The following is a 71,677-nucleotide window of genomic DNA, read 5'->3' as shown; positions in this document are numbered from 1 at the left end:
GGCGGGGGGCGAGCAGGGAGTCCAGCCGGTCCGGCCGGCGGAGGCCGGGGAGCTCGCGGAGGCCAGGGTGCAGAGCCAGCCGGCAGGAGGGCGGGGGCCGCCCACCCCGCGGTGGTTTGTATGCAGAGGCTGTCGTGAGAGTGTGTCCCGGAGAGGGAGGGCTGCTCCATAAGACTGATTTGTTGCTGCTGAAGCTCATTCATCAAATCTTACCGAGAGAGCCTCCTGCCGCTGCTGGCAGGTCAGTCGGGGAGATAAGTGATGCAGCCAGACCCAGCGAGGGGAGAGACGGCGGCCGTAAGTCTTGACAGTGGCAGGCTCAGAAGCAGGGGCCGCGGCAGGAGCGTCCTCGGCGCCTGGGGCCCATCTCGGAGTCAGGACGAAGTTCTTCCTCCCAAGGGACGCTCCGGGGAGATGGCGAGATGGGATGATGTGTCTGGGAGCAGCCTGCCAGAAGGGGGGGGGGTTCTCTGTGTTTGGGGACAACTGAGTCAGAGATGCCCTGTGATGTCCCTGGGGTCGTGGCTCTTCAGATCCCTGGACCCCCCCTATCCCCGCACACCCACGGCCCTCGTCACAGCCCTGCTGACCTCGCGGGGCTCCAGGTCCACGTGTTTGGGGTCAGCCTCGCCTGTTGTGCTCGGGCAGACGGGGGCGCCACGGCTCCGCACCCGCGTCCTTGCTGGTAAGAACCGCAGGACCGAGAACTCCGGGCCGGGTACCGCGCCGAGTGCTTTACTCGACCCGGGTCAGCAGTCACGTGATGCAGGCGCCGAGCCCTTCCCGTTTTCCAGAGAAGCTGCTGAGGCGCTTCATCACTCTGCGGGGACCAGGGTACTCAGAGGGACTGATGGCTTGCTCCCTGGGGTGGGCAGGGAACGGGGTCTCAGGGGTGGCTCATGTGGCAGGGGTCCTGAATGGGTCTGGGGGGGCCTCTGCTCCCCGTGGGCCGGCGGGAGGTTCGCAGCTGACTGGACTGTCTCTGTGGGCTACGGGGGCCTTTTCTGCTCTCTCCCTGGGGACAGTTCTTCCCTCTCTGCGCCATGATGGCTCCTGGGGCCAAGGCCTGTATTAGTGGAGGCGGGAGACCGAGCAGAGCTCTGGAGCCTACCCCCACTCCCCCCCCACACCGTCCCCCCGGGTTGATGTCCCAGCCCCATCACTCACTGTCCAGCCACGTGACCTTGGGCCTTCACTTCTCTGAGCCTGTTTCCTATTCAAAACTAACAATACCACTTCCATGAGGCTTCCGTGGGAGGAAAGCCCTGTACCTGTAAAGCGCTAAGAACAGGGCCAGGCGCGGAGCGAGCACTTAGCAGTTGCTAGTGTTGCTGGGGCTCCAGAGAGGAAACCCGGTTGCTCCCCCAGGATCCTCGCTACTCCACTCCTGCCCGTAGTGACCAAAGTCCAATACCTCCTGGAGTCCCCGTCCTGGTCTCCAGGCTGTTCTGTCCTCCTCCTCCCCCACCCCCACCTCCAGGCCTCTCTTGCTCCTACTCTGCCCCCCACATTCCTGGGACCCCTAGTTATCTTCAACCCCTTGAAAGATATGGGTTGGACTCCCCCAATCTCAGAAGCTGAAAGGTGAGGAAACTCACCCTCATGGCCCCAGTAGATGGGCAGATAGTAAGTGCAGGGGTTTTTGCACACGTAGCAGGTGACGGGCCTCATGCTACACGCTTGACAAGCCTTAGCTCGCGTGATCCCTACAACATCCTGCGCGTTAGGTCGTTATGGGGCCTGTGTCACCGCGGAGCAAACTGCAGCTCCGAGAGTGTGAGTCCCGTACCCAAGGTCACCCGGGAGTGGGGGGCAGAGCTGGGCTTCTGTGCCTGGCTGGCCGACCGCGCAGATCGTGCCCTGACCCTACGGTGAGGCCCCCAGCGCAGAAAGCCAGGCCCACCTCGGGGACGTGGAGGCAGCCGGGCCCTTCCCTCCTCGCCCCGCACGGCTTGGGAGAAGGCTCCGCATTTAGAGGGTTGGCTGGGCCCGAGTTCGGGAGTTGTTAACTTCTTAGTAGTTCTCTCTTTGCCTCGTTATGGGGTAAAACTGCATTTGGTTTTTAAAATTCCCTTTTTATTTAGTCGCTGTGAATGTTAAGAACAGCCAGTACTGGCAGCTGAGATCCCATCCATATGCCAGGCTCTAAATAGCAGACTGGAAACAAGTTTACACAGGAAGACCGAACTCATCCCAAACACGCCGTTGCCGCACTGTTCCGACGAGAAACCCGTGCCCCCCACCCGGCCTGCCTGCGCGCCCCTGTCTTCCCACTTCAAACGATTCGGAGAGTCATCCTTCTGGTTTTAGAAAAACATTTCTGAATTCCGTCTGCTGCGCTTCATGCGTGAAGAAGCAAGTGGTGACCCAGTCACGGCAAGGTGTGCTTTGGTCCGGATTCTTCTGGAGGGGGGTCGGGGGGGGAGAGCCCCGGTAACCTCTGGGTGATCTACCCGCACTCGCGCCCGGAAGTGGTTTCCACCTGCCCGGACTCAGAGGCTCTCCATCCTTGCCCTGAGCAGCAGGAAGAAGCTGCACGTAGAGGCTTCCCCCGGGCTTGGCGTTCCTGGGCGACCAAAACTTCACTGTGACTGTGGGCGATGACTTCACCCCTCTGAGCCTCAGTCTTCTCCTCTGCCAAATGGGCACAGCCGACAGAGCGTGACAGTTAGGTGCCAGCAACCAGAAACCTCAGCCCTGCGTCTTCCTGACTCATCACCTTGAACACGGCCTCTCTGAGCCTTAGTTTCCCTCCCTGTAGAATAGACAATCTTGTAGTTGGTGCCTGCCTCCAAGTACTTTGTTGTGAGGGGTAAGAGCCACGATGCCACAAAGCTCTGAATGCAGGGCCCGCCACGTGGTGAGTGGTGGCAAATGCCAGTTAGGATCACCAGAGCCCCGGGGGCCACCTGCCTTGTGAGGGCTTGTGGCGAGTCCTCGCGTGAGGGGCTCCAGCCTGAGACTTGGCATTGCTTCAAAAGCGCAGCGCTGCATTCTAATGTGACGTGGGTCTCCACGGTGGGGGAGCCACAGAGGGTCTGTCTGGTCCTCACCCACCCTTTTCTTTTCTTTTCTTTTCTTTCTTTCTTTTTTTTTTTTGACCAGCCTGCGCTCTGCTCCCTCGGTCCCTCCTGGCGGCAGGGAGGGGGCGGGGTTGATCTATGGGCCTAGTAACCTGCCTGGGGGAAGGGAGGGGGCCTCTGACCCGAGGGGTAAATCATGGGCTTCCCCAAGGGCCCAGCAGTTCCCTAGGAAAGAAGCCCTGGGCATTTGTTATCTCGATGTTTCCCCTGAGGGGCTGACCACATGATTCATTTCACTCACACTAATTGGATGTAAATTAGATGAGAAATCAGTAATTTGTCCAAAGATTTGTCATTCCGATGGCTTTCCGGGCAGACCGAAGAAGCGCTGGTCCTACGAAGGCGCCCCCAGCTGTAAGGGAGGCACGGGCAGTGTTAGGAGAGGCGAAGATTTTCCCTGAGGACTTCTGGGTTTGCATTTTTCTTAAAAAGGGTAGAGGTATGTGGAGAGAGCAGGGGAGAGAGAAAGAAGAGAGAGAAGAAGATGGAAGGAGGGAGGGGGGTGGAGAGAGGGAGGGAAGGAAGCAGAGAGAGGGGGCAGTGGAGTTGGGGGTGAAGGAGAGAACAGGAGAGGTAAGCAGGGTACATATGACACTAGGGAAACATTGGAAAGAACGGGCAAGAAAAGAAGGGGTGACAGGAGTTGGGGAAGGAGGCAGAGAAGAGAGACGGTGGTTCTCATTCCTCTGGCTGCTTTTGGCCTCTGGAAGGGTGGGGGAGCCTTCAGGTAATGTTATTTAGCGTCAATAGGAAAAATGATTACTGCAGACGTCCTTCCCTACAATAATATGCTAATCAACCCCTTGGGCCCGCTCTGGTCTGGAAGCCAGGCAGTGTGTCTCCAAGAGGTGGTGGCCACAGCTTTGACGAGGGGAAGGCACAGAGGAGTGGGGGTCAGGGCCGCATGGGATGGGGGTGCTGACCTGGGAGCCTGCCAGGAGAGGAGTGAGCAGCAGGGCTCCCCAAGACCTCCCCCCACCCACTGCTGCCCCAGAGTGGGGCACCAGTCGGACTCATGTTCTATTTATTAGAGAGACAGGTGAAATCCCCTAAGGAAGGGCAGACATGTAAATATTTTTGCCAAGGGATCTGAGGCCTGAGTCAAGGGTGGAGAGGAATAGACAGAAGGTGCTGAGGTGGCAGGTAAAAAAAAAAGGGGGGGGGTTGCTGGCCCAAAGACCCCTTTGGAGTAGCTGGATCTTAATTGTAGTAGACATGAAGGCCCCAGTGCGGCGCTGGGGGGCTGCCCACTGTCCAGGAGAGATGACCTAAGCGTCCCTGCTGAGGAAGGAGGTAGCTAGCTGTTCTGGACTCCAGGCTGGCTACAGAGCAGACAGACCAGAGGGCTGAGGCCCTGGAGGCAGAGCAGGGCTGGGGCTGGGGTAGCCTACAGGGTCAACGAAGGGGTCTGAGGTGTTGTGACCTTGCATTCGAAAAGGCTCGTTGTCATGCTCATTCATTCATTTCGACATTGGGCACGCATTTATGAAACTTTCCTATATGCGTGGTGCAAGGGGCAGGCTGAGCCCCCTAGCTGTGGGTCCCCAAGCCCTGAAGCAGCAGGTCTAGGAGGGGAGCAGACAGTAACCCAATAACCAGGCACATCTGTGTGTGACAATGAGCTGTGCCCAGTGCCACGCAAGGAAGCAGGGGGCTTGGACAGCACGTAACAGGGGCACTGGACTCTTCTGGGGTGTGGGGGCGGTGTGTGTGGGGGTAATGCTAACATAATCAATTCAAAGTAATAGAAGGGTAACTGCTTTTGATTCCCACAAGGAGAAGCCTTGACCTTGGCTGCTCACAGCTCTTCGGTAGGCATGTGAATGCGGGAGGGTGTGCAAGTGAGCGTTTGAAAATGCCTTGCTCTCCTTCCTGCCCACGTGCTTGTGCGTGTGTCTGTGTGTGTCTCAGGTGCGGTGGGGGATGCACTCTTCCAGGCGGTGCGTACTGATCGTTTTGGGGTGTACTTCAAAGCAGCGTAAGCATCACCAACAGGAAATGGGGAGCCTAAAGACGATCCCCATCTCTGCCTTCTCACGTCTCCAAATTAAGAAAGAAAGAGGAAGCGGCCCCATCTCTGGATTTCTGTGACAAACTTTTCCGTGATTCTGTGTATGTCGTATGTGGTTATGTGGTTGACAATGCCCAGCCCATGCTGAGTGGGGGTTCGGTCCCGCTGTCCCTCCCCACCTTCCCACAACCTTCTTTCATTTCTCTCTCTTTTCTATCTCCCTCTTTGCCGAATACTTTCTGTTTTATTGAGTGCTTATTAAGCACCCAGCACTGTGCTGTGCCCTTCAAATATGGAATTCCATTTACTCGTCTATAGGTAGTGCTCTTATCCGCATTTTAGAGAAGAGAACACCGACGCTGAGAGAGGTGAAGTGACTTGTCGAAGGTCTTGCCTCCGGGGAGCGCAAGTGCGGACTCAAGCTTACAATTTCAGACCCGGACGGGCCAGAGTATTTAACCACCCCCATTCTTTTCTTCCTTCCTTTCTTCTCTGCCCCCTTCTCTCCCTCTCTCTCCCTTCCTGGCTGCTGTAAACATCTACAAGTTCACGGTGAACTGGAGGCTGGTTATTCGCACGCCACCATCGCCCTGTAATTTACACACGTGTGGTTTCATAAGCAGGATCTGATTCACGCACAACTTTTGAGGACACCTCTGTCTGTACAGCATTGCCAAATTCCTCAGCAAATGTTAAGGTGTTGAGGGAGAATCATTGACATTTCAAAGTTGGGAGTCACCGTCTTCTTTTCACACCGATGAGACGAGGCCCGGAGAGGAGAGAAGGCTTGTCGAGGATGACGCGGCTCGCCCGCAGAGGAGTGCAGACCAGAGCCTGGAACGCCCCCTTGGATCCTTACCACGTTGCCACCGGCACCCTGGGTCGCACTCTGAGAAGTCAGGGGATCCTTTAGAAGACCATGGCACCCCAGGGGATGCAATGAAAAGGATTCCTCGAATGGGCACAGAACCCAGACCTCTGGGGGCGAAGGTACCAGCAGCCGTGCTGAGTTCTGACAGCTCCCAGCCCTTCTGCTGCCAAGGGAAGATTCTCTCTTCAGGTGAATAAGCTGCTATGCCAAGTCTTGTGGGGGATGACATTTATACCTACAGGGGTCCTATTTCCATCCTGCTGAATAGAGGACAGGAAAGGGGAACCTGAGGGAAGTAAACATGGCTGACCCACAATAGACCCCCTTTTCCTCTCTCCTCTCCCCCACGGCCCATGCTGGTGGCGGCTGTGGCCGTGAGCAATGGCTGTGATTTCCAACACCTTTCAGGGACACCGGATATGAGAGTCTGAGGCTCTGGAGTCCGGTGCACTTGAGTTCCAAACCAGGTCCTGACGCTGAAGACTCTGTTTCCCCATCTCTAAAATGGGACCAATAGCCTTCCCATAAATTCCTCGAGGTTGTTGGAAGAACAAACAAGAGTTGTCATCAACACAAAGCAAGGGGTACCATGTCTGGCAAAGTGTGAAAATGGAAAGCGATAAGTAAAAGGCCTATCACGGGTCCTGGCACGTGTGCAGAGTTAATAATTGTAAGATCCTTGTTCCTCTCCTTTCCCAGCTCTGGGCCTCCGACCTCAGTGATTAGGAAAAGAAATTGGAGGTCACCTCCTCCCTTCACTTTTGAGTGGAGCTCTGAGTTTCTTGTAACTAGCTCAAGTCATTTTTCTAAAATAAATTAATACAACTCAAAAATACCCAGAGTGTGGAATTTAAAAAAATTGCGGTGAAATTCATTTGGCATAAAAGAAACCATTTTAAAGGATGTCAGCAGCATTTAGGGTATTCACAGGGTTGGGCAGCCATCATCCACATTAAGTTTGCAAACATTTTTTTTTAAGGATTTTATTTATTTGTTTGTCAGAGAGAGAGAGCGCAAGCAGGGGGAGCTGCAGAGGGAGAGGGAGAAGCAGGCTCCCCGCTGAGCAGGGAGCCTGATATGGGACTGGATCCCGGGACCCCGGGATCATGACCTGAGCTGAAGGCAGATGCTTAACCGGCTGAGCCACCCAGGTGCCCCCCCAAATACTTTCATCACCCCAAAAGAAAGTCCATACCTGTGAAGCACTCACTCTTATTCCTTCCTTCCCCTCAAGATTCTGACAACCACTGACTGCTTTTTGTCTCTGTGGATTTATTCTGCATATTCCAAATAAACGGCAGCAGACCGTATGTGACTGTGTCCGGCTTTACCCACTGAGCGTAATGTTTTCAAGGTTCTTCCACCCGGTAGCATGAATCAGCACTTCGTTCCCTCTTCACGCCTGAGTATTATCCCACTGTATGTGTATGTCACATTTTGTTTGCCCATTCATATGTTTTTGTTTGTTTGTTTTAAGACTTCATTTCTCCATTTGACAGAGAGAGAGAGTGAGAGAGCGCAGGCAGAGGGAGAGGGAGAAGCAGGCTCCCACTGAGCAAGGAACCCGAGGCAGGACTTGATCCCAGGACTCTGGGATCATGACCTGAGTCGAAGGCAGACACTTCACCGACTGAGCCACCCAGGCACCCCTGTCCATTCATATGCTGATGGACGTTTAGCTTGTTTCCATCTTTTGCTTTTGTGAGTAATGCTGCTATAAACATCCGTGCACAAGTATTTGAGCCCTGATTGTCAACCCCTTTGGCTAGATACCTGGGAGTGGAATTGCTGGGCTTTACAGAAATTCTCTAGAATGTCTCTCAGGGTTGTTGGGAGGATCCACGAGAGTGTGGATGGACACAGGGCGTGTGGCTCTATGCCTGGGAACACTCAAGGAGATGCTCAAGAAATGAGTGTTCCCTTCCCTCCTTTCTCACTTCTCTCATCCAACCTTCTCTTTTCCTCACCTCATTGCTTCCCAGAGTTTGTGTGAATGGACTGAGGTCAATGGGGCTGTGTGGGGAGGCAGCCACATCAAGTTGCTGTAGACTCAGCTGCTATCTGGGGAGGACTCCTCTGGAAACTGGAAGAATTGGTACCCAGAGTCTGACTCACAGTGTGGGGAATGGGACATCCTGGGTTTGCAGGTAGGAGAAGCAGGACGTACTCCACGCCTTTCTGCTGGTCCAGTTACCAGCCATGGATTCACAAAAGGGGATGAAACCATTGGCTCACTGAATGTTAGCCTTCAGATTTTTCACTATGATTCGCCCAGAGCACAGCACGAAATCCAAGCATGTAGCTTCTAGATCAATAGCTGGATTTAACTGACCATAAGATCAGACATTTGTTGGTCCAGACTGGGTCCTAGGCTCTCACAAGAAAAGAGAGTTCTAGGTTAGTAAAACTTGTGCCAAAATTTTCTTTACCTTCTTTAGGTCTTATCTTTGATTTTGTGGTTCACACAAATAATGATCATCTTAAATATAGAATATATATTATATATATGTATACAACAACAGCTTGGATCTACTGAGTGCTTACTGTATACCAGGCACACTGTGTGCACTAACTCAATCCTTCTAACAACCCTATTTCGTTGGAAGAATTACATTCCCCAAAATTTATAAATTGAAGTCCTAACTGACTATATTCGGGATAAGGGCTTTAAGAAGGTGATGAAGGTTGAGGTCATAAAGGTGGAACCCTGGTCCTGTAGAAATGGTGCCCTTATAAGAAGGAGACACCACAGCTATCTCTCTAACATGTGAAGATGCGGTGAGAAGGTGGCCGTCTGCTAAGCCAAAGAAAGAGCCCTCACCCGAACCCAGTCACGCTGGCACCCTGACCTTGGAATTCTAGCCTCCAGAACTGAGAAAATAAATTTCTATTATTTAAGCCACTCAGTCTGGGGTATTTTATTTTAGTGCCGCAAGCTGATAACACACCATGGGGATGGTATGTTTAGTCCCCCCTGTCTGCATCTCTTGCAGAGATGTTCAGTCACTCGACCGAGGCCACACAGCTCATACGCGGCAGGGCCAGAATTTGGAACCCTGGAGGTCTGGCTCTAGAGCCCGTGCCCTTTAACCTTGAGGCTACAGTCACTTCGAGAGATGCATGGCAGGGGCGCGATCTGGAAGTTCAGAGCCGCTCTCGTTGCTGCCTGCTACAGTGGTGTTGGCCCTGACTTAAAATTTTTTGACCAGGGGAAGTGGAGGAGAAGAGCGAGGGGGTGACTTGCCAGTTATTCCCAACACATACACCATGAGTGGTGTGTTATCGTCGGTAGGAGTGCCAGCTTATGAAAGTTGATTATGTGCATCTTTTCTCAACTCTGTATTCAGTGCCATCATGTTGGTAGGTTGAAATCCTCCATGGTGGGAGTATTCACACCACAGAAATTGGCAAACACTATAAATCAGAGCTTTTTCACTGGAGAGCCCGTTGTTAAACATTTACCAGTACACTATTTCACAGCACATCAAAACACAGAGAAGGCGTATGGGGGCTAGGCTCCTTGGCAGCATGGGGTAAGGCCCGGTCCTGCAGGGACTTGCTTGGTGGCTGTCCTCTCTGGGTTTCTCCTGATAGAATCGTAGCTCCTCGGGATGTGGAGGCAGACCCTGGGAGATATTCAAGCCTAACTTCTCATCTCACGGATGGAAACTCATGGGCCCAGAGAGGGGGAGTTACTTGCCTATGGTCACACAGCACCTGTCACAGCAATTCATGTGAATTCACCTCCATTTATTTAGTCCGAGCCTGTAGATCTAGTTGGGGAAAACGCCAGAGGTTTTCTGGCCCAGACTAGACGTGGATGCTGCTATTTGGGGAACTCTTCTGTGAGGATGGGGTAGTGTTTTCCGGATTTCCTTGCTGTTCCCTCCTCCTGCACTTCCACACCCCACAGGGTGTAGTAGAGCGATAAGCAAGATGCGCACACTGTCATCAATAATGCAGCCTCTTCTGTCTCTGAGTGGAGGCCGTAGAAGTCGATGCAAATAGCACAGCTTGTAAATGTGCAGATTGGATCGGGGCCTCCAAGTGCACCCTAGAAAACACGGCTGCGTGTTCTTCATCACCAGCTAATTATAACTTTATTCATTACAGTCTGGCTCATAAGATTATAGACCTAAATCAGGAATAGAATATGTGTTACATATATATTTTTGTAATACTTTCCCTCCGTCAGAAGTGAGTCTCTGCCTCCATCGGGAGGCGTGAAGTCAGAGTCCCATCCCCAAGTCAGGCATCTGCAATGTGGCATTTTCCGTCGCAGCCCCACACTTTGCTCAAAGCAACGTGGAGGTGTTAATCAACTCAAGAGAGCACCCGCCCCGCCCGCCCGCCCGGCAAATCATTAATCTTTGGGGCCCAGTGTTTTTAATTATGTACATACAGCATTCAGATTTGGTTGGACATGGTCTTTATAGGTTTGGTTTTCCCTCTGCGGTCGATCCTGAGAGCCGTCGGGCACGCAAGTGTGAAGGGCGAGGAGCGTTGTTTCAGAGGGCTTGACTTCTAAATGTCAACCCCCACGCTTCAGCCCTCGGACATCTTGTATTCTGTCTGTTTCTCTCCTTAGGAGTCAATCCAGCCCTTGGCTTTAAATATCGTTTATACAAAGCTGAAGACCTCAGAATGTAGATCTGTGGTCCTCTCCCGCGCACCCAGGTCCCGATCCTACCACGGTACTCTGCTCCTCGCCTCTACTTGGGTGTCTCATAGACATCTCAAAACTTACATGCTCAAAATAAAACCCTGTTGTTGTTTTTTCTCTACCGAAGCATGGCCTTCTCCAGAGCTGCCCCCAGTAATAGCACGCTTCACTGTTCCTCATTAAATAGTGCTATCCATATGCCTGCTCCACCCGAAAACCCAAGAGTCATTCTGGATTCTTCTTTCCCTCACTTCTCATAGCAATGAGCAAGTCCAACAGACATCACCTGTACACTGTATCCCCTTTCTAGCTCCTTCTCTCCAAGGTCCCTGATATTCCTGTGGTCCTAGCTGTCCTCATCTTCTCCCTGGGCTGCAGCAATCGCCCCATGCTAGTTCCCCTGCTTCCTGTCTTGCCTCTCTGTGGTCCAACATCTACCCTGCAGTCAGAGGGAAACTTTATTTTTATTTATTTTTTTAAAGATTTTATTTATTTATTTGACAGAGACAGCCAGCGAGAGAGGGAACACAAGCAGGGGGAGTGGGAGAGGAAGAAGCAGGCTCTTAGCGGAGGAGCCTGATGTGGGGCTCGATCCCAGAATGCTGGGATCACGCCCTGAGCCGAAGGCAGACGCTTAACGACTGCGCCACCCAGGCGCCCCAGAGGGAACCTTTAAAAAATAAACAGTTGCACCTGACTTTCCTGCTTAGAATCCCCTAGCAGCTTAGGGATAAACTCCAAACCCCTTGCAGGGGCCTCAGGGCCTCATGGGTTCTGGCCCCAGCCTACCTCTCTGCCCTCATTTCTGCTGTTCCTCCTATTCTCTGGATTTCTTGAGCTCACCACACTTATTCCTGCCTCAGGCCTTTTGCCCTCCTGTTTCCTCACCCTGTAAGACTCCCCCTCCTGTTTGTAACCTGGCTGGAATCCTTCAGATGTTACCTCTTCAGCAAGGCTTCTCCACGGCGGCAGAGCCTGGACAGGGAGAGAGGTGATGGAGCCCCCTCTCCTTCCTCAAGGGGAGTTGTGTCCTCTCTCCAAATAAATCTCATACAAGAGGGAATTCTCATAGGAGGCCCAGGAACTGGGAGGAAGGGAGGGCAGAATGCCCACTGCCCCTGAAGGCCAAGAGCGGCTTGCATGGCTATAAGCTCCATGGTGGGTAATGAGTCACTGAGCTGTCTGTGATTACAACCCACCTGGGATTTTGGGTCCTGGTCCCTAGACAGAAAGCATTGCCATGTGTTGATTTTTACCGTTCTTTTAAGAACTTTCCAAAAACTCTTCTCTGGTTTCCAGACAATCTCCTGCCATGGAGTTCCTAAAGCACGTGGGTTCTGATCTTCCTGAGGACAGGAAGTGTGCCTTCTTCCTTTTCTCTCCTCCATGCTTAGCCCTGGGCCTGGCACATGGCAGGCACTCCGTAAAGGAGTGGTGAGGACTGCTGGTTGCATGCACGATTGTCCTGTGACAGTAAGGATTTGCCTTGCATTCATGGACTTGCTTTTTCCCCAGGCTACTAGACACTGAGTGCACTGAGGTCAAGACGGGGTCTCACCCACCTTTCTGGGCTTCCTCACAGTGCCTGGAACAGCGCTGAGCATTTAATGAGTTCTCAGCACATTTCCGTAGAACTGAATTCAATACTGATGGGACTGATCCATAGTTATCTCAGTTTAATGAAAAGGACCTACGGTGATAAATGCCAGGTCCCTGGCTCCCAGGAACCAGGCGCCCCAGTGAGTAAGGTAGGCGTGGTCTTCTGATGTCTTGGGAGGAGCAAGGGGACAGCTAATATGGTACTGAAGTCTCCTTTGGGGTTTTCCTCTGGTGAAAAGAGAGAAGAGAGTTTTCCCCTTTTACTGAAGATGCCAAACGAGGCCTGGCACGAAACATGGACTCATATGTTTTTTTGTGTGCAAACAATATATCCATTATAGAGCAGTTTTATATTTCCTCATCTGACTTGAAAGGGTGGCGCTTTGTATAAACCACATTGTTTGAGCTGAAAATTGTATTCTACAGATTTCATTTTGATAAGAGAATTCTGGCTTTGTTGCCAACCAACATTTTAAGAAGTCACATAAAGAAGCAATGCCTTGAAAATGCATTTTCTTAGCACGCTAATTCTGGTAGGTATCACCATTCTCCGCGGTTACTTAACTTGTTGCATCTGAAACGTTCTGTGTTTCACCAGAAGCATGTGCTGGAAAAAGCATGGTCTTGGCATAAATACCATTTCCCTTCTTTTGTGGTACTTTCTGTGGGTGTGTCACACAAGCTATGTCAGTGATGTCAAGTCATCACCATCACCATCATCACCATCTTCAAACCATCATCTCCATAATCATCACCATCACCACCATCAGCACCATCATCACTATCATCATCATCACCACCATCACCATCATCACCATCACCATCATCACCATCACCATCATCGCCACCATCATCACCATCACCATCATCACCATCACCATCATCACCACCATCATCACCATCACCATCATCACCATCATCATCACCACCATCATCACCATCACCATCATCACCATCACCATCATCACCATCATCATCACCATCACCATCATCACCATCATCACCATCATCACCACCATCATCACATCACCATTATCACCATCACCATCACCATCATCATCATCAACACTCACAATCATTGAGATCTTTCTATGTGCCATGCATCTTGCTAAGCACTCCATATACATTTTCTTGTTTAATCCTCACAACAGAGCTTTCAGGGGGACATTCTGTTATTATCATCTCTATTTTACAGATGGGAAATGGAGCTCAGAGAGGTTAAAAGCTTGCCCAAGGTTGGTGAAACATGGAGCTGCCTGGGCAAGGCAAAGCCTACACTCTCGAGCACTGTACAATACATAACACAGTGATGAGCACCACCCAATCCCTGGGGGCTTCTGATCTTCTGAATTAGCTTTAGAAGACATCTTGTCATGATGGAAAGAGCATCCGTGTTCAAGTCAGGCAGACCTTAGTCCTCGCCCCAAAGCATTATTACTTAGCAGTTAAATGTCCTTGGGCAAGTTGTTTCATTTATCTGAGCGTCACTCTCCTTATCCTTAAAAGGCAGTAAGAATAAATATTGGTGAAGTACTGAGCAAGGGCCTGCCATGCAGGAGGAGCTCAGTAATAATATTCCAATAGTTATTGGGCACTTACCATGCCTGATAACTAAGAACTGAGACTTCATGGCAGACCAAGAGCTTTATCTTCATAGATGATCTCATGTGATCCTCAAAACAACTCCATGAGATCGGTACTTTCATTTTATCTCCATTGTATAGATGGATACGCTGTGGCTTAGAGTGATTAAGTTACTCAACCGACACTGATTTTGGAGTCAGATGAAACTGCATGTGAGACGTACCTCTTTCAACTAACCATTTCTTGGAAAAATCCCTATATAGCTCCGAAGCTCAGTGAGCACACCTAATATATGGATTACCACCTCATTACGGGTGGTAGGAATGGATTGATTTAAGGTAACAGTCAGAGATGTTCAGTTTTTCCCCCTTTTCTCGCATGGACCCCTGCTGCATCACCTTCCCCTAAATTCCCATAATATGTTGGTTTCTCTTGTGACTTGTGTTACCAAGTGCATCCAGGGTTGGGGTATAATTTCCTATGAGGCAGGGGTTCTGTCATCTTTGTCTTTGGGTCCCTCACCACACCCCCCACAGAAACGGGCTCATGGCAGGCATTAATGAATGAATGTAAATAAATGAATAAATGAACGTGTGAATAAAGGAATAAGGGGGCTCCCCCCACAGGAGGCTCCATGGTTGAGCCTTCAGTGCGGCATGACTGGAAACTTCGTTTGAACTGGCAGCTTTGGCTCGTCACGGGGGCAGCGCAGTGGACAGCAACATGTCTCTCCTTTGCCACAGCTGTCCCCTTACAGCAAGGGGAAATTCTAACCAGTCACTCTCTGATATGAAAGCAGTCATAAAGCCTGGGAGTCCATGTGCCAGAGGAGAAATGATTCACAGTCACTGCACTGTGTAGGAAGGACGAACTGGGAGGCAAACTGCTAGCATGCTCCAGGGTTTGCCTCTCGGTAATGTGAGCTTTGCAGTCTGGCCAGGAGTGAGCTTTTTACCATAAACATTCAGGGCATGCTGCTTATGTTTTAAAAGTGACGTGTTTTAATTTCCAGCCAAAAATACTATATGTTTGGATTGCAGTTTCTCAAGTTGCTAAAAAATTATTCAGAGGAGATGAAAACCTGCCATGCGGTAGAGGAAGCAGCCTGATGTTTAACGCAGAGCCTGAATCAGTCCTCTGGGAAGCACAGGCTGCTCTTCGGGCGAGGCCATGAAGGTGGACACTTGCAGAGCTCGGGTATTTTAAGTGTCCAATGAATTGGCGCCGTCTATGACCAACTTGGGTTCTTTAGGGCAAAAACCACATCAGGACAACGGGTTTTGAATTTTTTTCATTTGTTAGGGGTGTAACAGAGAAAATAGGCTAGGATAAGCTGCAGTAACAAGCAAGTCCCAGGTTCTAATGTCTTACGTCAATAAAGATTACTTTCTTGCTCAGCTACACGTTGCTTATGGGTCAGTAAGAGGCTCTGTTTCATGTCTCCTCATAAGAGACCTTGTCAGCTTGACAGAGCAGCCGCCATCTTGAACACTGCCAGTCATCACCACAGGGCGGAGTTCTGGATGACCCCCAGTGGCTGCCAAACAGGTAAATGCTCTGGCCCAGAAGCAACACGTGTCAGCTCTGCTGTCCACTCATCGACCAGGACGGTCCACTTGGCTGCATCCAGTTCCAAGAAGCCAGGAAATGGCAATATTATCCTCTCCTGGAAGGAGAAGCAGATGTCAGTAAGCAGCACCCACGAGTTCCATGTTCAGTATTAGTGCTCATGAAACCACTGAGAAAAGAGATGAGAGAAATCATAATCATATCTCAGGGGAAGAGGAAGCTTGACTCTTAGGTTTTTTTTAAATCCATTCTGAACAGGATACAAGATTTTTTTTCTCTCTCTCTCTCCTTTAACTTCTGAGGAATTGTTTATAAATTCTCTCTGTACTTGAAAAACAACTAAGCCATTAGACTTGAGATGGATTCTCTGGCGTGTGTGTTTAAGTGTGTGTGTGTGTGTGTGTGTGTGTGTGTGTGTGTGGTGTGATATAGTCTAGTGTAGATGGTAGACCAGAAGATAGATAGAAAAGTGCTTTATTCTACTCTATTGTAAAACCTTCCCTGAGCCACCCAAGGGCTTAGAAGTTGTTAGGAGATTGGAGAATCTGCAATGTTCGGTTCTCTGGTTTGGTCTTGAAGAGGCTCGTGATAGATCTCCTGAAACAGAAGGGATTCAGCAGACCTTCTGGTTGGAAGTTGCCTTCTTCCTTCAAGTATTTTGGTGGTGCTGGATTTCACATGATTTCCAGGTTAGACTTCGAGGCAGGCAGGCTCATGCACTGCACTCCCTCTCTCAGGAAGAAGAGCTCTGAGGCCAGATGACATTAGAAATAATGACAACAAAAACCATAACCCCGCCCATCTGTCCATACTCAAGCTGGAATTGGGTCGTCCCGACAAATCTTTACAATGGTTTGAGCATCATTATCCTCATTCTTCAGAGGACAGATCTGAGGCCTGGAGGGGTAAGATCATTTGCTCAAGGTTGCCTGATTAGTAAGGGGCAGGGGCAGGATTTAAACTCAGGTATGTAGACAACAGAGCCAGTGCTCTTTCGCTTGTGGTCTCCACGGGAACTAGGAGCCTATTCATCCCAAAGTCACTGTTATGGGTAAAATTCATATGTTGCAGCCCTAATGAACCCCTAATCTGATGGTATTAGGAGGTGGGACCTTTGGAAGGTAATCAGATTTAGATAAATTCATGGGGCTAGAGCCTTCATGATGGGGTTAGTACCCTTATCAGAGGAGGAAGAGAGATCAGAGCCTTTCTCTCTCTCTCTCTACCGTGTAAGCACACCGTGAGAAAGCCACTGTCTGTAAGCCAGGAAAAGAACTCTCCCTAGGAAATGAACCAGCTAGGACCTTGATCTTGGACTTCCTAGTCTCCAGAACAGCAAGAAATAAATGTCTGCTGTTTGAGCCATTCAGTCTACGGTATCTTGTTTTAACAGCCTGAGCAGAGTAAGACATTTCACTAAGTCGTTAGACTTATTAACAAACTAAATCTTGGATGCATGTACCAGGTTTTGAGAGAATCTCCATCCTTTTCATTGCATGTTCTTACACGCTGAGATGTCAGAAGTAACACTCTGATCTTTACGTACCTTCACTGACTAGTCTCCAGGGGAAGAGTGATTTATTTGATGGGCAAGTTTCAGAGAAAAAACTGCGCATGCTCAGCTCAGCCTTCTCTGTATTTTCGTGGCTCCACGTTCAGGGAGGACACGTTCAGGACCTAGCACCAGGTGGTAAGTCTCCCAGGGTAGGCCCTGCCCTGTGTGGCAGGCACATTGTGGTCAGCCCATTTACCGGATGGGTAAATTGATACATGAAGTAAAGTGCTGCGAAGCCCACTGTGGACGAGGGTTTAAAGTCATGTTCTTTAAATCACCTTCAAAGATGATATTTTGATTTCCATCTGTGTCCTATGTCTTATGCCTTGGTTGGTTCCAAACTTCATTAGGGAAAGGCAGAAAAGGGTGGGATTAATAATCATTCCAAAAATCTGACTTAAGAAAATGATCAGTTGCACATGAGTGGATGAAGGTTAGTGTTGGATTCCCCAGTCCTTCTGTTTTCTGGCTTTCTTAAGATTGAAAAATGCTGGCTGATTTCCAGGGCTCTGTGAAAAGGCCTGTGTTTTGTTTATGTCTGAATTCCTCATGCTCAATACAGTTTCTGGTCCATAATAGGCCCATAATAAGTGTTTGTAAAATAAATAAAGTCCACTGTTGGCTCGGGAAGCTAGGTCAGGGCAATGGACAGAGAGCATGAGCTGTCGGGATTGAGAAATCCCGACACCTGGGCTTTGGAGACTTGGCAAGAGACGAGGACAGCAGCTCTTACAGTGGCTCTGTGTGCAAAGAGCCACAAAGACCCCGCTCACCAACAGGCCCTGGTGGCTGATCTCCCTCCCCATGCAGGTTTGGCTCAAGTTCAGGCTGCTTCTCCTCACCAAACAGAAAGAAACCTCGGTTGGGGGCGGGGGGGACCGTTCTAGTCTCGTCTCTGGAGGTGCATCTGGGGCCTGAGAGCAGCAGTCTCCGCCCATGGGCTCTGTCTGATAGGTCACGTGAATCCCAGGACTCTACCAGGCCTGAAGCCCAAGACTCTGGCCAAAGACCCAATTCCTAAAGAAACCTAAAAAACTGCGTCCGTATTTGTTTGAATGCATCTACGCACATTCTGGGCACACATAAAAGCCGTGTATGTACAAACCATAAGTCAGCATGTTTTTTCTCATCTATCCCTGCAAATCTCAGCCCGTAGCCTTCACTTTTCTTAGAAGTGGTGTATAGTGTTGCGTTTGCGCACAGGATCTGACATTTGATTGCATTTGGTTCCCAGCCACACACACACACACACACACACACACACACACACACACACACGTGCGTGCATTTCCCCAGCCTATAACATTCTGGGGGTTTAGATGTGATCCCATCAGGAATAACGAACTTGTCCTTCACTGGCTGTGGCCCTGGCCCCTTGTTTTAGGATACCTTGTGTCTTGATTATCCCCAATCTCCCAAATTATTTCTGTACGCCTTACACGTGCCCAAGAAGAATTGTTGTCACTTGAATACAGTGCCCACCTGTCTCTTCCCTCTCTGCCGTTCACTACTAAAGGGGTGGCTGATTGAAGCTTTCTCAGCACAGAGCAAGGTGCCTGACACGTAATAGACATATTAGGGTTCTCCCGAGAAACAGAACCCACCATTGGATCTACATGTATATTTCAACCAAGATTTATTATAAGGGATTGCCCACGTGACTGAGGAAGCTGAGAAGCCCCGAGACCTGCGGTCAGCAAGCTGGAGGCCTTGGAGAGTCCCCAGCTTGCAGCCAGCAGCGTAAGTTACAGGCTGGGAGCAGAAGACCAACGTCCAGCTCAAACAGGCAGGCGAGTGAAATCCCCCCTCACTCAGCCTCTTTGTCCTACTCAGGTGATTGCATGAGGCCCTCCCATGGTGGGGAGGGCGATTGGCTTTGTCCACTCCACCAAGTCAAATGCTAACCTCATCTAAAAACACCCTCGTAGACATACCTGGAATAATATTTGACCAAATGTCTGGGTACCGGGTGGCCCCGGTCAATGTGACACAGAAAATTAACAGTCACAATCGGTGGTCAGTAGATATCATTTAATTAATGAGCTAGTTAATATATTAAAGAGTGAAGATGTTACGGCTCCAAGATCGCTTATCCCCACAGGTGCAGGCTCCTGGTGATGGCCCTGAAATGGTCCTGGGCCAGCCTCACACCGTCCCGAAGCTGATAGGCGAGGGGGATATTCTCCTGCTGGTCCCACATCGGTGTGCGCAGGCCAGCTGCCTTGTTTGCGCCGAGCCCTAAGAGGGCTGCCCTGGGCTCCCACTGTCTCCCTGAGAACCTCTCCACAGAACGTGCTAGCTTTTTTCAGCTGCCCGTCTCTCTGGGCCCGACACTTCCAGGGACGCGGCCTGGCTGCACCCACATCCACACACCTGGTCCGGAGAAACTGTCCTCCCGAGTCCCCGCCCGCTCACAGCGCACGTTCCCTCCATCCCCCCACCCCTTCTTGCGAATCCACCCCCTCCAGGATTCTGTAATGAGCACCCTCCACGTGAAACTTGTGCCAACCCCGAAGCTTCCCCTAGACACACGTGGAACATAGGAATCCAAGGCCAGCAGCGCCTTCCACAGCCAGAGCGTTTTGCCTGATACTTGGGTCCGCGTTTGCGTCAGTGCACTTCCGAGGTATTTATGGGCTCCTTGTCCCCCGTCGTGTGGGTGGAGCAGTGGCCTTTACTGAGCACTTTGTTTGCATCGCTTCTGGGGGTCACTGCCAGTGACCAAGTGGTCTCTGCTCGTCTCCACCGGACGAGGCCAGGCTGTTCCTGGCTGGCTCGGTGATCGCATCGGAAACCACACCATCAGGCATGTGAGGCTGTTCCCCAGTCCCCAGAAATGGGAGTGGGGTGCTCTGTGCTGTTTGCTTGTGGGCCCCCCACATTCATATGTCGAAACCTATCCCCCAACGTGGTGGTATTTGGAGGTGGGCCTTGGGAGGTGATTAGGTCACGAGGTGGAGCCCTCGTGGTTGGGATGAGTGCCCCTCCAAAAGAGACCCCAGAGAGTCCCCTCGCCCCGCCCAGCACGTGAGGACACGGGGAGGAGACCGGCGTCTGTGAAGCCGGAGGCGGGCTCTCACCGGACTCCAAAGCCACTGGTGCTTTGATCTTGGACTTCCCAGCCTCCAGAAGGCTGAGAAATACGTTTCCGTTGTTTATACATCACTCAGCCTGTGGTACCTTGTTATAGCGGCCGACCTAAGGCAAAGTATTCCTCTGACGGCCGACGCTCTGGCTCTTGGCAGAAAGAGGCCGAATCTAGGGCCCCCGGAGGTTCTTTCGCTCTCCCTATACCGCGAAGCTCGAGTTTGCTTTACAACATCTTCACCACGTGGTAAATCTTTGAACCTCTGTGTGTGTGTGTGCGGGGTCGGGGCGCTTGTTACTGCCCAAGGTAGCCCGTCTCCCTGCTCACTAGCCCCGGGAATAATAGTAACAGGACCACTGGGATGATCACCGTTACCATCGACGGCATTTACAGAGCACTTCTACACGCCAAGCGCGAAGCACTTGACATGGGTTATCTCATTTAATCCTCTCAAGAACTCTGAAATAGATGCTTTTGTTATTCCTGTTTTATAGACAAGGGAGCGGATGCACAGAGGGGTTAAGTAACAGCTAAGTGGTGATTCAAGTCGAGGTGGCCTGGCTGCAAGGCCTGAGCGTTTAAATGCCTTATTGGAGTTCTCTCTCTCTCCCCCTCTCTCTCTCTGTCTCTTCCACCTCTAGGCTCTAGGTTTGCTCTTTTCTTTTTCTTTTTTTTTTTTTAAGATTTTATTTATTTATTTGACAGAGAGAGAGACAGCCAGCAAGAGAGGGAACCAAGCAGGGGAAGTGGGAGAGGAAGAAGCAGGCTCCCAGCGGAGGAGCCCAATGCGGGGCTCAATCCCGGAACGCCGGGATCACGCCCTGAGCCGAAGGCAGATGCTTAACAACTGAGCCACCCAGGCATCCCTAGGTTTGCTCTTTTAGGCCCCACAGGCTAATCTTCTCATTCTTTCCCATGACTCCCTTCAGAGTTTTGCAAACAGCAGTCCTATCCCCAGATCAATCACTTTCCCACTCTTAAGAGAACCTTCCCTATTCGTCCAAGGACACGGCTTCCACCATTTCCCATCAAACTTGCCGTCCTCCTCTAGGGTTCTAGCTGCTTGTGTCCCCTCTCAAGTGTAGAGTTCAAAAGTGAGCAGAGGCTCAGGTGACAGGAGCAGGACTCACACCCCTTATGTGGGGACACTGGGAAACTTGTGTTAACACAGCCTAGGGGCATCGGGGAACCCACATCTAGGATGCTCCTTCTTAGCTCCATGTCCATGAAAATCCCCACTGGGAATTTTCTCATTGGCTATGGCTGCTAAGACTCTCTTCCCCTGTCTTGTACTTTGAGCAGTTGTCTTTTTGAACCCGAGAGCCAGACCTGACAATGGTGTCTATTAAGAATCCTCAACAATGACAGTTCCACTAGGGATTAGACTCACAAATCACAGCAGAGCCTTCCCAGACATCCTGTCTGCGAGTGAATGGTAGTGTTGCAGTGGCCTTGGTTTTGGCAAAATCGTCAGCTTTGTCAACCTCAAAAAGCAAACAGATGCAGAAGAAAAAGATGAGATTTGGAGTCGAAAGACCCGGGATCTGGTCCCTGGTGCAAGCCAGTTAGACCGGCGGCATTCGGCAAGCTGCTTCAGCTCTCGCTGGCACACGACCTCATTAACAGGTGCGATTTTTCAGGGTCTGGAGATGCACGGACCCTGTGCCTGACTCCTGGCTCTCAAACGCATAAGCTGTGTGACCCCAGGCAGATTCCATAATCTTTCTTCCACTCAGTTCTCCCCTGCCGAAGTGGGAATACTGTTAGAATCTGCTTCCGAGTTGCTCTGAGGACCAGCAGAGCTAACAGATGGAAAACACCAGGAGCAGTACTTGGTATGTAGGAAAAGCAGTGTTAAATCACCGTTCACCTTTATCATTTTATAACAATAATAATAACGCAATAATTGTGCAGGATAAAAGCTCAGTGAGAATGAACTCTGTTGTTTTCTGTGTTGATTTACTTGTTTATATATTTAAATTAAGTAACTCAGTATATGTGTAACAGGACAGGTGACAATACGCATAACCAGAAAACCTGAGTCAAGATCTTGGAGTTACACTTAAAAAAACCCAAAAGCTACGTAGAAGCCTATGTGATCGAACAGAGTCAGTTTTGTTTGGGATTTTTCCCCTGCTCACACCTCTCCCTCACTAGATAAGATCAGCTGTATTGAAGCACTGAGGAGAGGGCAGAGGGCAAGGGGTTTAAAGCTTGGGGCTTGATCCCCCAAGAGGTCTTGAGGGATTCAAGAATAGAGAACTCTGGCCTTGCCTGAGCAGAGCTTGGGGATGGCAAGTCTGATGGAATTTTCCTGCATGATGGGGAGAAGTTGACAAGGTGTTGGCGCAGAGAGACAGGAGAGGGGAGACCTGAGGGGGCCTCCCAGAGTTCGCCCTGGTCCAGCACAGCATCTGGAAGACACTGGGACAGCCAGCCCTGGGGCGTTTGGGGTTCAGGCAAGGAGAGTGCAGAAGTAACCAGTGTGGACAGAATGTGACAATGGCCAGCCAGAGGCCTCCCGCCTACTGATGGCTTGACACTTTGTAAGCCCCCAGTATCTGATTTGAACAAGATTATATTTCTGCTACAAAGAGGAATAGGGCTGGGACTAGGAATTAAACTTGGTTATAGGAAAAATAAGAAAATAACATCTCTTAAATACCTGAGTTTGTTAAATGAAATGCATACTACTAGAATGCTCAGCATAAAAAATAATATTAGAAAATGCTGGCAAATCAAAAAAGAAAAAAATAATTTAAACCACCCATAATCCAAAATAATTTAAATCACCCACAGACAAAAACTGCCAATATTTACACACACACACACACACACACACACACACACACTGATCAGATACCTAGAAGGTCCAGAATCTGACTTATTTTACATTAACAATATTTCTAGGATTTAGATTCTTAACATCAAAGGAATATGGTAATGGAAAAATATATTAGGGTGGGAGATACGGTATGTAGTATGTGGTGAGAAAGAACTCAATGTAGAGAACTTTGCATTTAATATAATTATGTCCCGTGACTGTATTGAAGTATCGATTACAAGTGTCATCATGTTATATCTGCTGAACGTTTCTTTTTACCTGAAAATGGAAAAAAGTTACATAAAACCTATATACTTAGTGATATAAATGCAACACTGCATTTTCTTTATGAATTTTCACACTAAAGTCAAAATTAGTAAAATATTTTTAACAACGTTATATAATGATAAAAATGTACATTACAGGGGCACCTGGGCGGCTCAGTCAGTGAAGCATCTGTCTTCGGCTCGGGCGGTGATCCTGGGGTCCTGGGATTGAGCTCCAGGGGGTCGGGCTCCCTGCTCAGAGGGGAGCCTGCTTTGCCCTCTCCCCACTGCCCCTGCTCTCCCTCTTGCTCTCTCTCTCTCTCTCTCTCTCGCTGTCAAATAGACAAAATCTTTTTTAAAATGCACATTACATTTTTATTTACTGGGACATCCTTCCTGATCTCTGGGTAGAGTTGTGGCAAAAATCTGTCCTCAGGATTTGCTGTAACAACTTTTGAGAAACTGCAGCTCTTTTGAAAAGCTCCATTAGGGGCAGCCCCTCACTCTTGTTCCACTTTCAATTTCCCTTTTACTCGGATGCCTAAGTGACCCCCCTCCCATGAGGCAGGATCCTCGCTACACTAGATGGCTTCTTTCCACCCACCTGTGATGTCCTGCTCCACCCCGTCCAAGCCAGCCCGTCACATCCGGGCACCGCAGCAGCCCGCTCATTCATTATTACGGCAGGAGGATTTTAAAAGGTACTTGTAAAAAACCCTTTTAGAATAAAACTTTTCTATTCCAAAGATTCTAGATCTTCCCGTGTTGAGATGCTTCCAGCTTTAGACTCACAGATAACATATGGTTTACCATCTCTAATATATGTGTATCACATAGAATACACGTATTTTTTCTTTTGTAAACTGGCTTTATAACTAAAGAGTATATCATCCGTTTTTTTTTTTTTTTAACATAGCAATATTGTCTTTCTAACTCGTCGCATGGGACTCCATTTATATGAAACCGCTACGGTTTATTTAACCAATCACCTCCTGTCGCATATTGTCGCCCGTTTTCATTACCCCCCTCCCCAACCCAACTTACAACGAACAGCCCTGAACACGTCACTGCGCAAGCTGTTTGGATTATTCGCTTAGATAAAATTTTAAGAAGAGAAGTGGATGAACCAAATGGTATGTATATTTAAAAAATTGTGGTACTTTTTGCTAAATTGTCCCTCAGAGAGGGGATGCCAATTTACACTTAATCCAGCAGGGAATGAGGCTTTCTTTCTTTTCTTTTCTTTCTTTCTTTCTTTCTTTCTTTCTTTCTTTCTTTCTTTCTTTCTTTCTTTCTTTCTTTCTCTTTCTTTCTTCTTTCTTTCTTTCTTTCGTCTTTCTTTCTTTCTTTCTTTCTTTCTTTTCTTCTCTTTTTTTTTCTTTTCTTTTCTTTCTTTTTTTTTAGAGACACAATTTCACTCTTATTTCTTATTTTGATCACCCGGTGCTCATCACAAGTGCACTCCTTAATCCCCGTCATCTATTTTACCCCATCCCCCACCCACCTCCCCGCTGGTAACCGTCAGTTTGTTCTCTATAGCTAAGAGTCTGTTTCTTGGTTTGTCCATCTGTCTCTCTTTTTTCCCCCTTTGCTCATTTGTTTTGTTTCTCAAATTCCACATATTCCATGTGAGATCACATGGTATTTGTCTTTCTCTGGCTGGCTTACTTCGCTTAGCGCGATACTCTCTAGCTCCATCCATGTCATTGCGAATGGCATGATTTCCTTTGTTTTTATGGCTGAATAGTAGTCCAACATATATATATATATACACATCTTCCTTATCCATTATTTATTAATGGATGCTTGGGCTGCTTCTGTAGTTTGGCTATTGTAAATAATGCTGCTATAAACATAGGGGTGCATGTGTCCCTTTGAAATAGTGTTTTTGTATTCTTTGGGAAATCCCCAGTAGTGTGACTACTGGATCATAGGGTAATTCTATTTTTAACTTTCTGAGGAACCTCCATACTGTTTTCCAGCGTGGCAGCACCAGTTTGCATTCCCACCAATAGCGCGAGAGTGCTCCCCTTTCTCCCCATCCTCGCCAACACCTGTTGTTTCTTGTGTTGTTGGTTTTAGCCATTCTGACAGGTGTGAGGGGATATCTCATTGTCGTTGTGATTTGCGTTTCTCTGGTGATCAGTGATGATGAGCATCCTTTCATGTGTCTGGTGGCATCTGGATGTCTTCTTTAGAGAAATGTCTGTTCATGTCTTCTGCACGGTTTTAATTGGATTATTTGGGTTTTGGGTGTTGAGTTGTGGGAGTCCATTATGTATTTTGGATACTAACCCTTTATCAGATATGTTATTTGCAAATATCTTCTCTTATTCCATAGGTTGCCTTTTGGTTTTGTTGGTCGTGACTGTGAGTTTCTATCCGCCTTCTCCAAGCCTGAGTACCACCATTCCTTCTACTCCTTGCCCTGCCGATAGACAAACACCAAGGTATCACACTTTGGTGTAAATTTGGGTTTCTTACCCTTTCTCTTTCTTCTAGTTCAAGAAATGCCTGCTCGTGTCTTTCACTCATTTCCTTGTAAATGAGGTGCTACTTATTATAAATGTATTAATTTGTACAAATGTATAGATACACACTTCTTAATTGTCAAATGGGTTTCGAATATGTTTTCCGGTTGGTTGTTCTTCTTTAGTTGTATTTATATTGTGTTTTTGAGGATTTAAATTCTTTTGAAGTATTTTATTAGCTAAAACTCTAGTATTTTTTTCATTTATAAATTTTAGGGGAGATTTGTCATATTCGCTTGGCAAACACATAAGAAGTTTAGAACGATAACCATGGACTTCATACATCTCGGTCTCTCCCAAACACTTTGTACATTAGGATGTTCTCATTTGCAAGCAAGTAAACTGACTTGCACATCAGAGAGGATCCCTTGACTCACATAAATGAGAAACTGACAGTAGGTCGTGTAGGCGCCAGAGCTCCACTTCTGTTTCTCAGCTCTTCCCTCACCTCTGTACTCTTCCATGTGTTGGCTCCGTTCGCAGGCTGGCTTTCCTCCCTATTGCAAGACGGATGTCAAGGGAAGAGGCGTCTCACACTTTCTTGCTTATATTTCCGAAGGAAGAAAGAATGACCCTTCCCGCAATGACCAGAGGAGAGTCCAGAGCTTCTCTCTGATTATATCACCTGAACCAATCTGTGCACGCCTGTGAGTGCCATGGGCCGATTGGCTTAAGTCTGGTATGTGAACCAATCGCCACGGAAGGGGATAAAGTAATCCAGATTGGTTTAGACCAATCACCTTGGAGACAAGGGTGGAGTCAAATCTCCGCCTGTTTCACAATGGAGAGTGGGTGGGCTGGGTATTGGGAGTGATAACTGTGATGTCTGCTTAGCTTGATTCTATACCCTGGGTGAAGATTGGGTATGATTTAGTCATTGAGGACGTGGGATTCAGAATTAGGCAAACCTAGGTTTGAATCCTGGCTTTATCCAACTTTGACTTCAGGGGTGATAATACTAACCCCAGTAAGTGTTGTTAGGAGAAGACGAAGATCTCGTGTATGGAAGCCCTGGGCGGTGCGCCTACTTACGGCAGGAGCTTCAAAATGGCAGCTATCAGCAAAGTCCACAAGAGCCCAGATGTCCATCGACAGATGAATGGATAAATAAGGTGTGGTATATATGCACAACGGAATACTACTCAGCCGTCAAAAAAAAAGAAATCTTACCATTTGCAACGACATGGCTGGAACTAGAGGGTATTATGCTAAGTGAAATAAGTCAATCAGAGAAATACAATTATCATATGATTTCACTCATACGTGGAATTTAAGAAACAAAACAGAGGATCATAGGGGAAGGGAGGGAAAAATAAAATAAGACATAATTAGAGAGGGAGACAGACCAGAAGAGACTCTTAACAATAGGAAACAAACTGAGGGTTGCTGGAGGGGAGGGGAGTGGGGGGATGGGGTAACTGGGTGATGGAATGAGCACTGGGTGTTATATGCAACTGATGAATCACTGAACTCCCCCTCTGAAACTAATAATACACTATGTTAATTTATTGAATTTAAATTAAGTAAAATTTAAGGGGCGCCTGGGTGGCACAGTGGTTAGGCGTCTGCCTTTGGCTCAGGGCTGATCCCAGCGTTGTGGGATCGAGCCCCACATCAGGCTCCTCCGCTATGAGCCTGCTTCTTCCTCTCCCACTCCCCCTGCTTGTGTTCCCTCTCTCACTGGCTGTCTCTATCTGTGTTAAATAAATAAATAAAATCTTTAAAAAAAAAATAAGTAAAATTTAAAAATAAAAAAATAATAAAAACTAAAAGGCAGCTATCAACCTTTCAGTTCCTAGGTTGAAACCAACTTAAGGGCAAAGAGTGAGTGTGTTCTTGAGGTCCCAGAATTCCGTCAGGTGCCGGGCATAGAGTAGGTCTTTACAAAAATGTGTGTTTGATTGATGCATCAACAGCTGCAAACACTCTTACTCAGGAGGCCACCACTGACAAAACCCTTCTCCTCAGGTGTTTTGACCCCCATGCTGTTTCAGGGTGGAGGGTCCTTCAAGGTTCTACGTCCTCAAAGTTTCCAGATCAGACGGCTCTGGGCACAGGTGGAATACTATACGGGGGATGGGTGGGATGACATCTACCTCTCAAGGCTGTCGTGAAGAGTCAATGAGCTAGCGTGTCAAGGGCTCACAACAGTGCCTGGCTCATGGTGGGGAGCCCGGAGGAACGGCTAGCCATTCATGTCATCACCAAGGGACGATGGTCCTTAAGGACACAGACTCGAGCCAGCCAGCCTGGGTTCAAATCGCAGATCTGGCACTTTCTAGCCGTGAGAATTTGGGCGAATCCCTTAACCCCTGTGTGCCTCCATTTTATAATCCTTAAAATGGAGATAATGAGAATAGGCTCTAACTCACGGGGCTATGAAAATTAAATGAGCGCAGATATCTAAAGCAATTCAAAGGGTGCATCTAGTAAACGCTATGTATTTAAAACAATTTTTTACTACTGGAATTGTTTTTGTAAGTATAGTAACCTTGAAAGTGTTCTCCCCGGGGATAACCATGCCTCTGATAACTGGGGCCTGTTGAGTGAAGGACAGCCCTCACTGGGTCCGGCGCAGGGGCCCCGGAGGGCTGGATGCTCCCTACTCATCACGGGTTTCCAGGACGGGGTATGAGCTGGCACGTGTGAGTCTCAATTTGCCATCAGTGTTGTTCGGATAGTTTCTCTCTCCTCTTCGTGTCTCATCAGCCCAGTTGTCAAAGAGTTAGTTGAAGCCAAGGTTTCTTTCAGCCCACCAGCCCGCAAGGCTGTGGCCAAGTTTCCTCCGGGAGATCGACTGCGGAGCACAGGCTGGGGGGGAGCCAAGTCCTAATGCAGTGTCCTTTGAAGGCGAGCCCAGCTTTGCCATTTCAAATGCAATATGCTTATTGCCGGTCTGATTTTTATTGGGAAAAAGCAGTGGTGTACTTTCCAGGTCCCTGGGGTCTGAATTAAAATAAAGGAAGTACTTTAAAAAATCAAATCCAAATAGCAGGACTTGGAAGCATGCTGTTAAGCAAGGGTATCACAGACCTCAGAAGCTGCTTCCACACCAAGCCCTGAGACAAAGCCCTGCGGTAATTGCATTCAGGGGTCCCCAAGGCATTGGTAATGGGGGCAAGCTTCTCCCGGAGTCCTGTCTGCATAGCAAAGCAGATCAATTACAAAAGCTACAGCTTATGGGGTACCCACCAAGTGCCGAGTCCTGTGCCGTGTTGTACCCGTCGGCAAGGTGGCCACTGTCCTCATTTTGAAGATGAGGAAACTGAAGGTCGGGTTGTTTTAAAAGCAAACAAAAACTTTTCTATACTTACGTGGGTAGTAAATGGCAGAGGTGAGATCTGACCCCAGGGAATTTTTTTTTTCCTTTTACACCAAAATCTATGTGCTTTCCATTAGGCTAGTTTTTCAGATTGCCAACTGAGACCCAGGAGAGTCACGAAATCACTTCAGTAGGATGCAACCAAATTTTTCAAAAGTGAGATAGAGTAGAATGGAAAATATGACTGCACCGCACGGGGAACGATAATTAGCATTTGGGGCACCTGGGTGGCTCCGTTGGGTAGGTGTCTGACTCTTGATCTCGGCTCAGGTCTTGATCTCACGGTCATGAATTTGAGCCCCACAACGGGCTCCATGTTGGGTGTGGAGCCTACTTAAAAAAAAAGGTAATTAGTGTTTAATGAAATACACACACACACACATATACATAACCGTAACATACATGTTTGCATATTCTGGGTGTTGACCCCAAATATATTTGCTATTGGGGGCCACAGTCAAAAAATTTGAGAAAGTCACTGTTCTAGGACACGCTGCTTTCCAGGTAACATTTCCCACGATTTTGCCATATGTTTGGAATGTCTTACATTTTGGGTTTAATTAGTCATTACAGCAATACTACGAGGTGGGCACTATTACATCATTTCCTGTGTACGGAATGAGAAGTCTGAGGTTCAGGAAGATTAAATAGTCCGCCCAAGGTCGCGAAGTCAACAAGCAGCAAAGCCTGCATTTGGACCTGGATTGTCTGGCTTTAGCATGCCAGGAGGCCCCTTGAGCATCGGCACTACACGGTCAAGATGACAGATCCTGGGAAGTCTGATGCCCATTGGAGCAAGCTGGCTGTGTTACCACGTTCCATGGTCTCCTTCTCTCACCTCTCTCTGTTTTCATTAGCAGAACAGGCTTGCAGATCTCTCTGTTGAATCCGTACCTTCAAATTTCTCTCATCCTCCTATAGTTTAGATTAATTAACCTCCTAATTATTTAGACATTCATTCACCAACTTGTGTGCAATTCAAATCTATTACACTTCAGGGGATGTGTCTATATCGTGTGTATTCTGCTGCAGATCCCACGCGGTCAGAAGAGAAGTGGAGGGGGAGATTTGTAGAATCAATTTTTAAAAATTCCAATGCATTTCTGAGGCATCTGAAGTGTTGATGAGATAGCCGGGGTTCTTGGGTGCTTGACTTTTAAATTCACATTTCTGAAAAGCGAGATACAAAATTGATTATACAGTATGATCTCAACTGTGTTAAAAATGTATATAGCAAGGATTGGAAGGAGGTGAACAGTGGTTGCCTCTGAGCGGTGGGGTGATGGGTCATCTTGATTTGCTACTTTCACTTTTCTCTCCCCTTCACATTTCTTGCAATTGCTAAAGAGCATGGCTTTAAAAATTCACCAAATTAAAACTTAATTTCCAAGGGAGAATATGAGGTTGTATGTAATTTTAAGAAATGAGTGCAGTTTATAAGCCCAACGGATCACGCTTTGGGTACAAATTAGGAAGTATCAGAGCAGTTCACCAGTAGGGTCTGAGCCACTGCCCAAGTGGCTGCCACCTCCGCTTTTCCTGCTGCCCCGCTCTGATGTGGGGAGCAGCCGGGCCAGAGCTTAGATCCTGCATCTGATGGCCCCATGGTAGGGTTAGGACCGGCGGCTCCAGACGTGCCGTCGCGGAGTCTGACTTCCCACCACACAGCGCCCTTGCCCCCGAGGCTGACCTCTCGTCCTGATTATCTTTGTATTCCTTAAGGCCACGCACGGGACCTGGCCCAGGGGGGGTGATAGGTGGTTGAGGAATAGAATGTGTGAGTTCATCAACTCCTGCAGTGAGCACATATTTGAGGCTCAGCTCAATTTAGAAAGATGATGTGGGTTTGGTTTCTGTATTTATTTTAAGGAATGGGACTGAGTAACTCTGGAAATAAGAGAGTAGCTGCTCCAGTGGTTCTCCTGAGCTGCCTTTTGGGAGGTGCCAGTGTCCCTCCAGACCAATGGGCAGGAGGCAGTGTGATGAGGTAGTTAAGCAAATGGACTTTGGATTTAGAGTGCCTTTGGTTTCCTAATGGAAAAAGTAGTAACGGGGCGCCTGGGTGGCACAGCGGTTAAGCGTCTGCCTTCGGCTCAGGGCGTGATCCTGGCGTTCTCGGATCGAGCCCCACATCAGGCTCCTCCGCTATGAGCCTGCTTCTTCCTCTCCCACTCCCCCTGCTTGTGTTCCCTCTCTCGCTAGCTGTCTCTATCTCTGTCAAATAAATAAATAAAATCTTTAAAAAAAAAAAAGAAAGAAAAAGAAAAAGTAGTAGCGCTTACTTCCAAGGGTTAGTTAGAAGTTAACCCTAATTAAAGGAGGTAAAGCATGGGAATCTTTTAGAGCCATGCCTGGCACACGCAAAGTGCTCAGAAAATGTGGATGACGATGATGATATCCAGATGATTTCTGGGGGTTCAATGCTATGATTGGTGGAGCCTGAGACAGTCGTGTCCCCCTGCATTGGAGGTGGTGACAATGCTTGAGCCTTATGGACTGAGAATTGAGGAGTGGCTTCCTGGGGAAAACCAGCATGGCCACACCTGAAGAGGGATGAAATGGTTGGGGGGGGGGGGGCTATGGGCCTGGGGGTGGGGATACGCAAGTTCATTCTTGTGGATAGAGGAGAACATAACATTTGAGTTCCAACTCTTCCATGTGCTGCCTGAGTGAGTCATTTGGAATTCTGAACGTCGGTACCTTCTGGTCAGGCTCACCATTCACCAGTGGGCCCATCTTCTAGAGCATTCACTCTAATTCCTTACCCTGGTGTACAAGGCTTTTCCCCATCTGAGCCTGGGCTTTCCCTACCTCACATGGGGTCCATACCATTGCTCGAATTTCACACCACCGTGCCTTTGTATATTCTGGTTCTTTGCACTAGAATTTACTTTTTCTCTTTGTACACCAAAAGTCCCAGCTCTTTCTTCAAGATAACGTTGCTTAACACTTATTGAGGACTTGTTATAGGCCAGGCATGGTTTTAACCACTTTGCATGTGTTAACATATTTAATACTGACAGCAAACCTAGCAGCTAGGTATTATGGTTACCCTTGTTTTATGGATGGGGAAACTGAGGCAAAGATCATTTAAGTCATTTGCCCAAGTTCACACAACTGGTAGATGACAGAACTCAAACCCATACAATATTGCTGTAGAATGTCCTCTTTAGCCACAGGTCACATTGCCTGTCTGGCTTTAAGACATTGTTGGAAGTCAAGGCCAGTCACAGGAGACCCCCATTTGGCTCCCAGACCCTCAATCACAAGGGGGCAACAAATTTCAATTTTTGACCTTAGCTCTAAGTGAAAACTTCCAACCAATTGCAGGGATACAGCTACGGAACCAACGGATGCTCATCCTTGTCATTCGGCTTGTCTGTTTGGAACATCTAACCCCATGCACAATGAGTCAATATGTTTTCATAATCTTGGAATTCTCTTGTGATAAGCACAATTACATTGCGTTATATCACATATGCATTACAATCAGCTGTTAAGTATAAACATCTTAAATATACCAAAATTCTGTAATTTTGGCTTTATAGATTTATTTTAATATATCATAGCCTTAAAAATAGAAGTGATGTGGGCCTTTGGGGATCTGGGAAAGCCCTGTTTAAATGACCTCCTGCGCTAGATTCTCCCATCTTCTGCCTCACTCATTCTTCTTCACTACAGGCAAGGTGGACATTTCTAAGCTGTTACTTAACATGTCATATTGGGCTTGATTATCTAGAGTGCCTAAGGGGGTAGACTTGACAACCAGGCTTCTTGGGTTCAAATCCTGCCTCTTCCATTTACTAGCTGAGAGAACGGGGAATGTAATTAACCTTTCTGGACCTCGGTTTTCTTATGTGTAAAATAAGGATAATCGCTGTGCCCACCTCACAAAACTGTTGCGAGGGTTAAATGAGTCACCACTGATGAGGTGCCCGGACGGTCCCCGGCAGGCAGAAGAGCTCGGTAACGTTAGCTGTTGTTCGGAGAGCGTGTTGATGTCCTCTCCTCTCTCTCGGAGTTGTACTCTCTGAGGGCAAGAGCTGCATTTTGTTCCTCTCTGTACCCAAAGAGGATCCCAAGAGTTGGGCCCAGAATAGTTGCTCCCAAAATGTCTGTGAAATAAATGAATGAATACCTCTGTGAAAGTGGGCCGACTGTACCTGGCCCCCAGTATTATGGGGAAGATCAAAAGAAGGAAACCATACTGAAACACCCTCTAAACTGTGAAGTATGGGAAGGATGATCCGTTCCTCTCTTATTCCATCTTTCTTCCATTCTTCCAGGTCCACACCTCCTTGACAATTGGGGTTACTTAATTCGCAGGGTTGCTCATGGACAGCACTGGGCAGTCAGGCCAAGCAGGTGAGTACTGACCAACCACTGCCAGGTGGCCAGGTGCTAACCAACTATTGCCCTACAGGAGGGTGCTGACTAAGCACTACCAGGTAGGTAGGAGCTGACCAATCCCTAGCCTGGGTGGGTTATTCTGACGAGTTACCAGCACAAATGAATGCTGACCAGTGCCTTTGAGATGAGGGCACCAGAAGCAGTGAGGCCCAGACTCCGACTGGCCTATGGCTCCCTTGGTGGCTTCAGGGAGGCCCAGGCCCTGTACTCAGGAACTGGGGACCCCAGGGATGGAGGCACCTGGCTCCCCCTCAGCCTGGGGCTTGGCCATCCTTGAGTTGAGGTTGCCTTCAGGGAGGAGGGGTTGCCAAGGCGACAGGCATTCTCTCATCCACTGTGAGTTGTGAGAATTATCACCCTGCTTCACCTTCATGAATGGCCTGATGTCACAGTGTCGCTGGCACTCCCATTCCCCTCCCGTTTATGGCATTTGGGCTTCCCCTGCCCAAGAAGGGAGCTAGAAATCACCAGAGGCATAGGTCCTGTTTAGCCGAGAACTGAGTTCTGTATGGAGGTGAATTCCTGTCAGACCTGGGTCCTGAACCACGGTGTGCTGGAGCAGGGAGGGGGCAGGGGAGCCTGGACTGGCCTTCGCCATGGACAGTGAATTCCAGGAGTGCTTGTTTATTGTACCCTCTTGAGTTATGTTTCTAACAATGTCTCTCTGCATCCTCTTACCTGCTCTTCCTTTCATGGTGGGTAGTGTTCACAGCTCCATTTTCATTGTCCTGGGGATGACACCAGCAGGGGTCCGCAGCTTAGAAAAGAAGCCTGTGGGATTCCACAAGCTCTGCAAACTTGGCTGGGTTGGAGGGTACTTGTGGCGCCCTGTGGCTTTGAAAAAGTCTGTTATAATTTGTGACCTCCCTTCTGACTTTCCCCCCCTCGTCTTGTTCTCAGAGATTTGGTTATTCGTATCTCAGAGAATTGGCTGGAATAATTTATTCGTTCAGCCCCTGGTTCTGAGAACCCACTGCAAGCCTGGAGTGGGCACTCGGCAGCTTGAGAGGGCGAATGGGACAGACTGCCCCTGCGGGTCTGGAGGCTGCCATCTAGAGGGAGAGACGGTGACAGCACCCAGGTTCTAGCAAAGAATTCAGGGAAGACAACTACTAACTGAAGGAACACATAGTTTTAGGAGAATCACGGAGAGAGGGACTATTGCTGAAGAAAGAGCTAGAAGTCAGGGATACAGTGCAGAGAATGACGTCTGTGAGCTATACTTTGAAAGACAAGGAGAATTTCAATAAGAAAAGAATGGGAAGAAAACCTTACCAGAATAATTTTTAAAAACAGGAGGAAGAGCAATTATGGGCTCTTCTCATCATTATTTGGAAAGTACAGTGTTTGACGTGGTGACGGATTCCGCAGCAGGAGGCTAGGCCCCTATCTTTGAGGATGGGGTAAGGGAGAAGGGGCGACCGCTCGACATACGGCCAGCCGTGCTGGTGCTATAATCGTGGCACAAATGAAATATTTTGGGACCATGGAGAAGGGAGATGATCACATGTCACAAGATAGTTGGCATTTGGCTCTACTTCTCTTTTTAGTTTCTGCTTAGTTCATGATTTCCTGGAAAATGCCATCCCCTTCCCTCCCTCCAACCCCCAATCTTCATACTACCATCTTTTCTACAAATGGATTGGAAGGCAATTAGTCCATCTCACGCTAAGGATAATAGCTACCACTTACGGCCGGGCTGTGGTACGCGGTCCCTTATTAAATCCTCCTTTCCACGGCATTAGTTATCTATTGCCACATAACCAATTAACCCCAGATTTAGTGGTCTGAAACAATAACTGAATATCTCTCCCAGTTTCTGGGAGTCGGGAATCTGCGGTGGCTTTGCTGGGCCCTCCCGCTCAGATCTCCCACGAGCCGCAGTCAGGGGTTGGCCAGACTGCTGCCATACTGAGGCTTGACTCGGAGAGGGGACTGTTTCCGAGTTCATTCGTAGGGTTGTTGGCAGCATTCTTGGCGGGCTGTGGGCTGGAGGCTGCCCTCTGTTCCCCGTCACATGGATTGCTCCGCAGGGCAGCTCACGGCAAGGGGGTAGAGGCAAAGAGGGAAGGTAAGATGGAAGTCGCCGTGTCTTGTGACCTAATCTCAGAAGCGACATCCCATCGTTTCTGCCACATTCTCTTCATTAGAGGCAAGTCCCTTGGTACAGCTTATGCTCAAGAGAAGGAAGTTACCCGAGGGCATGAGTGCCTAGAAGTGCACTCGTGGGGAGCCGTTCTAGAAGTCCCTACCGCAACCTGTGTCTCTGTGGCAGGGGCTCCCTCCTTTTTTAGCAAAAGCATCTGAAAGTCAGAGGCCATGCTCAGGCTCACCACTAAATGGCAGAACTAGAATCTGAACCAGTCTTTCTCCAAAGCCTGCCTCTTCCCGCTGCATCTCACTGGGGCTGGCTAACGTCTCTTGGGACAGACTAGATGGCACCCTGCCCCCAGCGTCACCTGTATGGGTGGCTTTATTGACAGCTGCCCAGCCTCAATAAGACTACCAAGTCTGCATGGCTTTCCAATCCTCCCTGACCCTGAAGGTATTTCTTTCCATTCCGGTTTTAGACAGCAGTGAGGTACAGGAAAGGCCAAATATTCGATGCCCTCTGAGCAGCTCCTTTCCTGAAAGCCTCTGCTCTAACTGCCCAGGGTCTTGTTGAAAGCACTTGAGTGAGAACAGGCACCTTGCCGTAATGTACTTTTCCACAGATGATTAATCAGGAGCGTCCCCGGATGGTCTGGCACAGATGGAGGGAAGGGAGAGAGCCAGATCGTAAATCCAAATAAATTTATAGCCTCACCATCCATCCCATTATTATATCAGGAAGGCTGTGTTTCCCTTTAGTGCTTGAAGATATAGAAGAGGTTTCGCATACTGAGGGCGCAGTACAGAGAGAAGAAACCCACCAGGCAGGCTTTTGAGGGAGAGTAACCAAGGGGACGTTGTTATGGACCGAATTCCGGAGCTTGCCTTTGTGGATGGGGCAGCCTTACAGAAGGTTCATGCGAAAGTCTTAAGGCACTTCATCTGGCTGCCTTCATGGGGTTCTTTCTTACTTCCTATTTTGCTCCGTTTGAAACTTCCCAAAGATTACTGCCTTTCTATCGGCACATGTCCTCATAGATCTTGTCCATGGTAGGTACCTAGTAACTTTCATTTCGGGGAAAATGTAACTGTCCCCTAAATGAACGTAAACAGCCATCTTTCCATCGATCCCAGCTCAGCTGCAATCCCCCCAAAGCCTGGAGTGACGGAGCCAGCTCCCTGTCCCTGCAGCTGTCCACGTCCATCGTGCTTTCTTCGGTCTATCAGGCCCGGAGGTGCGTGTGCACCCATGTGCTGTTCCACGTTTAAGCCTTTAAAATTATTGAAGAAATGTCCTGATGAGGCTGTGGTGGTTCTGAATCAGTGCTTGGTCCTGGCCTTGATTTCTGTGCTGGCTCTATGTGGGCTTCTTACCCTCTTGTGACCTGTGTTTCCCTCTGCATTCAAGGTAGAGAGCAGTAAACCACCTCTATTTTAGGATGAGTGAAGACAGACAGGCTTCTCAGTAAAAGGAACATTGGGGCCAGATCTCAGTGTAAACGTTGCATTGTTTCCGATATTGTCCCTTTTACGGGATGGTGGAAAAAACACTTACTTTGTTCTGCCGCTTCCTTGCTACGTTCTGAACCTAACTTTGCTTATCTCCGTAATGAGCCTATTTATTACTGTCCTGCTTAGCTCTCAGGGGTAAGGTGGGAATCACTAGAAATAGTGGATAGAAACCGCTCTATGTTCTGATGTTCACGGTGGTATGACACCATAGTGATGGTAATGACGCCTCATTCATAAAGCACTGGATGAATATAGGATCATAGCATCACCCCCATTTGTACCGTGTCAGGTATTGCTACTTTATTCTCACATTTATCCAGAGAGTCCATTAAAATCTCTCGTTTTTCATAGTACAAAAAGCATGTAAGACCTTTGACAAGGGTTCCAAGACCAACCAGTGGGGAAAGGACAGTCTGTTCAACAGATGGTACTGGGAAAACTGGAAATCCACATGCAAAAGAATGAAATTACATCCTTACCTTATGCCATATCCAACATTAAATCAAAATGGGCTAGAGACCTAAGTATAAGACCTAAGACTATAGAACTTTTTGAAGAAACCACAGAGTAAAACTTTCATAACATTAGATTTGGCGATGATTTCTTAGATACAGGATTAAAAGCACAGCAACGAGGCAAAAACCAGACAAACTGGACTTCGTCAAAAGTGAAAAGTTTTTGTCTGTTAAAGAATGCTTTTAAAACAGCGAGAAGACAACCCGTGAGAAGAGGAGAAAATATTTGCAAATCATAGATGTGATTAATATCCAGAATATATAAAGAACTCCTACAACTCAACGATGATAAAAAATCCAATTTGAACAAGGCAAAGGACTTGAATAGACATTTCTTCAAACAAGGCGTACAAACGGCCAACAAGCACAAGAAAAGATACTCAACATCTTAATCAGGGAAATGCAAATCAAAACCGTAATGAGATTCCACTTCACTCAAATTAGGACGGCTGTAATACAAAAAGGGGGAAATAACCAATGTGGATGAGGATGTCGAGAAGATGGAAACCAGTGGAAATACAAATCCGTCCAGCTGTTGTGGAAAACAGTATGGCAGTTCCTCGGAAAGTTACGTCGAGAATTACCACGGGACCTGGCAATACCCAGAGGATTGAAAGCAAATACTTGAACAGTTGTTTGCACACCGATGTTCATAGTAACATTATTTACAATAGTCAGAGGTGGAGACAGACCCAGTGACGTCTGAAGATAACCATCAACAGAGGGTCCGTGTGGTATAGACATAATAGAACACTACTCAGCTTTCAGAAGGAATGGCGTTCTGGGGCGCCTGGGTGGCACAGCGGTTAAGCATCTGCCTTCGGCTCAGGGCGTGATCCCGGCGATCTGGGATCGAGACCCACATCAGGCTCTTCTGCTATGAGCCTGCTTCTTCCCCTCCCACTCCCCCTGCTTGTGTTCCCTCTCTTGCTGGCTGTCTCTATCTCTGTCGAATAAATAAATAAAATTAAAAAAAAAAAAAAAAGAAGGAATGGCGTTCTGACACAGGCTACAATATGAATGAACCTTGAAAACATTATGCCAAGTGAAATAAGTCAGATACAAATTGACAAGTATTGTATGATGCCACCTATATGAGGTACTTAGAATAGGCAAATTCATAGAGATGGTAGGATAGAGGTTTCCAGGGGTAGCAGGAGGGAGAAATGGGAAGTTATTGTCTAATGGGTACAGAGTTTGTGTTGGAGACGATGAAACCTTTCTGGAAATGGATGGTGGTGGTCCCTGGACAACATCGTGAGTTTGCTTAAGGCCACTGAATTGTATCCTTAACAGTGGTTAAACTGATAAAACATCTGTATATTTTACCACATTAAAAACTTTTTTCCTAAGGGCACTTGAGTGGCTCAGTCGGTTAAGCGTCTGCCTTCGACTCAAGTCATGATCTCAGGGTCTCGGGATTGCGCCCCACATCAGGTTCCCTGCTCAGCAGGGAGTCTGCTTCTCCCTCTCCCTGTGCTCCTCCCCCCTGCATGTGCTCTCTCTCTCTCTCTCAAATACATAAATAAAAAATCTTTTTAAAAAAACCCTTTTTTTTAAAAAAAAAAGCATGTTAAGAAATCTTACCTTAGGGGCGCCTGGGTGGCTCAGTCGTTAAGCGTCTGCCTTCGGCTCAGGGCGTGATCCCGGCGTTCTGGGATCGAGCCCCACATCAGGCTCCTCCGCTACGAGCCTGCTTCTCCCTCTCCCACTCCCCCTGCTTGTGTTCCCTCTCTCGCTGGCTGTCTCTATCTCTGTCGAATAAATAAATAAAATCTTAAAAAAAAAAAAAGAAATCTTACCTTAAGATATACAGATCTTGTTAATTTGATTTTTTGTCATAACCTTTATTTTTTCTATTTAAAAATACAACAGTTCCTTGAAGAAAAAGCGGAAAAGGCTGATAAACCTAAACCAAAAGGGGAAAATGAGAACCTTCCTTATCCTAGAGGAAGCCACATTGAAAACCTGAGTATCCTTCCAGACCATGTCCCCCCCCCCAACCCCCCCCATCCCATTTCCTTCTGTTTTGCTCACGATGCATTTCTGTGCCCTTTCACTCCTTAGCAGCTTTGAGGTCACTCCCCTTTCTGAGTTCTCATCTGTATCAGAGTTTGGTCGTATCCCTCCAGTGGGTGGAAAAACATTTTTCTAAAATCGAGCGAGGTGATAAAACACTGAAAAGAAGCCAAGAAATATGTGATCGCCATGCTCTGATTCATGCTGAGACCATTTGGAAGTCGTGCTGGAGAGGACAACTTTCAGCACACGATGCCCAGAAGTCTCTGAAGATGTGTGACCAGAGGGGTGATCTGCGGTGTTCACTGTAGTCCGTATCACAGAAGGAAACACACGCACGCACACACACACACACACACACACACGTTAGCTCCTGTCTGTCCTCCATTCTAGCCTTTTTATCGGGTTGTAGGGGCAACCGACAACCGAGCTGTATTTTTGGTCAACATGGTATTTATTTGCAGAATCTGAGATTCCTTGTCCTCCCAAGCAGGAGCCGGCCTCCACGCGACCCTTACCTTTGGAGTTATGCAGAGGGTGCTATCCAGCTAACTGCGGACTGTGGATTTCTGTTCTTCTCTATTTACCATAATACAAAAGGTAGATTGACGACTTCCTTTTCAAGGAGCAGATGAGCTTCCGCTCAGTGGGGGGTACCCTTCCCGCGGAGCATCCCAGGGTCTGCCAGAGTAGGTAGACTCTGAACAAAGTGCCCTTCGGGGAGTTGGCCCTCCGTGGGTCTAGATCTGCCCACTTCGTTTGGTTGTTCAGAAGATGGAAACATTGCTGGAGCTTAGCTTTTACTTAGAAAAAGAAGGAGGGAAGGGGAGCCTGGTTTCTAAGGGCAAGGCAGCTATGCTGCTGATTTGGCATTATTCCCCCCAGGGCTGTCTGCCCCACTTCTCAAGCATAGTTTCAATAATACAGTGAGAACCTAAATCCAGATTTCTATTTTTATTACTTTAGGTTTCCTTAAGCACATCCCATAATTTCCATTTCCCCTTGGCTGTTTGGCTCCATTCCACGTAGTATTGTCTGCCTGTGCTCCGGGGCCATGGAGGCCACTTGGGCTGGCTTCCCTTTGCTCCTATTGTTCTTCCCTAAATCTTGCCCTGTGTGGGTCTTCTGGGAGCCAACGCACAGTTTGGTGTGTTTCTTCTCCTGGGGGAACATTCCAGATGGTCCTCAATTTACCCTGCTTCTCTCAATACTTTTGCGCAGCTCTTAAAGCTTTTGTAATGCTTTCCCCAAATAGTTCTTAAAGATTCATTAATTAACTCGCTCATTCAACAAATATTTATGAAGCACTTACATCGCAGGGCCTCTGTGAAGCACGAGACGTATTTGTGAAGGAGAAAATCCCCATCCCCGAATTCGGTTGAAATGAAGCCGTAGTTGGGTCTCCCGCTCTCTCTACAATAATTCTTTGTGATGAGCTGACACTGTGAGTATAATCTCAGTGTCTTGGGAGCAGAGAGAATGTGTGGGGATTATCCCCTTTCTCTCTTCCTTCTTTGCTCCCAAGACATCACGACCCTGCCAATCTCCCGCCTCTCTGAACACCCACTGCATGTTGGTATTCACCGAGATCCTCTCCTAGGTTCTCTCCTCTTCTCTTTTCTTATCATACATGTTCTGTTTCTTCTTTTTCTGTTTTTCTGGATGGCTTTCTTGTTTCCCTGGACTCCCGTTACCACCAAATACTGAGGAGCTCCCCCTCTGTTTGTCCAGGCAGGACAGCTCTCTCTCGAGCTCCCTCTGCCGCATAGCCCCCGGCCTCCTGGGTGTGTGTCCCACAGGCGCCTGCAGCTCAGCGTATGGAAGCCTCCATCTTTCTCCCAAACCTGCTCCTCCGATCTCGCTCCCAGCTCTTCAGACCAGAAATGCAGAAACTAGTCTAAGAACATTCCATTACTTACACCCCTTCTGCCCATCTCCACCCCACAACTGAGAAGTTGATTTCCAGCTTTCTGTATTTCTCATCTCCTCTCCAGATGCTCATTGCTACCCTCTCCCCCTTGGTCTAGGCTAGTGGCTTTCAAACTGTTTTACTTGTCCTTTTGGGCTTTTCTGAAGTTGGAATAGAAGGGAGTATTAAGCAAGCACTGTGGAGGGGGGACTGCTCATCCCCGATTTAAGCAGAGCAATTGCGTGCGTATTGTTTGAGAACATTGAGTGGCTAAAGATTGGAAAACTGTTGGTCTTAAATCTTTCTCATTTCTTTCATGGATTCCTGCGGGGCTGTAGCTGGTCATGCTCTTTCACTTATCTAGTGCAAGGTCCTTACCCCTTTTTTGACTGTGATGCCACAGGAGGGGTGATGTTGGCACGCCTGTTGTTAGGTATGAGCACCCATGTACGATAAAGCCATCAGAATGCAAGCAAATGGGGGCGCCTGGGTGGCGCAGCGGTTAAGCGTCTGCCTTCGGCTCAGGGCGTGATCCCGGCGTTCTGGGATCGAGCCCCACATCAGGCTCCTCTGCTATGAGCCTGCTTCTTCCTCTCCCACTCCCCCTGCTTGTGTTCCCTCTCTCGCTGGCTGTCTCTATCTCTGTCGAATAAATAAATAAAATCTTTAAAAAAAAAAAAAAAAAAAGAATGCAAGCAAATGAGGGGTGCTGTTGTAAGCAGAACCTTGGATCCTCTGTCATTTGTGAAAATAAGTCCTCTTTGGTCTTTACCTATTATCTGTGATAAATGACGACACATCCCATACACCATCTCCACTCTGTTCTAACCCATACGCCACACAGCTGCCACCTCCACACGGGGGAAATCTCACTCCCTCTTCTGCTTAACACCCTTCAGTGACCCCAGTTGGTTCTCAAATAGGTTTGAAGCTTTTTAGTGTGGCTGGCAAATTCTGCTGTGATCCAGCCCTGGCTCGTCTTTCTAGTTCAGTTCAGCTATTGCTCCAACGCTCCGTGCGCCGGCCAGGCCCGCCCAGCATGCTTCCAGGCTGTCCGGGCTTCTGGGCTCAGATGCTCTTCCTGCCCATCACGGCTCCCCCTACCTCCTCCCCTTCAGCCTGCATGTTCAACTCCAATTTTTTTTTTAATGAAATTGTTTTATTTCTCCCAGTAACTGCCACCTGTGTGCTCTATGAACCTTTTTCCTTTCTTGTTGAGTAGCGAGGACAGACTGGATGGGCCCCTGGAACTTATTACAATTTGCTGGGTTTGGTGCTTGAAACACAGACTAGCAGTCGGTACAGACTCCTCGAGCTGGGGTAACTGTAGTGGGTTGAATAGTGTCACTCCAAAATTCATGTCCATCTGGAACCTCAGAATGTGGCCTTATTTGGAAATCGGGTCTTCGCAGATTGAATTCTAAGTTAAGATGAGGTCATACTAGGTTAGGGTAGGCCCTAATCTAACAACTGCCGTCCTTGTAAGAAAGCTGAGTACACACGGGGGTGAAGGGCATGTGACCGTGGAGGCAGAGATTAGACCGATGCATTTATAAGCCAAGGAACGCCAAGGATTGCCAGCAGCTATGGAAGCTGGGAACAGGCAAGGAAGGATTCTTCCCTAGAACCCTCAGAGGGAGCACGGCCCTGTTCCCTTGAGTCTGGATTTCTAGGTCCAGAAATGTAAGGGAATAAATTTGTTGTCTTAAGCTACCCGGCTGTGACGGCAGCCATAGGAAACATGTGTCGTGATTTTCCCCCTGCCACCTCCATGACGCTCATGTGCATAGAACCTTCCAGCTGGAGTTGAATCCCTGGATGAGTGCGGGAGGGGGAAGGGGTGGAACCAGGTTGCTGAGGGCATTCAGTGCCCTCCTGTGCCTCTCTGCACCCCTGCACAGCTTGTAGTCCTGCGGGATGGTTCGTGGTCTGCACGGGGAGCAGAGCAGACGGGTTCTGGTGGGACCCAGTAGTGTGCCCCATCTTCCTTCCTTCGTCTCGGGGGAAATGCTCTGAGGTGAAAGCGTACAGAGCCCGAGCTTTCCACCTTAGGCCCCGACATCCTCAGGACGGGCTCCCGGGCTGGTGCTGTTGGCAGCTTTAGCTCGTGAGCTCACCGAGCTTTAGGAGGATTTGTCGTGGCCTCAAGGGGTTGGCTCGGTATATAAGGAGAGTCTGGAGTTGGGGCCCCGTGCCTGTCAGTGCCGTTTGATCCTGAGGGAGATATGGCATCTGCAACGTGAGTCCCTCCTGTTCTCTGCCAAGGCCTGTCCTCACTAAGGCTGTTACTCCTGTTGCGGGAAAGACACGCTGCACACCTCAAGGTGCCCTTGAGGGCCCCGGGGCCCCTGGCGCGTCTTGTCTGGGAATACTGCGTCTGGGTAGGTGTCACGGACCTAGCCCCGGCTTGCGAGTGCTAGAGAAGAGGAGGGAAGGAGGAGGAGAAGGAGAAGGGGAGGGCAGAGAGCTAAGAGTCTCCCTCAAACTGGAATGCGCTCCGGGGGCCCACCCACTGCTATCATTATGATGTCATAGAAAGGCGCAGCCGTAGGACGTTGGGGAGCAGATTCATGAGGTCATCTGGCCCAAAGCCCTCTTCGATCTTCCATGCCACCAGTTGGCACATGCTTCTGGCAGCCACGCTCTTGAACACGCGAGGCCACACAGCGGCAAAGTCGGGGGCCGAGCTCCCTGGGCCGATGCCCCGCTGCAGGGGTCTCACTCGTAATCAGCAAACCCAGACTCCTCACCTTAGGGTCTATCAGACCAAGCTTCTCCTGGGAGCCTTGAAGACGCCCGATAACGAATGTGAAATGATGACTCATGTCATGTTTAAGCAAGACTCTGGGTGCGTGTGTGAGCGGGGGTTGCTCAAAATCACACCGAGGTGCTGCTGATTGCACCGAAACCTCTGGGGGGGGGGGTGGCGGGAGACAGAAAAGGTAGCTGCGGATTTTGATACGAAAAAGGAGCAACCACCTAAGGAAGGTTATGGAAAAGGATAATCTGCGGTCCTGGTTGCTTTGCTTTTGTAGCCTCTGGGAAAAACTCGGCTATTTTCCAAGTTCTTCAGGGACAGAAAGTAAGAGAGACTTATGCGATGACCAAATGAAGTTCCCAAAGCCATCACGGAGCAGTGAGGACCAGAGGTCCTTCCAGGGAGGAGGACGGGCCAGCAATGTGGCCGGGTCCCTGCTGCTTCCCTTGCTTGGCAGAAGTTGGCCCACTGTCAGATGCCACTCGATCCCAGTCGGAAAACCCCCAGAGGGTGACCATGTGGCTGATTCATCACAAGAGTCTTCAGGATATCTCCCACGCAATTTTGCCCTGACAGCTACTCCAGCCGCCGGCCGGATTTACTTCTTTCTGCTTCAAAATCATCGTGCCCCTTGTAACGAGAGCTAGAGTCAAAGAGTTTGCATCAAAATTTCCCCAATTTTTTGGGAAAAAAACATACTGCGGCAGATTAGAATTCGGTCAAAGGGGCAAGGCATTTGATGTCATCCAGGCCAAGGCATAGCCCCGTCTTTCCAGCTGACACCCCGGAAAGTCTCACAGAGGCAGCCTCTTCGAGACTTTTAAAGCGGGATAGGAAGGATCTGATGGACACGTGTGAGGGCTCCATGAAGGTGAAAGATAAAGCCTGCTTAAAAGCACGTGTCTCCAGAAGCTACGGGCCAAAGAGAGGTACTAGAACTTTGTTTCCATGGAGTAGAGACGAGAGGGGCAGCTTTGGGACAAAGGACACAAATATTGGGCTTGAAATCAAAATTCTGGGTTCAAGGCCCAGCTCTCCTATGCACTGTGATCTTGGGCAAATCCTTTCACCGAGTTTCCTCTTGGGTGAAATGGAAGTAATAACTCCATTAACAATTGTTAGAAGGACCATCTGGCGTATCTGAGTATTGTAAAATGCTGGGCAAGGGTTGGTGTGGTGATGCTTCCCGTGGCCTCGAATCTGAGATGCAGAAGGACAGTGCCTGTGTTCTCCGCAAACAGCCAAGATGGCCGGGTGGCCATGAACGTTGCATTTAATCATAAGAGCTGCTCTTTTCTGAGAGCAAAATGTCTAGATTTTTTTTTTTTCACTTCAAGGTGACTGGGGATACACTTTCTTAGAACTTTCTAGGTAAAAAACAATCTTCTGTCTTACACTGCCATTGGCCAGAAGTGTTTGGGCAACTCCGCCCCCCTCCCTGAGCCTTCGATTCTTCATCCCTGAAGTGAAAGGGGCGGATAGATCTCCTCAGTGGTCCGTCTCTGCTCGAAAGTTGTATCACTCTACACACCCAGAGGAAAGCTTTTGATTGTGTCAAAACAGCTTTCTGAAACACGGGTTACGTATAAGGAAGTACGTAGAGCATGGAAGGAGGACCCCAGCGTGCCTGGTCCTCTCACAGCTAAGGACACCAGCGGCCAGGTAACCGGCACTGCTCGGAGGGGCGCACCCAGCACTCCAGAGCACCTGCAGAAGCTTATGGGGTTAGAAGGGCGGCATTTCCCCGGCCGGGGGCGCGCGGGGGGGCGGGGGAGCAGCAGGGGCTGAGGCACCGAGCTGGCCTTGCCTGGTGAGAAGGGCTCACAGGTGCAGAGCAACCCCCGTAGGGAATAGCTTGTGTCAAGGCTGAGAGGCAGGAGAGGGGAGGCGGCAGATCCGGTTACTCACTTCCGGTCTTAACAAAAAGAAAACCACACAGACCTCGAGGTTGAGGAGCTGCTCTTCTGTTCTGGGTTCGGTGCCCGGCCCGCGGTAATTGGTACACGTTTCTGAGTTAGCTGGCCCGAGTGTCTCACTCCAGCTCTCCTCATTGGCAGGTGTGGTTGAGCGCCAAGCTGAGTCCTGGGCGGACTGGGGGCCCACACCCTTCTGTGCAGGGCCCCCTGGGCGGAGGCCACTTTCCTGTCTGGGCACTGCCACTTTCCATTCATGTCCCGCACTGGTGTTTTGACATGTTAGCGCCGGGCCTGTTAACATGGGATAACAAGGGAGTGCGCCCAAAGGCGGTGCCCGGCTCCTAGGCTGGCTCCAGGCCAGGGCAGCCTCATTTAGCTCCTTTCCCTGGGGTGCCAGGAAGGCAGCTACTTGCTAGTTTGGCTCCTCTGAGTGCTTCCAAACCAGCATCTCTCCAAATGTCAGGGAGGAGAGTTTACGACTTCGTCCTTTTATGATGTGCCTTTAAGGCCAATTATTTCTAGAGCTAATAATCTTAATACCTCATTGAATTAGGCATTGGGAAGAGAAGGTATACGCTTTGAAATCCATGACATTACAAGTGGATTGAGTGACTCAGTGTTCTGGATGAATGCTTTACAGTCTGCGGTCATCATCATTATTATTAATATTAATAAGCATTTATTCACACACACACACACAGACACACACACACACACGTGCCCATGGGGCCCTGGGCAGAGCTCACGGAGGACACAGCCTCTGTCCTCAGGGATCCAGGGCAGGCTGTCTCTATGACGCTGCAGTAAATCACACGAGTATTGTAACTGTCAAGGTTTTAAACACCTAAAAATCAGCACTATCATTAGCAATCAGTAATCACTGTTATAGAAGAATAAATCTTGTAATCTCCAAATTACCTGTTTGCACCAATTAGAGTTCAACTGATGAAACATACCAATCAAAGGGGGATTTACTGGAGGCACCCAGGCTTATCTAGGTTTAAAAAAAAAAAAAAAAACAGGAACCCGCTGAGCTCCCAAACTGTTGTCCCTTAGCTAGTCTCCGTTAGGGTGGATTTTCTGGAAACGGAGCTGACAAAGCCCTACACAAGTACCCCCAGGCAGGAGGGAGTCCTTTTTTCATTTGTTTATTTATTCATTTATTCCCTGCCTGCCTACCAAAAGGATTTGAGGTAGGTCACCCTAGAAACACAGATCTCATTAGACAGTTTTTTCAAAAATTAAAAGGAAAGTTGGAAATCTTGGGCGTGGAGGTGGGGGCACTGTGTTGAACATCGAGCTTCCACAAATCTTCGTGAGCCCTTTTCTAAGCACCGGGCTGGGCCCTGCGGGAGCGGGAGGAGAAGCATGCCCCCTGTTCACTGCAAGGAACTCCCAACCTGGGGTGGGACCCAAGCATCGGATGGAGGTCTGAGCGTCTCAGAAGGCAGCGCATGGAGGAATCACATGTGTTGTGTAGCTCTCAGCTCGCAATCAAAGAAAGCAGGTACTCGGAGAGGTAGATTTCCAGCAACAATATTCAAGGGGCTCCGTGGGAAAGAATCTCAGCGTTTTTACTGATCTTCCAGAAACGTTCCCCATGTGGTCACTTCCTGGCTGGCCTTAGATGAAGGAGTTGAACATGTGGACCCACTGAGCCCTCTCTGGTTTATTCTAGAGCTTCAGAAATCCCTGATCCAGTGTGTGCAACGGAAGCAAAGCCAGGGGGCAGGGGCTGGGAAGAGGTGGGGCGTGGGAGCTGGAGGTAAGCTGGAAGGAAAAGCAGTCCACTAGGAGATCTGGATCGGGGATTAGGAAGTGAATGGTTGAGACTCTTCTCAGCAGCCGCACGCAGCTTTGTGCCCTAAGGGTGCCCTACACACCGCTACTGCCAGAGTCCTACTGCCAGAGTCCCCGCATCCCCATCCTGGCTCTTCCCTGGACCTTGGTCACACTGCCACGTTCCCAGCCCCTACCTGGTGTTTTTGCTCGCCCTCTATGGTTCTGCTTTTTACCGCATCTCCAGGAAACTATATCATCGTCGTATTAGGGCTCACTTCATGTTTGTCTTGGTTTTTGTTTTAAGGTTCCTGTGTGCTCACTCTGACTTCTGCCCTTGAATGTGATCAGATTGTTGTAATGGCAACACCGTTTAAATAACACCTGAGGGCAGCTTCCATGATGACCCCAGTCGCCCCCTGCCTCCTAGTATTCATGCTTTTGTGTAGTCCTCTCCCACGCCGACTCAGGCTTGTTCTGTGTGACCCGCAGGATACCACGGTGTTAAGCCCCGTGCCGGGTGCTGTGGTTGGGACAGGCCGTCTTTGACCTCACGGAGCTTTCAGAGCTGCCCGACTATAACGAAGAGAGCATGGACTTCAGAGCTAGCTAGGACTGGCTGAATTTGGGCCTCTTCACTTGGCTGTGTGACTTGAGCAAGTTATTTGACCTCTCTGAGCCTCTGTTACCTCATCTTTAAACCAAAGTAATATCCTCCTTAGAGAGTTCAGTGGGGATTACATGTGATGATGCGTATTAAGTATTTACCACCGTTTCCAGGTTTGGGGGGAATGTTGCTCCCTCCAGCAGGGCTGGTGCTGAGAATATGGTGATGAATGGGAGGTCATCTCTGCCTTCGAGGGGCTCAGAATCGAGTGGAGGGGACAGATGTGTACTCACGAAAGTTCAAGGCAGGCTGTGACAAATGCTGTAACAGAGGCGGACGGGGCAACGGGAACCCAAAGGAAGGCGCAGAGAGAGCTTCGTAGAGCCTGGAGGACATTTTAACAAGCCCCAGAGGGTAAGGAGAATTTTCGTCAGTGGAGTAGAGCAATAGCATCGCAGGCCGGGAGGGAGAGTCCTGAGAAGTCACGAGGTGCAAACCCTCCTGGGAAAAGAAATGGTGGAAGGTGCACCAGCTCCTGGTGATGTCGCCTCCCCGTAGCGGGTGGTGATCTCATCATCGGAAGATGCAGCAGCTGAGCTAGAGAGGAAATGTTAACTACTTCTTCTTCTTTTTTTTTTTTCTTTAAGATTTTATTTATTTATTTGACATAGACAGCGAGAGAGGGAACACGAGCAAGGGAGTGGGAGAGGGAGAAGCAGGCTTCCCACTGAGCAGGGAGCCCGATGTGGGGCTCGATCCCAGGACCCTGGGATCATGACCTGAGCCGAAGGCAGGCACTTAACGACTGAGCCACCCAGGCGCCCCAGCAAATGTTAACTTCTAGCTCACATATTCCACAAGGGCAGGGAGGCCTGCTTTATTCGTGACCAATGTCCAGCCGCTAACACATGGTAGGCGCTCAGTAAATATTTATTAAATGAGCAGGTATAATTGTATGGGTAAGCAGCTTGTCCCAAATACGAAAAATCCAGGAAATATTTTTTAGCATGTCCTTGACATAAGTCATTTCCCTGGGGTACATGTGTGGTGGTAATTAACCTAACTACATGATGTCACTATGTTTTGTCAAAGTCCTTCTGTCATTCTATTCCTTCGATTTCTTGGTCGTGCCTCCTATGTCTTCCTCACATTCCCGAGTCTTGCTGTGGGATCCTACTCACAGGGTTAAGTGACTGGCATTTCCCTGGAGAGTTCTTGGAGCACGCTGCACTATGTCATCGGTCCAGGTGGGTCAGACCCAGCTAACTTTGAAGAAGTTTCGCGTGTTTTCCTTCACTTAACTTCCAGTTGGTTTTTGGTGTCTCCGTGAATGGAGTGATTTTGAAACCAGAGCTCAAGAGAAGAATGGCGAAAGCCATTGAGCTACTATGCCACAAGACAGGGCTGGCTAGCGGTGAAATTGTGCAGGGAGGGGGCTTAGGCTCTGGTGGTCCCCTGCCCCCACCCTATTTTGACTCTGCTCCCCTCCCCAGGCCTGTGCTTAAGACCCTCCTGCCGTTTCCTTCTCCACCGGGACTCCCCTGGTACATCATTCCTGGGGGTTCCTCTGCTCCAGCCTTTCCAAATCACCCTTGTTCTTTCAAAGCTCATCCTGGGTTCCATTTCCTCCGAGATCTGTGGCTCCTCTGTTTTTGGTACAATTCAGTCCACATTTGATGCCCGTTCGGTACCTAGATTGGTCCCAAGCACCCAGGGTGCGAGATGAATGAAACGCGATTCTTGGCCCCCCGATCCAGCTTCCTAGGATGCGAGTCCCCACGATGACAACCAAACTATGCAGAACTATGAAAGGACAGTCTTTCTTAGGCAATAGATTTGCATGCTCCCAGGAGCTTTTTGAAGTCAGTGACTTACCTTCAAAGCATCCTTTTTGTAAAAAACAACTTTAAAAATGTTTTCTTTTTTCTTAACCGTAAACGCAGGAGAGCAGTACTTATCACTTGTAGAAAACTTGGAAAGCGAACGCCTCCATAAGTAGGGGACCAACTTGGTGATGATCTCACTACCCAGAGGCAAGCCAGCGCTGGCATATTTTTCCTGTCTTTTTTCCTGTGCACTTGAGATCCCGTGTTGATATCGTTTTGCATACCACTTTTGTTAGTGGGCACTATATCCCAGCCATTTTGTAGTGTTATAAAACGCACTGAAGAGTGGTTCTTTTTTTTTTTTTTAAGATTTTATTTATTTATTTGACAGAGATAGAGACAGCCAGCGAGAGAGGGAACACAAGCAGGGGGAGTGGGAGAGGAAGAAGCAGGCTCATAGCGGAGGAGCCTGATGGGGGGCTCGATCCCATAACGCTGGGATCACGCCCTGAGCCGAAGGCAGATGCTTAACCGCTATGCCACCCAGGCGCCCCTGAAGAGTGATTCTAATGGTAGGAGTTTGTCAGCAGGTAGGAGTGCTGAATTTCTTTGGCACAGAGACTTGGGGTAGTGTCCCTAATAATACTCCCGTTTCTGCAGCTTCGAGGACAAGCCCTGCCTCCCCGTGCCTCCATGGCATATTTGTAACTCAGCTGATCTGCTCAGCCCTTCTCTGGAGAAACAGCCTCGTGCCGTGAGGTGTGAGCATTTCCAGTCTTCAGAGTCTCCACTTCCTCCCTTCCCCCACCCCAATTTCCTTCCTCTCCAGCGAGCGATAATATCTTTCGTTTGAGCTGCTCTCCCTGCCTCCAACGACTGCGTCCCCTGATGCATTCTCTCTGGGTGACTTTGGCATTTGCATATTTCCTCGCTTGGATATTCTGAGATGTTGGGACCAGAGAGCAGGTTGATGCGATCAGGTACTTAGCTGAATGAGCCTTTCTCGGGAACTGCACAAATATTTGGAGTCGGGTGTGTGCCAATAGGCAATTAATTGAAATGTGGACACAGCAAGCTTCTGGAGGAAGGAAACTGAAATTGAGAAATTAGCTGTGGGAAGCCATCCTCCACGAGATACAAAACAGTATTTGGGAATCTCCTCTACCTCACGCTGAAATTGATTTGGTACAGAAAGAGAAGAAAACCCAAACCCAAACAAAGATCAAGTGTAGAATCAAGGTTGACTCGCATTACCAGAGCTGGAAGGCATTTGCAGAGAACACTGGTCTGACCCTCTTGGGGGTGGAGGAAAGCCCAAGGTCAGTGGCAAGTCGGGGCAGATTCAGGACCAGAAGCGAGATGTCCTGACTCCAGCCCAGGACACTTTCCATTTTGTAAGCTGACTGTCTACCTGGAGACCCGGATTATCATATCAAGAGCAAAAGGGCGAGGACTGTGATTTAAGCATTTTCCCGTGTCACCAATGACTTTGCGAATACATTAGTCAGATCCATAACAAAACCAAGGTACTTGCTGACTGTCGCCTTAACTCAGGGATGGAAGCACATCTTGCCAACCTTTACAGAGCTCCTGCTCCATGTCTGGCTGTCTGCTAAGCCCCGGGAATGGAGGTGATTACAAATAGGGTCCCTGCTCCACACCGTGTGATGTTGGCCTGCTCCCAGGAGGGGCCCAGCTCCTGACTATCCTCTTCAAAAGTAGGGAGCCTCTGGGTCCATCCACATGTCTCTGTCTTCCAGGAGAATGGACCTTTCTCCTTAAGATTTTTATAAGTGATGTATAAGAAAAGAGAGGCTCTGGCCATGATGTTGCTTTTAGGATTCAGATGGTCTCAGAGCGATACGAAAATCACCTTTTCGTCGCTCGGGTATATATTTCGTTGTTCAGGACCAGAGGAGATCAGTTTTAGGTTCCCCCTAGAACAGGGTTCTCCAAGTGTGGTCCCTGAAACAGCGGCAGCAGCCGCACTTGGGAACTTGTGAGAAATGCAGATTCTGGGGTCCCACCTCCATGCTGCTCAATCAGAGACTCTGGCGGGGCCCAGCAATCTGTCTTAACAAGCCCTCCAGGGGATTCTGAGGCACGGTAAAGTTGGAAAACCATTGCCCTAGAAAATATGATTTGGAAATCCGGGCGCCTGAATTCCAGCACCAGGGAGGTAATCTATTTTTTATTATTGGACCCTTAAGAATAAACTCTCTTCATTTCAGAATACCCAGGTGAGCTGTTTCTATACACTGCCGAGTGTTAAGCAGGAGAAAATGTCCAAATAATTCTCCAAAATTTAACTGACCAGCACAGTCAGACACAATTCTGGTAACCTGTCATATTGCCAGTAAGCATGATATTTGCATACTTGAAAGTTGCATGGAATAACTGAATAAGTTAATTGATTGCTTAATCTGTTATTTTTAGAATATCACTGCCTTACCTCATGTGAAAGTTTATTCCAAATTCAAATGGGAACATTTTATTACCCCAAAATGTTTTCCCATATACTTGAACACGTTACTAAGGAAACCAGTTGCAACATTGCAGTGATATCGTTGCTCTAACGAATTAACGATTCAGCAATGTATATGCCATACTATAATGTTTTTTTCTCTCTAGAAAATTTCACACTTATTGAATTTATACATTTCTAACATAGGACGTTGGAAGCAATGCTATCGGGAGAAATCATATCCCGGAGTGACAGCGGAGGTTTCCCTGGGATGTGTTCTGTGCTGTTTGAGCATAGGCTGGGGAAGTGGCTTTTCACCCTGCACCAGGAGCTCCTCTGTGCAGGGAAGCTGAGTGAGACCCAGAAACCAGCTCAGAAGGGCACTGGGGTGTCGAGGCTTGGGGGGGCTGTCACTGGTGAACGGCGACTAAAACTGGCCGTGTGGTGCAACGTGTGTGCTAATCACACGTTTAAGGAATCAAAGGACATCAAAGCATGAGATCACACGAGCGAGCGGGCGACTGAGATGGCATCGGCTGATGGGGGGGGGGGATACAGCACAGTGGGAGGCCTCCTGCTTTTTCTGCCTTGATGGGGGGGAGGCGAGGTTATTAATGATGGGATGGATTAGAACAGATGGGTATTTTTGACACATTTCCCCATGTTGTTATTTTCCAATATCCCATCTTCCCACCACCTAGTCATGTGCCTTTCTCTTGGTTAGGAGTGAAAGCATGTGACTTTTTAAAGGGAAACCTCAGGAAGGGAGAGTAGAAGTGGAGATGTTGCCATATTGCTCGGAAGGCACGCTCGGCAGCTCTGAAAGTCTTTCTGAAGCCCTTGCTGGGAGGGCAGAGGGAGCAGCCACCGCGGCACGTGTGACTTTGGACACTGTGTTGGAAGGCAAGCCGTGTGACCCTTTCCCACTCTCTCCATCCCAGCCTCAGGGCGCCGAGCAGCCACCACTCTCCTCCTGATTACTTTTCTGCAGCCTGGAGATTTGCATTGTAAATGCTGTTTGCGAGGCCCCTGAAATAATATTAATCACTGTAAAACAATTATGTTGCATAATTTGTACATAAAAAAGAAAGAATGAACCTTTTGCTTGAATTAATATTTCCTCGTTTGTATCTTTCTCATCCCCACAAATAAGGAGGCTGTCGTCTGCCCTTCTAGGTGGGAATGGCTTTGGGGAAAGAAAGGTGCCTGTCTTCGGACGGCTGCTTGAAAGGATGCACTTTGTCCAGAGCCAGGTAGCCCGTGTGATTTCGGGTGGAACAGCCGGGGACCCTGGGGAAATGGGTATCTCGGTACCCCGTCGCCAGGCACTTCTTGCCAAGAGGAGGGACAGAAGGATGAGCACCATGGGGCTGGACAAGGGGAGGCTCTGGGCCGCAGAGCACTGAAGCAGCAAGGCTGTGCACCTGAGTCTCTGTGGGGACACCGTCGTATCCATTTGGGGGTAAAGAGCCACTAGGGAACAGAAGCCTAAGGGAGTTGGGACCCACCCCTCACGCCCACTGTAGTGGGTTGAATGGGGGCTCTTAGCAAGATAATGTCCACGTCCTAATCTCTGGAACCCGTGACCAGGACTTCGTGTCGACAAAGGGCCTTTCCACCTGTCATGAAGTTAAAGATCTTGAGATTAGATCATCTGGTATTACCCAGGTGGGCCCCAAATCCAAGCATGAGCGTCCTCTGATGAGACAGAGGGAAGGGAGACACCAGAAGAGAAGAGCAGGCCCTGGGAAGGTAGAGGCAGGCAAGGCAGCCGCAAGCCCGGAGCCACGGAAGCTCAAACGGGCGGGAAGGATTCTCCCCTCCAGCCTTCCGAGACGGCGTGGCCCTGCCTGACCTCGGTTTCAGACTTCCGGACTCCGGCACTGGGAGAGAAGGGTTTCCGTCGTGTTAAGCCCCTAAGTCTGTAGTAATTTGTTACAACGGCTCTAGAACGGACGCACACACGCCGTGCCCTCCCCCTCCCACCACCTCTCAGGGAGATCCACTGGCCCGCATGCCGAGGTTACAGTGACATTCTCCGGAGCCCCGGCTGGCGGTCCCCTAGAGCCCGCCCAAGCTTGTCGGACTTGTACTGGGCCGCATCGGGTCCCCGGTGACTTCTCCCAGGAAGGCTTTCCTTCCCGGGAAGTCAGGTACCAGCCATCGAGCAGGGAGAATCTCAAAGTCGGGTCACTCCGACCTACCATTTAGGACCGGAAATAAGGGTCTGCCTATGAGGTGGGACTGGACAGGACTGTGCAGCTACCACCACTTGGGACTCTCTGCTGCTTGACTCAATCTCATGGGCTCACGACCAGATTTAGCACCCACCGTCCGGGACAACACACATTTTACAAATAATGGGACCCCATATTGAGCATATAAGGGCCAGGCGCTGTGTTAAAAATTTTGTATTTGTTATTTCATTTTTCCCTGCAGCAGTCTTAGAGGTGTGGGGGGGTGGTTATCCTGACTTTGCAGATGAAGAAACTGAGGCCCAGGGCCATGAGGTAATATTCCCAAAGTCAGGAAGCTGATAATTTGCAGAGCCGGCCTTTGAAACCCCGGGGTGTCTTTGACCCCACAGCTCACAGCCTCAAGCACTTCACTATTACTTTGTTCTTGGCCAGTGCAGGGACTTGCATCTGTGCCTTTTTTGCATTTGAGGCCCTTTGGCTTGGATAGTTCGTGTGCTTTGCGTATTTTCTTTCTGGAGGCCTTCAGAGGGCATTTGGGGATAGATGCCAACTTGAACTCTACCCTCCAAAAGGTGCTTGGTGATTTGGTCAGGGCTCTGTCTTCGCACCAAAGTTCACATACCGGAACGCTGTAAGAATTGTCGTCTGGCCCCTACTTGCCTCTGCAGCCTCATGTCTCTTACGCCTCGCCTCTCCACCTTTTGCAGTTGACCTCACAGCTGTTCCAAGCTACTTTCGGGTTTTGTGTGTCTCATCCTCTCAATGGACTCCTGTCCTTCGCACACACTGTTTCTTCTGCTTAGAATTCCACCTCTCTACTGCCCCCTCCACTAGTTACACCATCTCTATCCTCTGACGATTTTACTAGGTTAGTTCTATTCATCCTCTAGGTCCCAGATTAGAAGTCAGCCATTCCAAGAAGCCTTCCAGATCACCTAAGCTTAGCCAGGTACCTCTGTTGGGACTCTCAAAGCATCCTTGTTCTCCCCATCTATCACACCGTCTGATAATTTTATTATTTGTATCCTTCACCTTGCTGCAGGTTGAGGGCAGGAACTGGTCTGCTTGAGTCACCATTGCATCCCTGGCGCCCAGTCCAGCGCTTGGGACAAAATAGGTATTCAAGAAGTATTTGTGAAGTGAATGGAGTTTAGAACGCCAGAGATGAATTCCTGGATCATTAGGCTCTGAGTTATGTCATCGATTAAGACATTGAAGAATGTTATATCAAAGGGCATAGCTATCTGACCAGTTGTCAACCTCAAAGGTTAAGGATGTTCTCAGAATATTCTAGATTGTTTCGCAAGTTCCTACCCACAACTTCATCTAAATCATTTGGACAGATTTTAGCATTGAGGGAGACGGCATTATTTGATGTTTTCAGTTTGTTTCTTCTTTGCAACTATCTGTTTAGTATGACCCCTTAGAGTAATCAACTGCATATTGTTGACCACCGGGTACATAAGGTAACAATTTATTTTTTATGTATTTATATTTTTGAGAGAGAGAGTGTGTGCGCACACACACACGCACACACACACACACACACACACACACACACACACACACGTATGAGCGGGGGCGGGGAGGGGCAGAGGGAGAGGGAGAGAATCTTAAGCAGGCTCCACGCTCAGCACAACCCTGAGATCATGACCTGAGCTGAAATCAAGAGTCGGTGGCTTAACTGACTGAGCCACCCAGGCACTCTGGAAACAGATTCTGTGTTGTTTCTAAATTGATTCCTCCAAGTGTCAAAGGGAACCCCTAATTCAACTACCTAAGATGGGCTGAGGGTCACCTTTTAGTAAGGCCCCTGTAGATAATGGAAAAATATATGTTGGCCTCTGTCCCTGGTTCCTGGCACAGAGCTCCCCAAATCCTAGTAATTTCCTAAGCGATGAGAGCACTAGGAGAGCCTTTAGTTGTATTGAGGCGGCTCTGGGTGGGCTCCTGGATGGGGCTGGTCACCAGAAAGACCAACCCTCGATTTGAAGCTTGGAATTTTCAGCCCCCCACCCTCCATAGAGGAAAGAGGGGCTGGAGATGGGGTTAGTAATCGATCATGCCATAAAATCCTAGAAGTACGGGGTTCAGAGAGTTTCCAGGCTGGCAAGCACACCAGTACTCGGAGGCACACACCCCAGCTCCATAGGGACAGAAACTCCTGCACTCAGGACCCTCCCAGACGTCACCGTGTGCATCTCTTCATCTGGCTGTTCATCTGTGTCCTTTATCATACCCTTTTCGAAAAAAGTATTTTATTTATTTTATATAGAAAGAGCACGTGAGCAGGGGGGAGAGGCAGAGGGCAAGGGAGAGAGGGAATCTCAAGTAGCCTCTGCACTGTGCACGGAGCCTGACATGGGGCTGGATGTCATGACTCTGAGATCATGACCTGAGCCAAAATCAAGAGTCAGATGCTTAACCAACTGGACCACCCAGGCGCCCCATCGTACCCTTTAATAAACTGGTACATGTAAGTAAGTGCTTCCCTGAGTTCTAGGAGCTGCTCTAGCAAATTAATTGAACCCAAGGAGGGGGTCATTGGAACCTCCGCTCTATAGTTGCTTAGCCAGGAGCACGTGCGGCAACCCAGGCTCATGTCTGGAGTATGCATGTGGGAGGGTGGGGGGGACAGGCCGGTGGGGCTGAGCCCTGACCCTGTGGGGTCTGACACTGTGTCCAGGTAGACAGTGTCAGAATTGAGCTGAACTGTAGGACACCTGGCCAGTGTCAGCGACTTGCTTGTTGGGGGCGGGGCGGGGGGGAAGCCCTACGTATCTAGTGACTAGAAGCACCAGAAGTTCTATGTGTGGAGTGAAGGAAGGGCCTCAGGACAGACACACAGTAGGAAAGAACTGGGTCTTTCCCTGCCCAGGAAGAGGAAACCACGTCTCTCATTTACATCTTCCTGGTGACTATGGATTTAGCCCCTTCAGAACCTTCTAACCATTGTAATCAGTCCCCTGCTCTTCCTTGGCTCAACATGAAGGCGTTGGCACTTTCCAGTAGATTCTTTCTGGCCTTCTTGAAGGGCAGTGACTGTGTTGGGGATTGCAGAGCCTGGATGGATGAGCTGGACTTTGAGAGCTGTCGTACTTGGCGACTTAAAGACCAATGCTCTGTGGCCAGTGCTGGAGAAAGAGCCCTGGATTAGGGCTCAGAGAACTGGGGTTCTCACCTGGCTCTTCCTTGTGGCCTCTCTTAGTGAATGTCCGCTGAAGGGATATGTCCTGTGTCGGTGGGTAGTTTTGTACCCCTTGTCTTTTGAAGACCTCTCCATCCCTTGACTTTTTTCCGAATTGTCTTTCCCCTCCCATCTTAAAATGGTGGGAACAAAGGGTAAACTCGGTGGCATTGTCAGAATGGAAAGGCCCATTCCAATTTCCTGGCTTCTTGTCTGAAGTCTTGCCTTCAATCAATACCAAAATATCCTTGCAAACAGAGAAAATGGGGAGTCCACAGTTGGGGCTAATGGCCATGGAATCTGAGGATGTCAGTTGGACAGAAGGAGGAAGGAGGAAGGAGAGGGATGAGAGAGAGGGCAAGAGGGGAATATAACGGAGTTGCAGGGTTAATCATTCGACTCCACTCCATGAGTCCCTTCCCCAGGTGGATTTTCCCAGTGGCAAGAATTCTGTGTTCATGTGGTGAATTCGGATCAAGATGCTGGGGTCCTCAGGAACCTCCCTCCCTCCTGGTTTACCTGGGGTTGTTGCAGTAGCCCTGTCGGCGGTGCTGGTGTGAGCCCAGGGTCCGCCTGCTCCTGGCCGGTAAGGTTGACACGGACCGCTCCCTGGAGCTCTGCGGCCACTGCGCCAAAACAGCTCCCAAGGCAGCCTCTGCAAAGCCCGCCTTCCATATCCGGGTCCACCGTGTCTGGCTGTGACAGAGCTGGCTTGGCTTTCGGAAGGGAAAACGATGGTACTCCACGGGAGGCTCTAATTCACCAAATGACGGCAGAGGCTGGGTCAGCGTGCGAGGTGTCAGAGATGCTGAGGGAGGGAGGCGGCAGGAGCTACGGGCTCCTCCGCAAGTCCCGTCCAGCTGGGGTCTCACTGCGGAAGGCTTGCTCTCTTGGTCTTCGCAGGGCTACGTCCAGAGGCTTGAGCACCGTCTGACTTCCCCTTTGACGTCCAACCTGTGGGGGTAGAGGGTCTGGGGGGTATGGTGCTCACTGGGCTAGTTCCTGGGCACTGGGGGTCATCCTTGGCCCACTGAAAGGCCGTAGCAGGGCCCTTCTCAGGCTCTAGGGGAGACTTTGGCTAGCCGTAGAAAGCTACCCTGGGGCCTTGGTCAAGGCTGCCAGACCCCAACTCTTCCCCAGCCAGGCTAAGGGCTGCAGCTTTTGTGCTTCCTGCCCAGAATCAGGGCAGACAAGCTCAGGCCATGCCAGGTCCTTGGGGTTTTAGAAAGAGATATGCAGGGAAGGCATAGGAAGGCCGGTGTGCCTTTCTGGGCTTGGGGGAGTCTGTCTTTCTTCTTCCTCTCCCGACACTACCTAGCCATCCTTCAAGACCTACCATTTATTGCCAGCACTATCGAGACAGCCACCTACTGGGTCTTCCTGGCCCGGGTTTCTTCTCCTGTCCTTCCTCAGCTCTGTGGTCAGTGACATTCATTAAATGCCAACTGCATGCCAGGCACTGAGTTGGTTACTGGTGATACAGAAATGCGTGAGACCCAGACCCTGAGCCCCAGAAGCCCGTGGTCTGGTAAGGAAGAGAGACGGTGACAGATCGTGACAACAAGCTGTCTTTAGTGTTGTAACAGCGGTGAGCTCACGCTGCTTTGGAAGCGTAAAGCAAGTCACAACAAACCAGACTGGTGACATTGGAGCTGAGCTATAGAAGACAAGTAGGCATTTGCCTGACAAAGAAGGTAGGTGGGGGTTCTAGGCAACGAGTACCCCAGAGTACTGACCTGGGGCCTCCGGGATGGCGCATGGGGCAGCTCGTGCCAGACTAATGGCCGGGCAGCGTTTGGCGGGAATGTTTGCCGAAACCAAAATCAAATCACTTTACTTCCTGCTTATACACCTTAAACTGTGCCAGGGCAGAGCCCACATTCCGTACTCTGTGGCTCGCCTGTGCTCTTCCCTTTTCCTCCACCACGTTGGCCTCCCCCGTATCTACCTGTGGAGCTCCGACCCATCCTTCAACAATTAACTTCCACGCAACTACCTCTGTGAAGTTGTTCCAGGCTCCTCCGGCTGACCATGGTCTTGCTTTCTCTGAACCCTCACAGCATCGTGTGCCCCTAGGGACGTCTCCTTCCTGTACTTGGCATTGAAGTCCGATGCGCTTTTTTCCTCCATAGAGACACGCAGAGCTCAGCACAGAGTGGTGGTCAAAGGTTTGCTGCACTCAGACCACGCGTTTGATGCCCGATAAGGGTGGGATGGTGCCGCCCCCCCAGAAAGGACATGTTCACATGCTAAGCCCTGGTACTGCTACTTGTGAGTGTGACCTTGTTTGGAAAAAGGGTCTTTGCAGAGCTAATCGAGTTAAGTTGAGGTCCTAGTGGAGTAGGGTGGGTCCTATTCCACTAGGACTGGTGTCCTTACAGGAAGAGGGCAGGGAACAGGGATAACAGGGGAAGCTGGTGTGAAGACACAGAGGAAAGCCGGCTGGCCGTGTGAGGATGGAGGCAGCGGTCAGAATGACGTGGCCATAACCCAGCAACCACTGGGCCTCTAGAAGCTGGTGGAGGCAAGGAAGGCTCCTCCTCTCACACGTGGTCCTGCCAACCCCTTGATTTCAGACTCCTGGTCTCCAGAACTGGAGGAAAGACATTTCGGCTGCGTGGGGCGCCCAGTGTGTGGCAAGCCGCAATGGCAGCTCTAGCGAACTCAGGCAGTGCCCTCCTTCCCCTGCTTCTCGTCTCTCCTTGCTGGGCCACAGTTTTGTTCTCTGGCTTTCTGGGCCCTGACTCACTCACCTCGGCCTGGTGCCTCCAGCTGAGCTCCTCCCTGACTCACCCGTGTATTTGCTGCCGCCACACCCACCCCTTTGCCTTTTGTCAAGTCACCGTCGTTGGCCAACCTGCCGTGCCATCATTTGTCCTTGTGTTGGCGTCCTCTCGCTGGGTAAGAGGTGTGACTTTTACCCCGGGCCTTCTGGAGACTTAAGAGCGCACACTCCCAGGAGCGACTCTAAATGTGGGCCTATCGCAGCATCACAGAATAGCAGGGGTAGAAGGGCCCCCGCGGCACAGATGGAAAGACGGAGGTCCAGCGATGTAAGGATCACCTACTCTGTGCCAGGCACCGGGCTGGGTGTGGATGTGCCCATGTGATACAGGAACAAAAGAGAACACCTTCCCTCATGGGTCTTCGAGCCTGGTGGGGGAAGTGACCACTAGCTATTAATCCAAGAATCACCTCCCTAGATGCAGAATTACAATGATGATCAAGATTGATAAGAGAAAAGTTCATGGTGCCGTGAGATCAGGCTGGAAACTGAGACACTGGACGGTTTTGTGGGTGAGAGATTTTGGTTTGGTTGGACCTTTGGCCTCAGGCAGTCACACTTCTGCTCTCCCAAATGGGCATTTCAGCCTGCCTCTGGGTAGGGTCTCTGTGTGCCAAGGGAAGAAATCGCCTAAGGATACTCCCCAAAGTTGTGAAAATCCCAAAGGAAAGGACCCGCACATTTCTTAAAAATTTACTTATTCCTTTATTCATCCACTTACGTATACATTCAACAAACATTTATGGAGTACCTTCTATGTACCTAGCATTAGCTAAGTGCTATAGTCACACATTCTTGTCCCTTCTCTCAAAGAGCACGCAGTCTCTCGAAGAGCAACATATGAGCAAGCGTGTGCCCGGCGCACAGTAGGCCCGCTTTGAGACCCTGTTTTGGAGAGGACATCAGAAATGGACCAGCTGCTTCTCCAAAGGGAGAAGTCAGGGTTGCCACCAGGCCAAAGAACTCGAATTTCCTTTTCTTTCAGTTTACATGTCTTTAGTATGAACCAATGCAATGCCTTTCCATGGAGATCTCGTTCCAGGGAACTCAGCGGAGTCTTTGATTAACACCAAAACCTCATTTTTCACTTTCAACTGGTCCCCCACCCTCCACCCCCCTTTTAACAATGGAGCTCTCCAGATGTTCTTTGTTTCTGTTGCAAAGTGCGCGCGCCGTGTGTGTGTGTGTGTGTGTGTGTGTGTGTGTGTGTGTGTGTGTGTGTGTTGGAGGCAGGGGGTACAGAGAGGTGAGGTGTATTTTCAGAGGTATAGAGGAGCTGGCAGAAATTGAAAATACGGTTTTCAAGTTCCTATGCTTATGCTTTAGAAGAGATGTGGAAGGAAAAGCTCAGTGGTAGTCTGGGTGTCCTGTTCGATATCTAAGAAGCGTCCTGAGATATGCCTTCCAGCATCCTGATTAAAAAACCTCCCTGCCCATTCGGAGCCTGCCTCCCTCCCCCTTCCCCACCCCCAGCGGGGGCCTGAACTTACCAGGTGGGTGGCAGGGCTCCAGGAAGAGGAGCCTTTTGTTCAAGCCTCATGCCTGAATGAGAAACCTGCTTTCCCGGGTGAGCAGGGCCCGATGATCAGGCCAGATTAATCCCGAGAGGTAGTCGGTGTGCAATTAACATTTTTGCCTCTTATTTTAATTAAGAAGGGCCAGGGGATAGGGTGTTAGCATGTCTAATGGGACCGTGTGGCCTGTGCCGCCTGCCGGAGGAGTTTCAGTTATTAGCACTTGTTGAAGACTTTCTAGATAATTAAATACCACATTAATCATTGCTCCGAATGGACACAGAATTTTATTTCTCATCTCGACTCCTCGTAGGCAGGAGGCAAAGCGGCTTCCGGGGCCTGGTGGTCCCCCAGCACCTGGGCAGGAGCTCACTCCACGCGTGCCCACTTTCAGTGGTTTTTTGTGGAAAAGAAAAGCTTCTACCAGACATTCGCCTTCGTTGTTCTGACAGCTGAAGCTCTCTTCACAGGCACATTAACATGACCTCATTAGTTTGTGCATCTACTCTTCTAACCACATAAAACGGAGTGCAGTAGGAGCCAATCATGCTAATTACATCAGATCGGTTTGCATATTCATAAACCATTTTCTGTTTTATGGACAGCAAAAATAAACACAGTATCTCTTTAATAATTTTAAGTGGGTCACTTTCAGGACTGTATCTGTTTTAAATAAATTATCATATTGTTAAAGGCCACAGTCAAAAGCTATTTTTTGAGCAGCCTGTGAGGTGGGGGTGGGGGAAGGGCACGTGGGGGGGGGGAGGCTCAGAGAGTCAACAGGATTAACCAATTGGTCAATTTCCAAGGTCTCTTCTGCCAAAGAAAATCCAGACTTGAAAAACCACCCTGATTTAGTGAACAGGTGCTGTGCGGCCTCTTACTAATGACAAAATATATTCTTGTCAGAACTATGAGATTATCCAATTCACAGTCTTAAGCAGTGGGAGTGAAACCCAGTAACATACCAACTCCTGTGTTTTCTTGAAAGTGTTTAATTTTAGGGGCCAAGCTTGACATTCTGGCTTTTCTCAGGCGGAATAAAAAATTGGCATAAAAACAATTAGAAGCGGGGCGCCGGGCTGGCTCTGTGGGTGGAGTGTGTGACTCTTGATCTTGGGGTCCTGAGTTCAAGCCCCACGCTGGGCATAGAGATTACTTTAAAAACAAAACAACAATTAGAAGTAGGAGTGAAACCCGCAGAAACGGACCTTTCCACTGTCCTACTTGTGTCGCCTCTCTTCCCCGACAGTCCTGGGACCAGAACAAGCCCACCCAATGCCCCCTGATCTGTGGGGATCCTTCCCCTTGAGGACCTGTAACCATTAACAACGGAGCAGAGTTGTAGATTTCCTTTGCTTTGTGGGGGTGGGGGGAGTGAGCTTTAAGCAAGAAACATACACAAGCATTTCCAGCACTCAACCCAGTTAAGAGTCTAAAATGTTTTCAAGACTACCTAAGGACATAGTTATACCAGGCAATTGATTTGATAATTACAAATCACTCCTATTCATTCCTTCAATTAAGTCCAGAGAACGTATATTGCCCTGATCCAACTGAGGGCTACATGTACTTTAAGGTAATAAGACAGTGATTATTTAAAAATCATCCTGTTGTCTAGGCGTTCCGCTGATACAGGCTGATCTGTTTCATCACGTTTGATAGAGAGGTGGTTTCGCATTGACACGCAGTTACAACGGCACGTTTGTTTCTAGCTCCGGATCTTCCTTCCTTTTCTCTTTGTTGTAAACACTCCTGGGGGAATTAATGTGGCATTTCTTAGTGGTAGTGCAGGCTATCCCCATTTTGTTGTTGTTTTTGAAATGCTGCTTCCCATTGAGTGGGTGTAGGAGCTGGAACAGGCTCTCGTTTTCCATAATGCGTAGGTCCCTGACTCAGACCTTCTTGAGGACCTTCTGCTCAACCTCCAAAAATGTTTGCATTTATTCACCTTCACCTTAGTTCCTGACTAGGTTAGTAGGCTCAGCACAGACGGCTGCCCCGTGTTATTATGTGAACCAGAGTTGAAGCTTTTGTGTGTCAGCTGCACTGATTTTGAAATACCCTATTATTTGTGCAATATACCTTGGAATTACAGTTTATAATTTCATGAAAGCCTAACATATCTGAATGTTTACAAGTTCTATCCCTTGGGGAAATATATAGTGTTCATTTCTTTTGTTTAGTCTATTTAAAGTAGGACTAGATACAAAGCAGGAGTGATTGACAAATTAATGCTCTCAGCTCCTACTCAAAAGTACTTGAATTATTAGTACAAAAAGCATGTTACAAACTGTAATAATTTTAACTCCATTTCATTGCTAAAAGCTAATAATAATGAAAACAAATGAAAATAGTAATGCAATCTAACGCTAGCCAGAATGGAAGCAGTCACAGAAGTTGGGACTCTGCAATCAGATAATTAGTTCCATTAAAACTCAGGAATGGGTAAGTCTGTTCATTTATTTTGGATTCAGTTCTGTGGGGGAAGAGTGAGAGGAAAAAGAATGGCCCCTGTGCAACATAAATCAGCCCTAACCTTCCTTCTTTCGTCCTTCGTCCCTGCATAGCTGAGGGACTGTATTTCCAGGGTGACGGCTGCACTCCCACGGCGGAGGACAAGGAGCAGAGCTAATGGGTGGCACCGGCGAGTGGAAAGTCACTGCTGATTGCAGTTAGAACAAAGGAGTCTGGAAGGCTCCAGTCCCACCTGCAGACTGTCTCAGCCATCTCTGGGGAAGGGGAAGAAGTGCGTGCACCAGGGAGAGCCACAGGAGTGGCCCTGAGCAGAGAGCACCAGTTATCAGGAAAAGGGGTGCATTAGTCAGGGTTCTCTAGAGAAACAGAACTAATAAGATAATAAGAGATACATATGTACATACACACATATGTATTTATTATTGTTATGTTAATATTTGTAACATATAATAAATATAATCATATTTATGTTTCTCTCTGTCTATCCATCTATACATTGAGAGATTATTAGGTGTTGGATCACGTGACTATGGAAACTGAGAAGTCCTGACATCTGCAGTCAGCAAACCGGACACCCAGGAGAGCTGGTGGTATAATTTCCAGTCCAAGCCTGAGGGACCGAAACCCAGGGATGCTTGAGTCTGAGGGTAAGGAAAAGGCCAGTGTCCCCGCTCAGCAGTCGGGCAAGCAAAGTTCCCTCTTACTCAGCATTTTTGGTCTATTCAGGTCTTCAGTTGATTGGATGAGGCCCACCCACATGGGGGAGGGCGATCTGCCTTACTCAGTCTACCGATCTGAAAATTAATCTCATCCAGACGCACCCAGAACAATGTCTGACCAAATATCTGGGCACCCTGTGGCCCCGTCAAGCAGGCACGTAAAATTCACCAGGAATCACACTTGGGATCTCGAATCCGAATTCGTCTCGTCAGTGTACCAGTGATTATCCGTGGACGCGAAACAAGCCGCTGAGTGTGGTTCTTCCAGTCTGGGCTGTTAGGCCGATCCCTGCTAAGCTCACTCATGCAGGTGCCGGGGGCGTAGGTTGGCTGTGGTTGAAGGATCGAGGATGGGCTTGTTTCCGTGTCTGGGGGTCAGCAGGCTGTCAGCTGCGGGAAGGGGCCGTGCGCCTCTCATCAGCCAGCAGGCGAGCCGGGGCGTCTTTCCAGGTGGCAGTCACAGAGCTCCCAAGTGCAAGCACTTTTCGAGTCTCAGCGGGCCTCATGTTAGTTATTGTCGCGTTGGTGACTCCAGTCCCATGGGTGAGCCTTGAGTCAGTGTGGTAAGGAAGCATTCAAGGGTGTGGGTGCAGGGAGGTAGGAACAAGTTGGAGGCCATCGTGCCACAGTGTATCAGAGCCAGCTTCCAGGTCCCCCAGATGTTCTCTCTGACCCTGGCATGGAGGAGCAGATGTGGGCAGACATGAGAGTTCTGCCAGGTTTTCTTTCCCAGTCTCTTTTGTAGATTCCTACGCCCCACTTCCGTTCAATGCCAGCGTGCTCAAAGGTTCCGTCTTTGCTCCCTGTAATAAGGATCATGTTGGGACACTGACAGTGTGTGGGACACGGCACAGCCACTCTGGAAACTGCAATATCAGAGCAGATGACTGGACTATAGGGCGCACACGAGTCTCACCGTCGTTTGGGTGGAGACCCCGAACATGACATGGTCCAGTCCCTTGAGGGAGCATCTTCTAAACCCCCGACAGCGAAAGGATCAACCATGTCTTGGGGAGTTATAAAGGGAGCTGTATTTACCTGACAAATGATTGTCAGTGACTTAAAGACTTAAAACATTGTCAGGTCAGGTCATCCAGCCCGAAGCTCTTCTGTTTTCCGAACACAGCGGAACCCCGCCCTGTCGAATATACTTCAGGAAAGGTTCCTCAGTGACATGGAGAGAAGAATCTCTGTGGCTCTTTAGGGAGGAGCTGGAGCCATCTTGGGGGGAGAGGGGGAAGGCTGGGGTGGAAGGAGCTGGGATTTTGCCGCCCTGCTAACTAGGTCAGGAGGTGGCGGACAGTGAAATACTCCGTGAGTACCACCGGGAATCCCGTGGTACCACTGGTACCCCTGGGAACCAGACGGGTTCTGTGTTTTTATACGGCAATGAATGGCGTCTTCCCAAGATGTGCACCATTTGGGCCAAGACGTTTCAGGAATCTCGCGTTAGCCTTGTGGCCCCAGAACTCCGACACGGCCTGGAGGTCTGGTTTGGCGGGGCGGGTCCCAGGGCTTTGTTGTGGTGACGGGGTGGCAGCAGCGGCCCAGACAGCCGCCCCCAGTGCTTTCCTTGTGTGTGGTGCTGCTTCTGCCTTCGGAATTAAAATATTGTGCAGAAATGCAAGTTTATTGTTATCAATCCCATCTCATGAAACTTGACAAATGCATTCTTATGCAGATAATTAAGAGATAATGTCAACTGAACAAAGCTTTGTCACTGAAATAATGGTTTCCCGCTGTGAAGTTTATGCCTCAGCAAAGTCAAGGTGTTTGTTCCCAAAGTATAACTCTTTATCCCTTTGACAACTGTCTGTGACATCCGCCTTCCTCCCCTTCCCCCTCCTCCCCAAGTCCTGGTAACAGCAGAGCCCATGTCTGGGGACACCAGGTGGGGATGAGAAGTCTCTTCATTCAAGGGGACTGGATTGGGAACAGAACTCGGGGCTTCCAACACCGGCTCTCACGCTCCCACTCTGTGGGAGTCGCCTCAGGCAAAATGCCTCCTCCCTCTGCCTTTATTTCCCCTCTTCTGGTATGAAAAGAATAACTGTTGACCGTGCTTCCAAAGTCGAATGGGATGCATCGGATGGCATTTGGGGCACGTAGACGATTGACAGGACATACACGGAATGTAGTCATTGGGTCTCCCTTCTGCTTCCTACCGGTCGTATCTCTGAGAGCAAATATACAAATGAGCTCATAGAATATGTAAAACTTTGGGGCGCTGGTGTGGCTCGGTTGGTCAAGCGTGCTCCTCTTGATTTCGGCTCAGGTCATGAGCTCGGGGTCGTGGGATTGAGCCCCACATCGGGCTCCGCACTCAGCATGGACTCTGCTTGTCCCTCTCCCTCTGCCTCTCCCCCAACTCTCTCTCTCAAATAAATTTTTAAAAAAATTTTTAAAAATAAGTTAAAATTTATTTTAAGGGCGTTAGAATTGGACCTCCCATTCTAAACAACCAAGGAAGCTTGTGTTGTGCGGCTGTGTCCTGCCTTTATCCTGCATGTCCGATAAGGGGTAAAGTAAGCACGTTATCTCCAGCACAAGGGTCCCAGCCAGGCACTGCTGTAAGGAGGCTGGTGTGCACACGTCACTAAACAAGTGTAAACCGTGCCCCCTCTGCAGCAGGTGAGGAAAGGGTGATGCTGTGAGAGGGGTGGGCTGGCGGTCCTGCTGGAAGGGGGCAAGAAGTCTCAGCACAGAGCTGCTTCTCACGCCGGCGGGGTAGGGATGGCTGTCTCCAGAGGCAGGGAACAGCTTCTCGGACAGATGGGAGGAACGTAGTCAAATTTTCAAGTTCATCTGCTCGAAATACTTTGTAGGGTTTTATTCCTAGGTGTCTTTTTATTACACCAACCAGAATTTCATTACCATAGGCCACGAGGGAAGAGGAAAACCCCAATCTCTGCTTGGATTTCAAAGCAGAACCTGACAACAGGGATGGAAGAGGGAGGGCAGAGGGTGAGGAGCGGAGGAGACCTGGGGTCTAGTCCCTGCTCTGCCTCTCACCCCCGGGGGGGCCTTGGGTGAGCCGTTCGAACTAGGTCTTAACAAGGAGGGAGCGCCGGATGGTTTCTAAAGCATCTCCCGAATTCCCCATTTTCTTATCCTGATATTTAGGATGACAGATGACCATCTAGGAGAATTGTACTATGGACTGCATGCTCGAAATAGGTTTTTTGAATCCTATCAAAATGTACTTTTCCTTAAACTTACATGTCTTCTTCCCACATCTGTCATATGTATGATTAATCATTGGAAAAGAAGCCATAATTCCTGAAAGTTGATTACTAGAAAGGATCCCTTCATTTAAGGAGAAAGAGTCATTGGCGATTTCTCTTACTTTCTTAGCTTTTCCTCATTTTCTCTTAATTTAGGAGGAGGAGGGGGAATGACAATCAATGATCCGGACTGAGACTAACTTACGCCTGTATCGCGAAGCTTAATGTGTGGGCATTAACTTCGGAGAATAGAGGTTGTAGCGTTGCGTCTTTGAACACTAAACTTCTCTGGTAGGGTGGGGGAGGGGAAATGGGCTAACAGAACTAAGTGACAGTCTATTAAGAAAAAGATTTTAAATAAGAAATTACCATTTGTTATAATTATGATAAATAATTGGGGTATAAACGCATTTGCGTGACCTCAAAACCTTTAATAAAGTCTCCTGCCCTCATGCAGGTCTTTAGTAAATGGAGTTGTGTGTGTTTGTGTGCGTGTGTGTGTGTGTTTCCTGCTGTTACTATTTGTGGGCTTAGTTTCCATGAGGAAGGATGGCAAGTCATACCCTTGCCTTGAATTGACTGTTACTTACTTTGTCCGTAGGCTGGAGGGTGATGAACAGATTGGTGAGTTTGGAGGAGGAAACTGGCTTACCGCTCAGCCTCCTTCCCCCACCTCATTTTGGGAGCTGTCTCAGCAGAGAACCTGCTCACAGGCAGCCCTAGCAGGAAAGGCCAGGGTGACAGCAATCCGGGGGTTCAATATCAGAAAGCCCATTATCACCCGGAGATGAGTCCCATCCTCCAGAACCAGTCTTATCAGTAGGAAAGCCAACATTTCAGTTCCCTCCTGCCTGACTGCATCTCTTTCCATTGGTCCAGAACTCAGGCGTCCAGGAGAGAGGGACACTGGTTGTCCCCTAACTCTACACACACCAGCCTACGCGTTAGACGATAGTAAATGAGTATGGAATAAAAGAGTGAGCCGGCGAGTCATCGGATTACGGGCACCAGTCCGCGAATCAAGTGATACAGACAAATGAATTCACAAGAGGTTAATAGGATGTGGAATGACAGGACGTTGCTGTTTTTGCAGGTGGCAAACAGTTGAATATTGGCAATTTCATGTGGTTTAACCTAATAATCCTCCAGTCCCAGGAGGGCAGTGAAGATCCTTTCTGAGCTCCCTGTGGGCTCATCCTAAAATAACCCATTTCCTGCTGCTGGCTGACTGGGGGGGGGGGGCAGGCCCCTGCCTGGAGCTCTGATCTCCACCTGGGGCACGTGGTCATATTTCCTACCATCTAGAAGCAACTGTACCCCGCCACCGTGCGGCTGCTCCACCCAGAAACAAAAGAGGCCCTCCCCTTGCCTCATACTGTCCCCACTTAGAACTCAAGGACCAGCAGTCATGGATCCCCTGGAATATTTTACTATTCCCAGGTCAAACGGCCAGTTCAATCCACTCCCTCAGCGCTTAGTAGGAGCCTTACTACATGTATCCCGTCCACAGACTAAAAAGTGTCAATTGTCATCATAGTCCTGTGACAGAGGGGCTGTTCTGTCCATTTTACAGATAAGGACACTGAGGTCATAACAGCTGATGGCTCTGGAGCGCTATTTGAAGGGCACTGTGCTGTGTGCCTTAAACAGAACACTTCAATCCTCACGACCCCCATGGCAGAGTCCTACTGTCCTTCCCATTTGACAGATAAGGAAACTGACAACTTGCCTTCAGGGCTCTCGCCCCGGACACACAGCTAGGCAGCGGTGCGGCTGGGTTCCTAGCCAAGCCCCCGGGACTCTGGAGCCCACGAGGCCAGCCATCTCTCATTTCCAGGAAGAGAGCCGCTCAAGGTTGCAGGATTCGAGAACTGTAATCTGGGGTACACCATCATTTGCTCCCCAAAGGTATTTTATCAATCGGTATTGCTTTCAGATAAACATTTACTTCTTCTTTTTTTTTTTTTTTTTTTTTAAGATTTTATTTATTTGACAAAGATAGAGACAGCCAGCGAGAGAGGGAACACAGCAGGGGGAGTGGGAGAGGAAGAAGCAGGTTCCCAGCAGAGGAGCCTGATGTGGGGCTCGATCCCACAACGCTGGGATCACGCCCTGAGCCGAAGGCAGACGCTTAACCGCTGTGCCACCCAGGCGCCCCCAGATAAACATTTACTTCTAACTAATAGTTTCTTAATTCTTAGAGTTGGAAGGACAAGGACGATTTGTAATCTAATAAGTTGAAAACAACCCATTCTCTTTACTATTAATTCAAGGAGCAGAATGGAAGGTTCTGTGGAATTCTGTTCCTGGCTTGATGTGCTTTAAAGTTGCTAATAATGTAGAAATAAGTGGAGATGATGATTTTTCCAAGGGCAGCTCAGGGGAAGGGCCCCGGCCTCAGAACCAAGGTTTTGGCCTCAGCCGGCTACTTAGGGCAAAGACTCTCCTTGAGCAAACTTCCTTCAGGCTCCTGTGAGTCTTCTTAACAACTGGGTCTTGACCTTGACTTGCCATGTCTGTCCCCGAACAGCTGAAGTTTTGCAAGAATCCTGCTAAGTCAACTTGGAGAGAATTCTCCACCCTTGAGAGCTGATCACGGTCTCTATCCCCCAAGCTGCCGGCGAAGCCCTTGGCCTGCCTTTCCCAAGGATTCCCTACCCTCATCTCCTCTTAGTGATTTCCCAGCCACGACGCCCTCCTCTGCTCCTTGGCTGTAAACCCCCAGCGGCCTTTGCTGTGTTTGGAGTTAAGTCCTACCTCTCGCTCCTATTACGACAGTATTGAAGAAAGTCCTCTTTAT

General features: G+C 49.0%; 1 long non-coding RNA gene across 1 annotated transcript; it reads right to left on the bottom strand.

The window, feature by feature from the left end:
• Positions 1-29,989: 29,989 nt before the first annotated feature.
• On the bottom strand, positions 29,990-34,177 carry LOC103666363. The gene is made up of 3 exons (XR_569482.2): positions 34,055-34,177; positions 32,854-33,081; positions 29,990-30,136 (listed from the first exon to the last, which is right to left on the bottom strand). It is a non-coding gene; the product is annotated as an uncharacterized LOC103666363 (long non-coding RNA).
• Positions 34,178-71,677: the final 37,500 nt, after the last annotated feature.

The sequence above is a fragment of the Ursus maritimus genome, unplaced genomic scaffold (genome assembly GCF_017311325.1).
Source record: "Ursus maritimus isolate PB19 unplaced genomic scaffold, ASM1731132v1 scaffold_32, whole genome shotgun sequence".
In the NCBI taxonomy this organism is placed as follows: Eukaryota; Metazoa; Chordata; class Mammalia; order Carnivora; family Ursidae; genus Ursus; species Ursus maritimus.
Note: the sequence above shows the minus strand (reverse complement) of the source record. Positions and strands in the feature narration are given on the sequence as shown.